This window comes from Halichoerus grypus, chromosome 3, assembly GCF_964656455.1.
Source record: "Halichoerus grypus chromosome 3, mHalGry1.hap1.1, whole genome shotgun sequence".
Classification (NCBI taxonomy): domain Eukaryota; kingdom Metazoa; phylum Chordata; class Mammalia; order Carnivora; family Phocidae; genus Halichoerus; species Halichoerus grypus.
In genome coordinates, this window is record NC_135714.1 from 119,227,962 (window position 1) to 119,299,629 (window position 71,668).

Below are 71,668 nucleotides of genomic sequence, written 5' to 3' on the forward strand. Positions count from 1 at the left end.
ATGTTACCTCGTCCTCCTCTCTGTGTGTCTTCTCCCTTGTGCGTCTACATTATAAATACATTTGATTGCATTTGGGGGCATGTCATGGATTGAATCGTGTGTCTCCTGCCCTCCCCCTGCCCAAATCCACGTGGAAAGTCTAACCTCTAATGTGACCATGTTTAGAGATAGAGTCTTTAAGATAATTAAGGTGAAATGAGGTTATAAGGGTGGGGCTTTAATTCAATAGAACTGGTGTTTTTAAAAGAAGATGAAAAGATACAAGAGTCTCCCCCCCCCCCCCCCCCCCCCCCCCCCCGTGCAAAGAAAGACCTTGTAAGGACACAGCAAGAAAGCACCTATCTACAAGCCAGGAAGAGAGGGCTCTTTAGAAACCAACCTGCCAGCACCTTGATCTTTGGACTTAGACCATCCCGAACTATGAGAAAATCAATTTCTGTTATTTAAGCCACCCAGTCTGTGGACTTCTGTTATGGCAGTCCAAGCAGACGAATACAAGGCCCACCTGGATAATCCAAAATAATCTCTCAAGATTCTTAGCTTAATAACATTGTTCGCCATATAAGGTAATATTTGCAGGTTGTGGGTCTTAGGACAATGGCCAGACTTTAGACAGGAAATGACCTGGAGAGTAACTGAGCTCATCCAAGAAGAATTTGGAGAGTGAAGACAGAGAAGAGCCTAGGGCAAAGCCCTAGGAGAAAATACAAGACAAAATGCATCCTTTGAGGGTGGAGGGATCTAGAAAGAAGACTGGAAAGGAGACTGGCAAAGGAGAGGAGAGGCGGAGAATATTTGAGACCAAGAGAGAGCTGGCGTCACAGAAGGTGAGAAAGCAGGGCAGAGTCTGCAGTGGCCCGATGCTGCCTGGAGGTCAAGAGAGGAACCAACGGAAGAAGGTTTGACTTCAGAAAGCTTTCACCTGGTCAGTGGGTGGTCCCGGGGAAAGCCATGCTGGTGCTCACGGAGCCAGAGCTGGAGTGGGGTGGCTGAGGGGGTGGCTGGAGAAAACAGGTCTTTCATAGAGGGGCAGGAGACAGATTAGAAGTGGGGACTCAGGGAGATTTTTATCTTATTTTTTAAGATGAGAGAAAATGAACATGTTTACATATGAATGGGAAGAGTCTACAGAAAGGGAGAGACTGAAGATAAAAAGAGGAGCCAGTCCACCCCTGATAAGTGATTGAGGAGGGGTCCAGAGCTCAGGAGGGTAGAATGGATGAAGGTGACCTTGAGTGTTGTAACTAGAGGGAAGGTGGAAGAAGGCAGGGGGTGAAGACTTGGTGGGAAATGTTATAGATGTTCTTTTCTGGCAAGATCTATTTCCGCCTGGGTGGCCGGGGGTGGGGTGGGGCGGGGGGATCTGCTGGGGGTGTAGGGGGTGGGGTTTGAAGCAGTCAGCCTGGAGATCAGGAGAGAGTTGACTCAAGAAACAAGGTGGGGCTGTCGATGTCAGAGATGTTATCTCTGAGTAAGCTAGTTGGAAGGGTAACAAGTTACGGTTCTGTGTATTATTTTAGAGGAGGAGCGGGGCTGGTGGGACAAGGTCAAGGTGTGTCCATGAAATGAGGAGCTCTGGTCAGCAACATGGATCTTAAGGTCACCTAAGATGCTGACAGCTCTTGGGGTAGATAGAAAGAGCTCAAAGCAGGTGCCAAGATCTTTACTGGAAGACAGAAGCCTGTGTGGCTTAAAGGCAAGTAAATGGAAGAGCCTTGGTTGCAGGAGGCTGGACTGGGGACAGGTATTCCTCTGGCTGGTGAAGGTCTGCAAACCGGTGTAAAGAGTGGCTATGTTTTTTCAAACTGTGATAAAAGCTCATTAAAATGTCTTAGCTAAAAAATTACCAAAAATTCTCTACCAACTTATCCAGTCAGTTGTGCAATAAATGGGTGCAGCAGGAAAAAAAAACCCCGCAGAACGGTCAATGGTTGTTTTCATAAAGGCATTCCTTTAAAATAAGTGTCAATGACTCCTGTCCAAAGCCAAACAGTTCTTTACATTATAAACTGGTTTGTATTACCAGTTTCTTTTATTCTAAGTGTGTTTAATCCAGAGTTGGCTAAATCTCTACTTTAAATGCCACACTTAAGCCTCATTATTCATTTCTGGCTCAGTGGAGATGGAACAAAGCTGACCACTGTACTCATCATCAGAGCGTTAATATCCTTATTGAAGACAGCTATTAATTTCACACACCCTGCCTGTTTCTTCCCAGGCCAAATCCTGCTTCTGTTACCTCTTTCACAGTGTATACCCCTTAATAAGTTTATATGTAGCCTACGAATCCCCCTTTTAAAAAGCAAGAGCTTTGATAGAACCATGTATTTATTAAGCATGTCTAAAGTCAGGTCACTACTTGAGCACTGGAGAGATCACGCTTAGGAAAATTCCTACCATAGCAAGGAATTTGTATTCTTTTGCAGATACAATTTTTGCTATCCCAGGGGCAAGCCAGGGTCTCTCTTCTTCTGATCTTTAGCAGAAGAAAATTAGTCCAGGATGAGTTTATTTTTCCAAACATCTCTGGTGGCTAGCTCGATTCAGCAGTCCCAGCGAGTCTATGCCGTTAAATGAGAATTTCCAATGTGCCAGGCTCTGGGCTAAATATCTTATATACACCCAATTTAAACATCACCAAACCCCCATAAGGTAGGTATTTTTATTAGCCTCATTTTATGGACAAGGACACAAGCCCAGAACTTGAATACATGCCTGATGGGCACAAGCAAATGAAAAGCAGAACTTGAATTCAAAGTTAGATCAGTCCAAATCCAAAATCCATGCTATGAATGAACTGTTTCCTACTGTGGTAAGAATGCACGGTGTGTGCGTGTGTGCATGTGTATGAGAGTGAGAAAGAGAGAGAGATTTTCGGTGAGGATTTGGGAAGACAGGGACAGGCATAGAGAGAATAAAGAGTGTGTGAAAGGTTTGGGAACAAGTGAGACAGAGAAGCACTAGAACTAAGGAAGAGAAAGTAAAGAAGCACAGATATATATTTAATGGCAAAACTACGAAATGAGGTGTGGGAGACCTTTATCCCTTTGAGAATATGCTTTTTTGATTTTTTACTCTGTGAAAATCCCAAAGGATTTGGGATTTGGGACTGCCTAGAATAAATTTTTAATTTTTACTTGTGTATTTATGTATGTATGTATTTATTTTTATTTATTTTTTAAAAGATTTTTAAAATTTATTTGACAGAGAGATAGAGCCAGAGAGCACAAGTGGGGGGATGGCAGAGGGAGAGGGAGAAGCAGGCTCCCCGCTGAGCAGGGAGCCCGATGATATGATCTGGGGCTCCATCCCAGGACCCTGGGATCATGACCTGAGCCAAAGGCAGACGCTTAATGACTGAGCACCCAGGCGCCCCAGTAATAATCTCTTTTTCATGATGAAAGGACTATAATTCGAAGCCCTGCCTTTCTTTAGCTTGCGAGCAGGAAAGTGACTACTGCTAAGCCCGTCAGATGTTCATCTTTGGCATTCGACTCTTTGATGTGCCATCCTATGTCAGTGGCAGGTCCTCACCAGAATTTTCCTGCTATTACCCTTTGAGTTTAAATCTGGACTCATTTATAGTCCATTGATCTATATGTCTTTCCTTATGCCAGAACCACAGTCTTGATTATTGTTGCTCTATAGTAAGTTTTCAAATTGACAAGTATGAGTCCTCTAACTTCGTTCTTATTTTGCAAGATTACTTTGGTTATTCTGGGTCCCTTGCATTTCCATTTGAATTTTGGGATCAGCTTGTCCATTCGATTCAGAAAAAAAAAAGCAGTTGAGATTTTGACAGGGATTGCGTTGAGTCTGTAGATAATTTGGGGAGTGTTGCCATCCTGATGACATAATCTTCCAATCCATGAACTCAGGACGTTTTTACACTTATTTAGGTCTTCTTTAATTTTTTTCAATGATGCCTTATAGTTTGCAGGTACACATCTTACATTTCTTTTGTTAAATTTATTCCTCAGGGGGCTCCTGGGTGGCTCAGACAGTTAAGCGTCTGCCTTCAGCTCAGGTCATGATCCCAGGGTCCTGGGATCAAGCCCCACATTGGGCTCTCTGCTCAGTGGGGAGTCTGCTTCTCCCTCTCCCTCTGCCTGCTGCTCCCCCTGCTTGTGCTCTCTCTCTCTCTGTGTCAAATAAGTAAATAAAATCTTTAAAAAATTTATTCCTCAATATTTTTTTTGATGCAACTTAAATGGAATTGTTTTCTTCATTTCCCTTTGGGGTTGTTCTCTGTTAGTATACAGAAATACAGTTGACTTTTGTATATTGATATTGTTTCTTACAAACTTGCCAAACTCAGTTATTAGCTCAATAGTTTTTTGGGTGGATTATTTAGGATTTACTATATACAAGATTATGTCATCTGCAAACAGAGATAGTTCTATTTCTCCTTTTCCAACTTTTATTTTACTTTCTTGCCTAGTTGCCCTGGTAGAACCTATAGTACAATGTTGAATAGAGGTGGCAAGAACAGACATTCTTGTCTTATTTCTTTTTTTTTAAATATTTTATTTATTTATTTGACAGAGAGAGAGCACAAGCAGGGGGAGAAGCAGGCAGAGGGAGAGGGAGAAGCAGGCTTCCCGCTGAGCAGGGAGCCCGATGCGGGGCTCGATCCCAGGACCCTGAGATTATGACCCGAGCCGAAGGCAGATGCTTAATGACTGAGCCACCCAGGCGCCCCTCTTGTCTTATTCCTGATCATGGAGGGAAAGCATTCAGTTTTTTATCCCTAAGTATGATGTTAGCTGTGGGTTTTTCGTAGATGCCTTTTATTAGGCTGAGGAAGTTCCCTTCTATTTCTAGTTTGTTGAGTATTTTTACCATGAAAGGAAGCAGGTGTTGAATACATGAAAAAGACCTGTGTTCCATCTATCTTTTCCCTTGTATGTGGAGCAGACCCACTCTTGTTAGAGCAGAGTCAGGGAAAAGCATATTGATAGGGACCCTGTTGCTAGAGCTTTGGTATACATTATAGGATACTGTATCCTTTAGGGTTATCTTTGAATGTAAAGAATACTGACCTCAGGGGCTAAGCCATATCATGGCTCAGTTTTCTGATGTAACAAACAGTTTGGAGGTGAAGGGATAGATGTTCATAGATGTTGCCAAGGACCCAGGACCCTTCCAGATTCCTACTCTACCCTCGTTAGATTTGGCGCTCATCTTTACTGAATGGCTGTCCACCTCCATGACCACATCTGTGATCTGTGAGGGAAATAGAGGAAAGGAGTGAAGGGCAATAGGGAAGAAGTAGGTGAGTCTGTGCTTTTTTTTTTTTTTAAACTATGAAAACAGTAGTATTTCCAGAAACTCCATTCAGCTGAGATTTCTGCTTTAATGTCATTGATCAAAATGAGTCACAGGGTCATCTCTAGTTGCAAGGGAGAAATGAATATTTTTAATGAGGCACATTGCTACCTGTTTAAAAATTACGGGTTCCATTGGCTAGGAAGAAGGGGAGAATGGATATTGCTTAAGTTATTAGCTTATAAGTAGAATTGCTGGGAGTTAAACATAGGCAGTTTGATTCCAAAGTCCATACTTTGCGTTATGGATTATGATAATCAATAAATGTATTTTCCCTTTATTTATCCAGTCAATCAATCATTAGATATTTATTTATTGGGCTTAATATACACCAATAAACAAAACAGATAAACCCTCTGTTCTTTTAAAGGTTTACCTTACAGTGGGGGATAGAGTAGGGGCCAAGAAAATAAAACAACCGACAGTTAACACATTAAACATACTAAATAAGCCAATCATAAAGTATGTTGGAAGGTGTTAAGTATAATACAAAAAAGGTAATAGAGCAAGGGTAATGGGGACTGGGAGTGGGTGTATGTGGATAGGATTCATTGAGAAGGTGGGTTTGAGCACAAATTGAAGGTGGAGAAATTCTTTGGAATCCTATCCAATTCCCTTTTTTCTATACTTATAAATATTTCTCAGTGAAATTTAAGCCAGTCTAATATCTGTTACCTCCAATCTATAAGGTGATACTGAATTTACAGCACTCGCTGTAGTCTCCTTTGAATGTTCACTAAGCAGAGGACTCAAACTGAGATATCAAGTTACTGGAAACTGTAACCAATAATATATGGTTGGACTCAACTAGAACAATAGGTGAAAACAGATATTCCTCCCCCCATATCTGATCTACATACATGTGTTGACTCAATCCAAAGGCCATCTATGAAACTCAGGGGCAAGGTAAACATAAGTGACTGGCCTAGAGACCCAGAGGAGAAGCTATTGAAAAGCAAAGCCAAACACTTTGTTCTCAGGCCTCGGCTGCCATGCAAATATCTTCCCGTGAAATCAGCATGATAATACCTGAGAAGTATTGAGGGTTTTTGGGGGGTGTGTTTTGTTTTCGCTTTAGATGCTTGGTGTCTTGACATAAAATATTGATTGAACTGCTTTTGAGAAATATTTTGATATGTAAATTGTTACCAAAAAAAGAAAAAGAAAAAAAAAGGAACTAAATTGGTGTCAACATTAAGTGTCTGGGCTGAGCCTCCTGTTTGTTTCAAGCCTTCCCTGGATTGGAAACTCCGTGAGGCCAGGGGATGTGTCTGTCTCGGTGATGCTCAATACTTCTTTGTTGAATTAAAGGAGACAAAAAGGAAGGAAGAAGAAAAGAAAAAAAAGTCAAAAGAAAGAAAGGAATTGAAAAAGAAAGGAAGAAAGAAAAGAAATGAAATTCTCTTTATTCGATGGCCTTAGATATACTGCGTGGTATTTGAGTAGAGGACGGTAATGTTAAGCCTTTGCTGCAGGGACAAACATTTGCTTAACTTTCACACTGTGTGTGTACTAATTGTTTTTTACTAAGACAATTGTGAAAGAGGAATTTGTGCTTGAGAAGGCTGACACTAATTTACTCTTTTTTTTTTTTTTAAGATTTTATTTATTTATTTGACAGAGAGAGACCCAGCGAGAGAGGGAACACAAGCAGGGGGAGTGGGGAGGGAGAAGCAGACTCCCCGCTGAGCAGGGAGCCCAGTGCAGGGCTGGATCCCAGGACCCTGGGATCATGACCTGAGCCGAAGGCAGACACTTAACGACTGAGCCACCCAGGGCCCCAATTTACTCGTCTTTAAAACATTAAAGTATAGGGGCGCCTGGGTGGCTCAGATGGTTAAGCGTCTGCCTTCGGCCCAGGTCATGATCCCAGGGGCCTGGGATCAAGCCCCACATCAGGCTCCTGGCTCAGTGGGGAGTCTGCTTCTCCCTCTCCCTCTGCCTTTCTCCCTGCTCATGTTCTCTCTCTCTCTCTCTCTGTGTGTCTCTTTGTCTCAAATGAATAAATAAAATCTTAAAAAAAAAAATAAAACATTAAAGTATAATTGAGCTGCAACATTGTATTAGTTTTGAGTGTACAACATAATGCTTTGACATTTGTAGTCATTGTGAAACAGTCACCATATTAAGTATATTTACGATCTGTCACCATATAAAGTTACATTTATTTTCTTATGATGAGAACTTTTAAGATTTATTTTCTTAGCAACTTCCGAATTTGCGATACAATATTATTGACTATCGTCCCCGTGCTGTACATTCCATTCCATGACTTATTTATTTTATAACTTGAAGTTTGTACCTCTTAATCCCCTTCACTCATTTCCCCACCCACCAATCCCCCGCCCCTCTGGGTTCCATTGGCTAGGAAGAAGGGTATCTGTTCTCTGTATCTGTTCTATCTATAAGTTTTGTTTTGTTTGTTCATTTGTTTGGCTTTTCAGATTCCAGATATAAATGAAATCATATGGTATTTGTCTTTTTCTGTCTGACTTATTTTACTTAGCATAACACCCTTGAGGTCTATTTGTGTTGTTGCAAATGGCAAGATTTCATTCTTTTTTTATAATTGAGTAGTATTCCACTGTATGTATATCTATCTATCTATCATCTATCTATCTATCTATCTATCTATCTATCTATCTATCTATCATCTGTCTATCATCTGTCTATCTATCAATCATCTTCTATCATCTATCTATCATATCTTCTTTAGCCATTCATTCATTGATGAACCTTTAGTTTGTTTCCACATCTTAGCTATTGTAAACAATGCTGAAATGAACATAGGGATACATATATCTTTTCAAATTAGTGTTGTTTTTTTTTTTTTTCAGATAAAAAACCCAGAAGTGGAATTGCTGAATCATATGGTATTTCTATTTTTAATTTTTTGAAGAATCTCTATACTGTTTTCCACAGTGGCTGCACCAATTTACATTCTCACCAACAGTGCACAAGAGTTCCCTTTTCTCCACATGCTCATGAACACATTTTACTTTTTGTCTTTTTGATCACGGCCATTCTGATAGGTGTGAGGTGGTATCTCATTGTGGTTTTGATTTGCATTTTCTTGATGATTAATGATATTGAGCATCTTTTCATGTGCCAGTTGGCCATCTGGATGTCTTCTTTGTAAACAGGCCTATGCAGATCCTCTGCCCATTTTTTGATTGGATTTTTTTTGTTGTTGTTACTGAGTTATATGAGTTCTTTATATATTTTGGACATTAACCTGTCATTGGGTATATGGTTTGTAAATATCTTCTTCCATTCGATAGGTTGCCTTTTTATCTTGTTGATGGTTTTCTTCACTGTGTAGAAGCTTTTTACTTTGATGTAGTCCCATTTGTTTATTTTTGCTTTTGTTGCCATTGTTTCTAGAGTCAGATTCAAAAAGATATTGCTAAAACCAATGTCAAGGAGCTTACCATTTACTTTTTCTTCTAGGAGTTTTATGGTTTCTGGTCTTACATTCAAGTCTTTAATCCATTTTGAGTTTATTTTTGTATATAGTGTAAGAAAGTGATCCAGTTTCATTCATTTTGCATGTGGTTGTCCAATTTCCCCAGCACCATTTGTTAAAGAGATTGTCCTTTCCCCATTGTATATTCTTGCCTCCTTTGTTGTGATTTAATTGACCATATATGCATGAGTTTATTTCTGGGTTCTGTATTCTGTTCATTGATCTATGTGTCTACTTTATGCCGATACCATACTGTTTTGATTACTATAGGTTTATAATCAAAAGTTTGAGATCAGGGAGCATGATACCTCCAGCTTTGCTCTTTTTTCTTAGGGTTGCTTAGGCTATTCAGGATTTTTTTGTGGTTCCATACACATTTTAGGATTGCTTGTTCTATTTCTGTGAAAAATGTCATTGAAATTTTAATAAAGCTTGCATTGAATCTGTAGATTGCTTTGGGTAGTGTGGACATTTTTAACCATACTAATTCTTTTAATCCATGAGCATGGAATATCTTTCCATTTATTTGTGGTTTCTATAATTTTTTTCATCAGTGTTTTATAGTTTTTAGGGTACAGGTCTTTCACCTCCTTTGTTAAATTTATTCCAAGGTATTTTATTCTTTTTAGTGCAGTTGTAAAGGGGATCATTTTCTTAATTTTTCTGAGAGTTCATTGTTAGCATATAAAAACACAACAGATTTTTGTATATTGATTTGTATACTGCAACTTTACTGTGAATTTGTTTATTCTAGCAGTTTTTTTGGCGGAGTCTTCAGGGTTTTCTATATATAAAACCATGTTGTCTGTGAATAATGATAATGTTACTTCTTCCTTTCCAATTTGGATGATTTTATTTAGTTTTCTTACCTAATTTGTCTGGCTAGAACTTTCAATACTATGTTGAGTAAAAGTGGTGAAAGTGGGCATCCTTGTCTTGTTCTTGATCTTAAGGGAAAAGCTTTCAGCTTTATGCTCTTAAATATGATGCTAGCTGTGGACTTGGCACATACGGCTTTTATTATGTTGAGGTATATTCCACATACTTTGAGGCTTTTTTTTTCATCCTTAAACCAGGTTAAGTTTATTTTTTTAATTTTAAAAAAAATATTTATTTATTTTAGAGAGAGAGTGAGCACATGCATGTGTGCATGTGAGTGGGGGGGAGGGACAGAGGAGAGGGAGAGAGAATCCTCAAGCAGACTCCCCGCTGAGTGCGTATCCTGACGTGGGGCTCAATCCCAGGATCCTGAAAGCATGACCTGAGCTGAAATCAAGAGTCAGCCGCTGACATCATTTTGGGAGGAAGTACGTGCCTAATGAAATAAAAATAAGGTATCACAACTCCAAAAAGTTGTGAATCTTGGGAGTGAATCATCTTCCTGATAAAGTGGATCAGAGCAAGGACGGGCAGTCCTGCACCAAAAATTTAAAATATGATCTGGCAGGGGCTAGAGTGTTCACAGCAACACTGTACGTGTGGTCACGAACCAGAGCTCAAAGGCTCTGATCAGGAGAAGTGACATATAAATAACAGAATACAACAATGAGTGCAAAGTCAACAAACTATAACATACAACATGGTTGGCTCTCCCAAACATAACGTTGAGTAACAAAAATGACATAAAAGAGTATACACTGGGGCGCCTGGGTGGCTCAGTTGATTAAGCGACTGCCTTCGCTCAGGTCATGATCCTGGAGTCCTGGGATCGAGTCCCGCATCGGGCTCCCTGCTCAGCGGGGAGTCTGCTTCTCCCTCTGACCCTCCCCCTTCTCAGGCTCTCTCTCGTCCTCTCTCTCAAATAAATAAATAAAATCTTTTTTAAAAAATTTTTTTCTTTAAGATTTTATTTATTTGACAGAGAGAGACACAGCGAGAGAGGGAACACAAGCAGGGGGAGCGGGAGAGGGAGAAGCAGGCCTCCCGCGGAGCAGGGAGCCCGATGCGGGGCTTGATCCCAGGCCCCTGGGATCATGACCTGAGCCGAAGGCAGACGCTTAACGACTGAGCCACCCAGGCGCCCCAATAAATAAAATCTTAAAAAAGAAAAAAGAGTATACACTGTGTGGTTTTATTTTTTATGTAAGTTCAGACCGAGGCAAAACAGACTGTCATGGTTAGAAGCCAGTCAAGGTTGTGGTTACACTTGAGGAGGCAGAGGCTGAAAGGGACATGAAGGGCTCCTGGGTGCTGATCATACTCCATCTCAGGACCTGGCTGTGTCTAAGGCTGACTACTATGATTTGTGCATTTTCATGTTACATATGTTACACTTATATAAAATTTAAAAATAAATAAGCAAAAAACGGCAGTAGTCTAGTGTTAAATTAGGCCTAGTCTGCTGGTCTATATCCACTTTGTTGAGAGTTGTTTTTTTTTAAAGATTTTATTTATTTATTTGACAGAGAGAGACACAGCGAGAGAGGGAACACAAGCAGGGGGAGTGGGAGAGGGAGAAGCAGGCTCCCCGCTGAGCAGGAAGCCTGATGTGAGGCTTGATTCCAGGACCCTGGGATCATGACCAGAGCCAAAGGCAGACATTTAACGACTGAACCACCCAGGCGCCTGAGAGTTTTGTTTTGTTTTGTTTTTTATCATAAATGGATGTTGAATTTTGTCTAATGCCTCTGCATTTATTGAAATGATCAAATGATTTTTATCCTTTTTTTCTTAATGTGGTGTATTATGTTGATTGTTTGACAGATGTTGAACCATCCTTGCATCCCTGGAATAAATCCCACTTGATCAAGGTGTATGATCCCTTATGCATTGTTGAATTCGGTTTGCTACATTTTGTTGAGGATTTTTGAATTTATGTTCTTCGTTTTTTGTTTTTTTTTATTTTTATTATTTATTTATTTATTTATTTGGCAGGCCAACACTTTAGTTTAGTTCAGCATCAGCCACAAAAACAAACTCTACCAAGGGCAACAGAAGTCTCTACAGCAAGGTGAAGGGTTCAGCTGCCAGGTGGTGAACATCAGGGGTGCATGGCAACACTGCGGGGGAGCAAGTTAGGAAGCAGCGGGGCTGGTGGTGGTGGCCGGTGGGCAGGTGCTTCACTTCTGGGCAGGCACGAAGTCATCGATGGCCTGGCCCTGCTCCAGCTGCCGCTCCACCTTGATGAGCAGCTTCACACTGTCCACCACCATCTGAGACATCGAAGATCCCGCCCGCAGCAGCTGTGCCCACACAGCCTGTGCCTTGTTTCTGAAGCCACAGCCGCTGGAGCACCTCTGGGAATTTCTCATGCTTGCCCAGGTGGAGCAGTTTGATGTGCACGCCTGCCTGCAGCCCTGGGCCTGGACTGAATGGGCTGGTGAGGATGTAGCCCAGGTGAGGGTTCCACGCGAACTGGTAGCTCTTAGACTTGAAGAAGGCTTCAGTCTGGGTGAGGCCATTGCAGAAGCGAGGGAACACCTTCATGTTGCCTCCCTTCTGCATGGAGGTGACCCACAGGTGGTCTTCCTGGTTGATCCACACCAGGAAGGTCTTATTGTCATTGTGCCAGATGCCGAGGCCAGCTGCAGGGGCGACACGCGCTTGTGGAAGAGGAAGCGGTCCTCGCTGAGCTGCTGCCGCACTCCTGCCGTGCTCTTGAGCGCGTAGTACCTGCCCGCCAGGTGCCAGGTCCTGGTGGGAGCTCTGTCAAGCCTAGACTTGAAGCCGCTGGGCGTGCTCTTGGTGCGCAGCTCCTCGTACAGCTCGGGGGGGTCAGTGCCTTGGCCACGTGGTCGTTGTGGCCGCTGAGGTCGCAGAACAGCATGTTGTGGCTGTTGGAGAAGGGCATGGTGGCCGCGGACGGTGGGCGGCAGGCGGGGGCCGGGGTACTCGGTCCATCTTCAGCTCCAGGCGCCGCACAGGCCAACAACCTGAATCTATGTTGTTGTTGTTGTTCTTCTTCTCCTCCCCCTTCTCCTCCCCCTTCTCCTTCTTCTTCCTCTTCCTCTTTTTCCCCTCCTTCTTCTTCTTCTTCAAGATTTTATTTATTTATTTGAGAGAGAGCACACCAGTGAGCACAGGGGGAGGGACAGAGGGAGGGACAGAGGGAGAGGAAGAGAAGCTGACTCCACACTGAGTGGGGGAGTAGAGGTGGCTAGACCTTAGGAGCCTGAGGTCATGGACCTGATGGGAAATCAAAAGTTCTCTGTTAACTGAGCCACCCAGGCACCCCCCCGCCCCGCCATCTATGTTCTTGAGGCATATTGGTCCTTGTTTGTCCTCCTTCCTTCCTTCCTTCCTTCCTTCCTTCCCTTTTCTCCTTCTTCTTCTCCTCCTTCTTCTTTTTCTGTGTGTCCTTGTCTGGTTTTGGTTTCAGGGTAATGCTGGCCTTGTAAAATGAGTTTGGGAGCATTCCTTTCTCTTTGTTTTTTCTGGAAGAATTTGAGGAGGATAGGTATTGAATCTTCTTTGAATGTTTAGTAGGATTCACCAGTGAAGTCATCTAGTTCTGGACTTCTGTTCGTTGGGTGTGTTTTGATTACTGATTCAAACTTCTTACTAGCAAGCAGTCTATTCAGATTTTTTATTTCTTCATGATTCAGTCTTGGAAGATTATACACTTCTAGGAATTTATCTGTTTCTTCTAGGTTGTCCCATTTGTTGGCATGTAACTGTCATAATAGTCTCTTATGATCCTTTGTATTTCTTTTGTATCAGTTTAACTTCTCTTTCATTTCTAATTTTATTTATTTGAACCCTCCCTTTTTTTCCTTAGTGAGTCTAGCTAAAGGTTTGTTGATTTTGTTAATCTTTTCAAAGAACCAGCTCTTACTTTCCTCAGTCTTTTCTATTGTCTTTTTAGTATCCATTTATTTCCCCTCTGATCTTCATTGCTTCCTTCCTTCTACTAATTGTGGGCTTTATTTGTTCTTTTTCTGTCCCTTTAGCTGTAGTGTTAGATTGTTTATTTGAAATTTTTCTTGTTTCTTGAGGTAGGCCTATATCACCGTGAACCTTCTTACTGCATGCCATAGATTTTGGGATGTTGTATTTCCATTTTCGTCTGTCTCAAGGTTGTTTGTGATTTCTTCATTGACCCATTGGTTGTTCGGTAGCATATTTTTAAATCTCTACCTATTTGTGATTTTTCCAGTTTTCTTTTTGTAACTGATTTCTAGTTTCATACCATGGTGGTCAGAAAAAAAATGCTTGATATGATTTTAATCTTCTTAAATTTATTGAGTCTTGTTTTGTGTCCTAACATATGATCTATCCTGGAGATTGTTCCATGTGTCCTTGAGGAGAATGTATATTCTGTTGCTTTTGGATGGAATGTTCTGTGTCTGTTAGGTCCATATGGTCTAATGTGTCACTGAAGTTGATGTTTCCTTATTAATTTTTGTCTGGATGATCTATCCATTGATGTAAGTGAAGTCAGTAAATTAAATTAAAGTCAGTGAAGTAGATTAAAGCGGTATTATTATACTACTGTCAACTTCTCCCCTTAGGTCTGTTAGTATTTGCTTTATATATTTAGGTGTTCTGTGTTGGATGCATAAATACTTACAAATGTTGTATCTTCTTGCTGGTCTGTGTGTGTCCTTACATCTGAAGTGACTCTCTAGCAGGCAGCACATGGATGGGTCTTGTTTTTTTAATCCATGCAGCTGCTGTCTATGATTTGGATTAGAGACTTTAGTCTAGTTGTTTCAGATTTGTAGATCCCAGGACTGCAATCCCCCTTGGACACCAGAGCCAGGCGCTCAAAGCCAGCTTTGGCGGGGCCGCCGTAGAGTGATGTGTGGGGACAAGGCGCTTGCCCATCTAGCTTTGACAAGTGGTGCACGGAGGTGGTGCGCTGGCCTGGCTGGCTGAGGTGGGGCCCAGGGAACAGCATGTGGGGCGGGGGTGCCCACCAGTGCTAGCAGATTAGAGGGAGAGAGCAAAATGGCATCTGCCAGAGCCAGGGTAGAGGGAGAATATTAAAAATGGCGCCCAACCAGCTTCTCTGTCTGATAGAATCCCAACAGGCTCCTGCCCTTCTGGCAGATGCTTTCAGATGAGTGAATGTATCTCCTTCACTTATGGTCTAGGTGCTTTTCTTTTCTTTTCTTTTTTTTTTTAAGATTTTACTTATTGGAAAGAGAGAGACATAGCAAGAGAGGGAACACAAGCAGGGGGAGTGGGAGAGGGAGAAGCAGGGTCCCCACTGAGCAGGGAGCCCGATGTGGGACTCGATCCCAGGACCCTGGGATCATGACCTGAGCCGAAGGCAGACGCTTAACGGCTGAGCAACCCAGGCGCCCCTCTAGGTGCTTTTCAAACTGCAGCTTCCATGCTGGATCCCAGGGCAAGTGATTCTGCCCCCGAGCCCTTTAAAAACAATCCCTGTTCCCTGCAGCCTTATGGTTTTCCTGGATGTAGGCCTGGTTGGTTTTCAAAACCAGATGTTTGTCTCTGTGATGCAGGTGCCCAGGGTTGGGATACCTGACATGAGGCACAAAGCCCTGCTCCTCAGGGAGAAGTTCCGTATTTGTGAGATCCCTCTTGACTCCAGGTTGCCGCGCTGGGGTAGGATTTTCGGTGAGACCGTGTCTCTGCCTCTTCTACCAGTCTGCTGTTGCCCTTTTATCTTTTGTTATGGAAGAGCTTTTTCAGGTCTTTTTTAGAGGGGAATTTTTCCATATGTAGCTGTAGATTTGTTCTGTCCATGGAGGAGGTGAATTCAGCATCTTAACTCCACCAACATCTCGAACTGCCTTCCTGCTAATTCATTCTTTTGCTAGTATGCTAATGCCTGTATTTGGGAGGTAGTAATCAAGGCAGTGGCAATAATTTTCATAAAGTCTTTTTTTTTTTTTTTTTTGACATCAATGTCACTCAATGTTTGACCATGCACATATTTGGGCTGAGAAAATATCTTTTTATAGTGATTTCCAAATTAGAGAAATCAGGGCACCTGGGTGGCTCAGTTGGTTAAGCATCTGCCTTCAGCTCAGGTCATGATCCCCGGGTCCTGGGACTGAGTCCCCCGCCGGGCACGTCGGGTTTCCTGATCAGCAGAGAGCCTGCTTCTCCCTCTTCCTCTGTCTGCCACTCCTCCTGCTTGTGCTCAATCTCTTTCTCTGTCAAATGAATAAATAAAATCTTTAAAAAAAAAATGAATTACAGAAATCAATCTGTTTGTGACCACATTTTAAAAAATGGCACAGACAGAAAAGGATAAAACAGATATGAGTGCACTGTATGCCGTGAGGGTGAGAATTGATGTGTCTACTGGATTAAGAGGTAAAATGCATTTCTTACTATGAAAAGTGTTTTAAAGACAAGTTTGAAATTCAAACTTTCAATCAATGAAGTGTTTGAGTTGGGGAAAATACGATCTCTAAATGATGAGTAAGCCATTGAAATCTCTCTGAGGTTCAAATCATAGTGCGTTTAGTTGAGAAGCATTCTGTAAACTTGTATACTGATTCAAATCCAGCTTCGACCACTTCCTAACAGTGTGACCTTGGACCTTTGTTTCCTTACACATGATATGGGCATAGTGGTATCCACTTCACAAAGTTGTTTTGGGAATTAAAAATGAGTTAATTATGTAAACTGCTTAGGAGAGTGTCTGGCACATAGTAAGGGCCATATGCGTTATTAGTGATTACTGTTTTTATTGTCATAGCTGTTCTGTGATGAGCACCGTGGGAGACGAAACACAGACAGTCTTATTTAACCCAAGACCAAGTATGAGTTTCAGTGCATGCAATACTTTGTAATTATCTAGAGTCTGATTAGCTGGCTTTTAAGCAGAAGCACCCAATGTCTTAAACAAACAAACAAACCCCAACAACAACCACCTTCCTAGCGGCTTCTACATAAGATCATAGGGAATCAGTGGAGGCCAGCATTTTATTTGGATAGGGAGATTTTTTTTAAAAAGTGTTTTTCACTTTTAAAATATGAATGCCCATAAGCAGAGTGTATACTCTATTTACCCCAGTCCTTATCACTTCTTATTGTCTTAGTTTAGCCACTTGACAATTTATATGACCTGGCTGACCCCTGGATGCATTTGAGTTTTTAAATTTTTGCTGAAGATTGAAGTGACTGTAACTTTCTCATTCTGTATATTGTTGTGCAACTTCAGACCTTTAAACTGAATTAAAACATGTATTCCTCAACGGGGCTTCCCCCCATCCTCCATGTCTCCTGGCATTTTGCCTGGATGCAGACAGAGCAGTGGCTCTGGTAGAAGTATCTTATCCACCTACCTTGTGGAAGTCGCTCCGAAATGGCAAAAAGCTTCAATGAAGTGCATATTTTGCCAGGCACAAAGTCACATACATGTATCTAGGGACAACACCAGAGTTGTGTTCTGAGTTCCAGAACTCTTAAGATGGCAGGTAGAGGAGATGTGGGAATGTTCCATGTTTATACTGCAGCCCAGAGTACAATCAAATATGTCTAACTTGGTGTGTTATGGGTCTCGGCTCATTTTTAACTAGGTGTTTTTTTTTTTAAGATTTTATTTATTTATTAGAGAGAGAGAGAGAGCATGAGCAGAGGGAAGAGGCAGAGGGAGAAGCAGGCTTCCCGCGGAGCAGGGAGAGCAGGGAGAGCAGGTAGCCCGATGTGGGGCTCGATCCCAGGACCCTGGGATCATGACCTGAGCCAAAGGCAGATGCTTAACCGACTGAGCCACCCAGGCGCCCCTCATTTTTAACTAGGTATTAAATTTATATGGCACCGTTCTCTAAAAAGCAATGTTACACATATTGGATCTAAAGCATCACCACACCACTCCTTTAGAGTGGATAAGTGGGTGGCATATAATCTGGAGAAGATATAGCCACCAAATGGCTGCTTATACTAAAAATATCTAAGGTTATATAGATGTAAAAGCCATGGTTTTCATCTCTTCCATGCTAAGAGCACAGAGATTTGACTTTTCTGGTTAATCTGATAGGTTCAGGTAGCCCAGAGCCATACAATTTGGCCATCCCTATTGATAACATTTGCCATTTCACTTAGGGCTATATAAAGACTCTCAATGTCTACAGTTCCCTCAGTGGCCATTAAAGTCACTGAGGAGAAAAAAAGATCTTCAGAAAATACAGTGTGAATAATGGCAGCAAGAGAAGAAATTCCTAGTTATAGCCCACTCATATATTTTTGAAATGTAGGTCAGATCTAGAGGAAGTGAAAGAAACTTCCTGTTGAATTTTCATTTATAGCATATGTCTGGAAATCTCTAAATGTAATTTCTTGGTGTAAAATAAACTGCAGAAATCTGGGATGTGTCAGTCTGCTTTATGTTTATTGAAGCCATTCTATTTGAAGCTGAAATGTTGTAAAATTATATAGTGGAGTGAATAGCTACAATTAGTTTAACAGACATGACTATATTCCTCAATTGAAAAGCTGTCAAGACCTCAAAAACCAGATACAAAAAAGATCTAGGAATCCCATAAAATCCTGTCTCCTAGGAAGGATAACATTTCCCTTTGGTTACTATACATCTCTTTGCATATTTTACTACTTAGGCCCCCTTTTTTTGTTAAAAAAAAAAGAAAGAAAGAAAAGAAAAAGGAAAAGCATGTCCCAAAGAGAAACGTTCACAAATAATGTTTTTAAAAGTTTTGAACTGATTGGGACAACTTGGATGTTTTGATGACTCCAACCAAGCTCTCAAAATAAAGAGTTTGGGAAGAACTGTAAAGATGTCAACACTGTGGTGTGACAGACATCCCCATTTACCTTATCTACAGTCTACCTTGATTTTGGATTTTTCTAAATTGAGATGAGAACTCTGTTAGCTGTTAAAGTAATGGCACTCGATAAATGCTACTTGGTGATGATAAATATTACGTGATGTCACTTGTAACAGACACTGTTGACTGCCTTTGTAATAACACCAGGAGCTCTGATTTTGTGGTTGTGTCCACCCCTCTTCACGTGAAGGGGTTTCATATGCTATGTGATGGTCACCCTATTTTCCCTCCAGAGGTAAATGATGATTTCGCTGAGCCAATCATGATAATCCCATTTCCCTTGTCAGTGACTGCTTTAAGGATGGGCTTCTGACCTAATAAGACATGTGCAGAGCTGACCTAATAAGACATGTGCAGAGCTTGGGACATTTCCTGGAGAAGGTGTCTTCTCTTCTTTTGGAGGCTGTTGGATCTCTATAGGATGCCTGGGAGCATGGTAGCCATGTTGTGACCCTGGCACAAAGCCAACACGTTGAGAGCAGAGAGACGGAGTGAATCTGGGTCCTCCGTAGTACCATTAAACTGTCAAACCCTGAAGAAACCTACACTGAAACTTTAAAAATGTGGGATAATTAATTTTTTTTAATGTAGAGACCAAATTCAGTTAGGACTTACTGTTACTTGCTTTCCGAGACACCCTGACTAATACTGCAGCAAAGAAAAGATCTCTATAATGCTATTGGGAGTAGAGCCTTTTGCTTCATAGACTGAGCTAAGACTTGGCTTCTGGGGGACTGGAAAGGCAGCATACTATTGAGCAAAGAGCAATGCACTTAGGGTCAGAATAACTGGCTCTAAATCATACCCCTTACTTTTTTTAAAGGTTTTTATTTATTTGTCAGAGAGAGGGAAAAAGAGAGAGAGAGAGCACAAGCAGGGGGAGCGGCAGGCAGAGGGAGAAGCAGGCTCCCTGCTGAGCAAGGAGTCCGACGGGGAACTCAATTCCAGGACACCGGGATCATGACCTGAACTGAAGGCAAACGTTCAACCGATTGAGCCACCCAGGCGTCCCAGATCACACCCCTTATTTATTATTTGTGTGATCCCAGGCAGGTAATTTAATCTCCTTCAGCCTCAGATTAACAATGTTAACTCATGGGCTGGTTGTGAAGGTTGAATTAAGTAATACGTGTGAAAGTCCACCAGATGGAGTCTCCTTGAGGGCAAAGATTGTGTTGTGCTATCTTTGTATCCCTATCACACACTGGTTAGCATATAGTAGCAAACACACATATATCATCTACTCTGGCTAGTGTTTTTCATGTATTAAGTTACGTATTCACTTATTTAATTGTCACAATCACTGTATTATTACTCCCCTTTACAGATGAAGAAAAAGGCTCAGATAGATTAGGTCATTTGTCCAAGGTCGTCCAGATAGGAAGTAAGAGAGCCGGGATTTGAACCCAGACAGCCTTCAGAGTCTAGGGTCTCAACTACAGCATATTCTGCAGAGTAGGGGCTCACGATTTATCAAATGGATGAACGGTACCTGGTAAATATTTATTGTACAAATGGGACACAGTAACTGAATAACGATTTCACTTTCTTAAGAAAGAATGTGTTGTATCTCGATTTTTCTCTCTTTAAAAAAATTTTCTTCCAAATTTAATGGGCTTCTGTGACCATGGGTTAATTAGGGGGGCATTTTTCCATTGTAACAAGAGTAACCTACAAGGCAGCCACCAGCAGGATCAGACCTGAATCCAAGGACTATTATCTCTTTTTTTTTTTTTAATATTTTATTTATTTATTTGACAGAGAGATGGAGAGCACAAGTAGGCAGAGAGGCAGGCGGAGGGAGAGGGAGAAGCAGGCTCCCCGCCGAGCCAGGAGCCTGATGTGGGGCTTGATCGCAGGACCCCGGGATCATGACCTGAGCCGAAGGCAGATGCTTAACCGACTGAGCCACCCAGGCGCCCCAGACTATTCTCTCTTCAGTCTGGAGAGTCTCTGAAATGAAGACTCTGCCTAGGTTCTTTATCTCCTCCTCTCCCAAATGGCTTCTGAGAGCATGTGCTGAAATTCTTCTGACTAGTAGAACATCCTGGTCGCACCCCCATGACTAGTGGTAGCTAAAAATTGATTATTGTAGGTCAGTACATCTCATTGCTCTGCCATTTCCCTTTACCCTGTGGCACTGCCATGCCTCTGTCCCCATCCTCAGCCCCTCTACTGCTCTGCTCAGCACACTACCACCCCCACTCACCCCCCATCAAAATCTGTGGTCAGCAAACAGTCCTGAAGGGAAGAATTTTAACAATGGAGTCAAACACATAAATGATCAAAATAAGAAATTCCACACCGCGATACAGAATTGACTCATAGCTTAATGAATGTGTTCTTTCTCTGCGGACAATTAATAGAAGGATATTTCTCAAATCCGAGAGATCAGGCTGACAGGCCAGTGGGAAAGACTTGGTCTGGGAAGGAAGAGTGACAAATGACATTTTAGAAGAAGGATATCTGGGGCGCCTGGGGGGCTCAGTCATTAAGCATCTGCCTTCGGCTCAGGTCATGATCCTGGGGTCCTGGGATCAAGCCCCGCATCGGGCTCCCTGCTCCGCGGGAGGCCTGCTTCTTCCTCTCCCTCTCCCCCTGCTTGTGTTCCCTCTCTCACTGTGTCTCTCTCTGTCAAATAAATAAATAAAATTAAAAAAAAAAAAAAGAAGGAGGGTATCTATTCCCCTTGCCAGGCCATACATGTAGTTTTCTCAATGGTCCTATCACTTCTGAAGTATGGGGCCTTCATTCTTCCCTCTCCATGCTTTCTTTCCCTTTCTCCACACCTCACTTTTTCCCATCTTCCTAGGGAAGCCACAGTTTCCATTATTTGTCTATAGTCGACTATAGGACCAAGAACACCAGCTCTAGACCGGTCTTTGTGGAAATACTGCTTTTAAATCACTCCGAATCCCATCACCCATACACCCTATAAATACAAACAGAACAAGAAGTTTAGCAATTTTATAGGAAAAAAGGACCTAATAAACATTAAACTATAAACTAGCACTGCCCAAAGGAATACAGTGCGAGCTACCTATGTAATTTAAAATTCTCTGGCAACCACATTAAAAAAGTAAAAAAAGCCAAGTGGAATTAATTTTAATCATATATTTTATTGAACCCAATATATTAAAAATAGAAACATTTCAACATGAAACCCCATAAAATAATTAATGAGATATATATTTTTTCATACTAAGCCTTTGACTCCTCTTCTACACTCATGACACATCTCAGTTCAGACTAGCCATATTTCTCGTACTATTGATAGCTACACGTGGCTAGCGCTACCATATTGACAGTGCAGCTCTCTACTATTCATATCTTCGCACATATTCTAATTTTTCTGAACAGTCACATATATTTTGCATGCATTTTGAACCAGTGTATTCAAACTCTCTTGCGTTCTTTTCCCCTGAATTACTGTATATATAAATAAATGTCACATGCACTTAGATGTTGCATGCATTATGTATACTTAAAAAGAAAATATACATTTATCTCTTTGATTGCTGTGGTCTATATAAATGACCAATCATTCATAAAGTCAATCTAATGATCTTCTGTTGTGTCTACTGATTGAGCATTCGCCTATTGGGCATCTGGGCAATTTATCACTCTTCTCTGTTCCAAGTATTACTGCCACGAATGCCTTTTTTGAGAACGGAATTCATTTTTTCCTCTTTCTATCGCCCCCCTTCCTTCTTTCCTAGTCTCTTGTCCCTTTCGGGATTATAGAGAGTGAGGTTGAGAAACCTCCCTTCCTCGGTTGGTCCAGGATCAACCAACTTTCCACTCTCCAAGTGCCATGTGAGGGCATCTGTGTCTTCTGTGATAAAAGAAAGTCAGTGACCAACTCTGGGCCCAGGGCAGTTAATTCACGCATGTGTGTAGAGAAGGAACAAGGGATGGTGGGGGGGGGGGGGAGGACCTTGAAAGGTGTTGAACAAACAGCTTCTTTCATAAAGGTTTTGCAGGAGAAAAGAAGAGCCCTTCATTTTGAAGTGTAATGAGAGGACAGAAAAGCAAAATAGAAAACACAGGCATGAATATGGATACAGCTCTCCACACGGCCCCGCTGACTAGAAAATGACAAGGAAAAGACTATCAGGGCTTCTATTACAAAGGTGATGGGCTGGATGTAATTAGGGATTAATCTGAAATTTCTAGTACGTACCCAGTGTCTTGGAGCTTGACAAGCTGCCATCTGTCCAAGATCCCCAGGAGGAGCAGTGTGGCTGGCTTAATCGGGGAGGGGGTGTCGGGGGTGGGGGGGCTGCCCATAGCAAGCCACTTATCAGGGTGCTAATGAACAGGGAGGCCTTCTAAGGGGGGACCTGGAGTGGTGGTGTCACTTTCCCTTTGTTGTGTGCACATTAGCTGGCATCTCTGCAGGGGCGGTGACTTGTCAGCAAGGAGACCAGTTGCTAGGTAACCGGGGAATTATGAGGGAAGCCCCTTCCCCCAGCCCCAGGGAAGCAGAGTGCCAAGGGGGCTCTGAGAAGGATTTGGTGGTTAGAAACAAACAAAAACAACTACAGCCTTGAAGATGAAAAGATTAAGGGCTACCCTAAGGAGTAGCAGGTGACTGTTTGGCGGGGGTGGGGGGGTGGTGGAGTGGAAGGCCTAGATAAGTGGAAGGAGGGGGAAGGAGGGGCCAGAGAATAAAAGAGGACAAGTATTAAAAAGGGAGATAGGGAGAAGATTGTGGGGGAAGAACGCATCTCCATCAGTTCCAGAAATGACCTCATTACGAGAAGGGTACCAGAGTTTCCATCAACTCCAGGGGCCTCAGAAGCTTAGGACAGTCTGTGCAAAAACCAGGCGAAGTATGGTCTCTGGACCAGCCATGTCTTAACTGGAGACTTGTTGGAAATGTATCAAACCCCACCCCAGGCCTACTGGTTCAGAAACTGTGTTCTAACAGGTGATTCAGAAACATACCAAAGATTGAGAGCCCCTGCCACAAAGAGATGAGGTGGCTTTTGGAGGGTGAAGAGGGGGGTGTCAACGCAGATTGCACCAGGCAAAGTTAAATGGGCAAGGAAAACTTTATGCAAGACTATTACAAAAAGGAGAGAGGTCGGAACAACTCAGTCTGAACTCAATTGCCCTGCCCCAGAGGAGGCGAGGGATTTTAAAGACTGGGGTGAGGGGCACCTGGGTGGCTCAGTCGTTGGGCATCCGCCTTCGGCTCAGGTCATGATCCCAGGGTCCTGGGATTGAGCCCCGCATCGGGCTCCCTGCTCAGCGGGAAGTCTGCTTCTCCCTCTGACCCTCCCCCTGCTCGTGTTCCCTCTCTCACTGTGTCTCTCTCTGTCAAATAAATAAATAAAATCTTAAAACAAACAAACAAACAAAAAACATTTGAAGACTGGGGTGAGCTAGTGGCAAAGTATGAGAGGATGTTAGTGGGAGACAATGGGGGGGCGGAGAGGAGTTCTAGTTCATTTGTGTTTGCTAATAAACTTCTATTTTTTTTCCTAAAGATTTTATTTATTCATTTGACAGAGAGAGCAAGAGAGCACAAGGGGGTGGGGAGCAGAGGCAGAGGGAGAAGGAGGCTCCCCACTGAGCAGGGAGCCCGGACGCGGGGCTCCATCCCAGGACTCTGGGATCATGACCCGAGCCGAAGGCAGACGCTTAACCGACTGAGCCACCCAGGCACCAAACTTCTTCTATTTTATGACAGGAGGTAGTTTTACAACTTGGAGCAAGAGATCTAGCTGAAGTCAGCCCCTTGCTGTCCCACAGAGACTGGAGATAGAGGAATTATCTCCTTTGATGATTACATTTCAAAGAGATGGTCCCTAGGTCCTAGAGAAAGACCTTCCTGCATTGTAACATTGGTAAGAGGCTTTAAAAAGGATTTATATACATCTCAAAGGGGCAGAGAAAGAATTTACCAGTTTTCTAATGAAAATGCTCTAAGAAAAAGGAGGTCAGGAAGAAGTCTGTCTGGAGTTTTTAGAAAAACTGATGGGAATGGTAAGGCTGTCTTGGTCAGGGGGGGAAAACAGACGCCTAGCACAGTCAAGGGAACATTGTCGCCTCTTTGAATTGAATTCTGTCTTTGAATTCTCTCGCTTCTCTTTGTAATCTTAACCCAGCACGGTACTACGTCCTACAGAGCCATAGTGGATGTGACAGAGATGAAAGGCAGCTTATTCCAGAAGATACCGTTTCAGGGGAATGGACAGGAGGGAGAAGGATGGAGCGTGCACTGGGGTGGGATGCAGAAAAGCAGCTTGCACTGAGCCTCCTCCCTCTCAGTTTGCTGGTCTCACTTCTTTCAGGGGCAAACAGACCGGGACACACAGAGAGGGAGGGCAGCTTGGGCTCGCTTTGTTTGACTCTCTCTCAAGGTTTTCCGAAGCGCTGATGCTATTTGCTTACAACAATGTGGCTGTGGGTAAGATAAGAAGCCAGCTGAAGCCAGGGCTTTTCTGCTGCACTAACACTACCTTGGAGGGACTCGGCCAAGGTGAATTGTCCTCCAAGATGGATTTACAGGAAGGCTTCGTGCCTCTACCTGGGGGGTTCCTGGGGACATGGTTGCCCTTGTATTTGGGCATTAGAAGTCCTGCCAGAAGGCTGGCTTTCTTCCCATTCCCATTGTCCGCCGTGGGCGTGCTTCTTCCACATAGCTGGTGACTGAGCATGCAGCACTGATTGGGCTTGAACTGTTACAAAGGACAACAGGCTTTCGCTAGTGACCTTTTAGATAACCTGCCTTTTTGGCTCGGGGAGGGGACGGGCGGGGAGGAGGGGGGGTTCTTGGAATGGTAAAGAGGCAGCTGTTCCCGGAAATGCAGCCAAGAGGCCTGGCATGGGGCCTTGGGCAATGTGCTATGGGAGGCTGCGCAGCCCCTCTGTGCCCAGCCCTGGTCACCACACGCCCTGCAGGCACCTTCGAGCCTACCAGCCTCCTGCCTGGAACAAGGAGCGAGGCTACCAGGGCCACAGGGCTCGGAGGCTGGGGCTGGGCTCATCTGAGTAGCGGCGTCTGCTACAGCCTACCTGCTTTGTCAGCTGCTTCTGGGCCAACCAAATGGTGACATTTAGTAAATAGAAAAGCTCTGGAAATGTCCATCGTTATCACTTAATCTTGTGATCCTTTCCTTGCGTGTTTCCTCAGACTGGGGGGTTCTCTGGGCAGGGCTGAGTCCCAGGCTAATGCAGGTGCCAGTGTGTGAGAAGGAGAACTCCTTGGTCCACTGTACTGCTGCCTCTTGCCATCTGTCATTTCCTCCAGAACAATGTTTCTGACCCCAAAAAAGGTTTTCCTTCATCATGCTTAGGAGTTTGAGAACTGCTCCCAGAAGAACTATCAGAAGATGGGCAATCTTGGTCATATTATAGGGATTAATAGGGATTCATTTAATAAAAAAAAAAAAAAAAACCAGATTAGACAGAAAAGAACATCATCTAGCACATGGTAACATTTTTTTGCTTGTTTGTTTGAATTGCCACCGATGCAACAAATGGAGGGACAATGCTCATTTGTGATAAAGATTTACAAAATAGCCAAACCAACATTTTAGTGTGAGATAAGAGATTAATGCAACTGCACGTAACTCACCAAAGCAATTATTTAGTGAGGGCTTACTGCGTGCTTGGCAGGCACCCGACCAGACACAGAACTGCTAAGAGCACATTTGCGTCCTGTGGGTCTCTGTAAGTCAGATGCCCTATTGAGGAACAGAAGCCCAATGAGCCTGGAATTGTGCACATCAAAATAACATTTTCAGGGCTGATAGTTTTAAGAGACCCATTTAAAAGACACTATCTTAAATACATTTAAAAACAACATTACACAGTTCCCATTTTAAAGTGTTCATCCTGTGGAATAAAGAAATTTTCCTTATGCTATAAACTCTGAACCCAGCTAAACCGAGGACCGATCTGGAGAAATTGGTTGTAGCCATAAGAGAAAAAGCCTGGAAACAAACCATATCCCTCCCAAGTGTCTTTATTCCATCTAATTCTAAGGAGCAAGCTGGGAAGCTCTTGTAAGCATTTGCATTGCAAAGCAGTCTGGAAATTGGCCTTGTTTAAACAGGCGCTCCTTGCAAGGCCGCCCTCCTGTCTCCCACCCTTGGCAGCCACGAGCTGCCCCGGATAAAAGAAGCTGACACGTGAGCGTTGCCGCTGAAAAGAAGCCTTTGAGCCGCTCAACTGTTTAACTAATTAATGCAGTTCTCCCCCTAAGGTTAGCAATGAAGGGGGGTGGATTTGTGAGCGATACACCACTTTGGGTCTATTACACGTTGGCAAGAGAGACGCAAGGTGAGCGCGCTGTGTGCAGTCCTGCCAACGTCGGGCGGAATCCTCCCCAGTCCCTGGCGTTGCGTGGATCACAGCGAGGCCTGGGGCTGCAGGGCGGCTCTCCATGGGTCGGTAACCACAGGAAAGGCCCAAGCTGCTTTTGATCCTGGCAGAACTCAGAAGGAAAAAAAAATCTGCAACTCCCACCGTGGAACTTTTGTCGTCTACACTGGGAGATTTAAAAACTAAGCAGACCTTTGAGAACACTACAAAGTGACCCGAGACAAAGGCAGAGAGCTCCCAACGCAAACAATTGCTTATGTTGGAGGCCAAGTGTTTGCTTCAGTCTGACGGCCAGACCCAGAAATCCAGGGAATGGAGGCCCGCGAACAGGGGTGGGGGGAGGTGGGCGGGCTGGGTGGGGAGGAGCCAGTGTCCTGTTGTGTGACAATCTGCGTGTCCCATTTCTCCCCTTCTCCCTTTCCCTCCAATTATGCCAAGTAGAGCCAAGCCCATGAAAACTTGTGAAGAAAAATCCAGGTTCAGTATCCTGCACTAACCTCCCCACTTTATTATTATGTTTTGTTTATTTATTGTTGTTGTTGTTGTTATTTTCCTGTATTAGTCTGCTTGGGCTGTCATGACGAAGTACCACAGGCTGGGTGACTTAAACAATGGAAATTAATTTTCTCATGCTTCTGGAGGCTGGAAGACGAAGATCAAGATGGCGGTAGAGCCTTTCTTCCTGGCTTGCAGACAGCCACCTTCTCACTGTGTCCTCCCCTGGCCTCTCCCCCTCCTCCTCTTCCAAGGACAGCAGTCTTAGTGGATCGGGGCCCCATCCTCATGACCTCATCTAACCTTAATCTAACCACCTTAAAGACTCTGTCTCCAAATACAGTCACAATGGGGGTGAGGCTTCAGCATAATGGAATTTGGGGGACACCATTCTGTCCATGGCACAACTCTTTCCTCTTCTTTCCACATTTGCAGGCCTATCCTTTTTATTTCTCTCCCTAAAACTCTACCAAAACTTCACTCAGGAAGGTGTGTAGCTGGCAGGGCCCTAGGCTTATGGGGGATCAGAGCTGGGTGCTGGAAAGGTGTCCTTTGTTAGGGGCTCCTGAAGACATGATGAGTGCAGTGGCTGGGGTACAGGGCCGAGCGTGGGCTGGGACACGGGGTGCTGCAACTAAGTGGTCACTACCCTGTCTATCGCCTTTTTACATTCAGCTTCTAGAAAAGGAGAGGCATACATGTTTCCATTTTCTCATTCCCATTCATTCTCCAACCTAGCCTGGTTTTCTCCACAATTCTGAAATGTTTTTTATTGAGATGGCTAAAAACTGCCTGCTGAACATCTCCCTGCATTGCACTGTAAAGGAACACCCCCCTCCATGTTCTCTGCTCTCACACTGCTACACGGACAACACTTCTCACACCACATGTGTGCGTTTATTGCCACACTGATCAATTCTGCAACACTGCCTGGGGGGCCTATCATTCGATTCAGTTCTGACCCTACTAGGAGATGATGTCAGATCCCACAGGAAGTGCACGGCAGATGCCAACTGCAAGTCTAGGTTATCACCTGCGCCTTTGACCTAGCCGCTATACATCAGAGGTTGCAATGATCACCCCTCCCATTTGATTAATTTTCTAGAGCAGAACTCACAGAACTCTGGAAAACAGTTTATTTACTAGCTTACCAGTGTGTTATAAAAGGATGAAATTCAGGAACAGCCAGATGGAAGAGATGCACAGGGCCAGGCATGTGGGAAGGGGCGAGGACCTTCCACATGCCCTCTCAGGGAGCCACTCTCCCCACACCTTCATGTGTTCACCCCCCAAGGAGCTCTCTGAACCCTTTCCTTTTAGGTTTTTATGGAAGCCTCATTAGGTAAGGATGACTGATTGAATCACTGGCCATTGGTGATTGATTCAAGCTCCAGTCTCTTTCCTCCGGGGAGGGGTGGTATGCACGTGCGTGTGTGCACGTGTGTGTGTGTGTGTCTGAAAGTTCTAACCCTCTAATCACAGGGTTGGTTCTCCTGGCAACCAGCCCCCATCCTTATGGGCTTTCCAAAAGTCACCTCATTAACATAAACTCAGGTGAAGTTGAAAAAGGTTTGTTATAAATAATAAGACACTCTTTTCACCTTTATGGCTCTGGAGCTATTTCAGGAACTGAGGCCAAAAGACAAAATACTATAACAAAAGACGATCCCATTGCTCTTATCGCCTTGGAAATTCCAAGGGTTTTAGGAGCTCTGTGCCAGAAACTGGTATGAACACCAAATGTACATTTCTTATTATAAATCACAATATCATATACACCTACACACACTTCATTCATTCATTTAAGCATGCATTCCACTGAGCATCGCATGAAGCCACGACCCAGCTTCCCCACCTTGGCCCAACGAGGGCCCTGCAGACAAATGGATCTTCAGCTCTTGGATCATCTCCTTACTTGACTGGGTTGTGGGATTGTACATAAAATTTCTCTCTTCTTACATTTGAATTAGAAAAGTGCTATTCAGCTTTTAAACACTGTCTGTCGCCCACATGATGTCATTTTATCTTGGGGAGTAGGAACATGATAAAGTCGCTTTATTAGAACAATGCCATGGCTGTTGCAATTCTGCATTTTGGGAGAGGAGCAGAATTCCTCTTAGATGTTGATGGTTCTTTTCTTTAGAAAAATATCTTGCGGGACGCATGGGTGGCTCAGTCAGTTAAGCGTCTGACTCTTGGTTTCGGCTCAGGTCATGATCTCAGGGTCATGATATCAAGCCCTAAGCCCTGAGCCCTGCATCAGGCTCTGTACTCAGTGGGGGGTCTGCTTGAGCTTCTCTCTCTTCCTCTCCCTCTGCCCCTCCCACAGCTTGCGCTTTCTCTCTAAATAAGTAAATAAAATCTTAAGGAAAAAAAAAGAAAAAGAAAAATACCTTGAGGGGTGCCTGGGTGACTCAGTGGGTTGAGTGTCAGACTCTTAGTTTAGGCTGAGGTTATGATCTCAGGGTCCTAAGATTGAGCCCTGTGTTGGGCTCCATGCTTAGCTTGAGGTATGCTTGAGATTCTCTTGCTCTGCTCCTCTCTCCGCTTGCACTTTTTCTCTTTCTCTCTCTCTAGAATAAATAAACAAATCTTAAAAAAAATACCTCGAAAGGCCTTTTGGAAGTACATGGTGGGACCCCATGAGGCAAGTGTTGTGGGAGAACTGCCCACTGCAGTGTGTTCACTCACGTGAACGCCAGAGCATTGCCCTGGAAGCTTGCACCAAAGAGGGCTTGGGGGAGCCAGATAACTTGGAGAGGAAGAAAGGTGGAGAAGAGTCTCTACAGAGAGAGGTGACCTGAACAAAACTGGCAGAGTTGGAACCCAAGGGATAAAATGGTCCTTGCTATTACGGAATATTCAGTTTTAATTATTTCTAGCCTTATGCTCTTCGGTGGTCTCCTCCTTTATTTGCAAATACAGGCACACCCCGGAGATGTCACGGGTTTGTTTCTAGACCACCCAATACAGCGAACATCACAATAAAGCAAGTCAAATGGATATTTTGGTTTCCCAGTGCATATAAAAGTTATGTCTACACTATACTGAAGATTATTAAGTGTGCAAGAGCATTATGTCTAAAAAGAGTATGTACCTTATTGCTAAAAACGCTGTCATCTGAGCTTTCAGTGAGTCATAATCACTGGTCACAGATCATTGTAACAGATATTATAATGATAATGAAAAAGTTTGAAATATTGTGAGAGTTATCGAAATGGGACACAGAGACACGAAGTGAGCAAATGCTGTGGGGAAAATGGTGCTGATGGACTTGCTCCAGATAGGGCTGCCAACAACATTCAATTTGTAAAAAATGCAGTATCTGCAAAGCGCAATAAAGCGAAGCACAGTGAAATGAGCTGTGCCTGTATCTGGTAAATGTCTGTTCTACTTACTGGGCCACTGGGACTTGGAAAATGGAGTGACCGTGGTCACGCACAGAGGGTGATGGTGAGGGAGTGGGTGGAGAAGGGAGGAGAACAAGCTGGATCCTGATTCTCCAAGGCTCACGCAAGAGGTGAGAGACAGACCCTTCAGCACCCGCAGGCTGGGCACCGACCTTTAGACAATCCGTTCAACACCATGGCCTCGCTGTCCCTTCCTCTCATTTCCTTGGCTCTCATCCCCCGGCCTGTCTCAGCCACTTGCTCCCACTTCATAGGTAGATCTTGTGAGCAGAAATTGCTGCCTCTCTTCCAAGGTTTTGGCTTCAAGCATCCTAATCACCGATTACCCTTACATATCCTTCCTGCTCACTTCCTGCAGCACCTTTGCTCTCAAAACAATCAAACACGCATGGATTTTCATTTTTCACCCACTGACTTTCCCATCCTTGCATTGCTGTTCACCCTTTCATGACCTCACTCATTTCCTAACCCAGCCGAGGGTCTTTGGGTCATCCTTAAAATCACCATCAGCTCCTTCTCCTTGCATTAAAATTTCCCCTAGCCCTCGTTAAATTGAACTCTCTCCCTCCTCTGTGCCTGCACCCAAAGAAGAGCTGGGAAAAGTCACACGTGGTCCTGATTATTCTCACTTTAAATTCATGAACTCGAACTTCAAGCGGGTAGACTCAGACTGGGTCCAATCAGGCAAACAGAAACTACTCTGAGCGTCTACAACAGTGGGAATCCAATACAGGGAATTGGTCCCCTGAGGGATGGATGGACTGAGAAGTCAAACTGGCTGAGGAGGCACCCTGCAGGTTAGCAACAAACAACATGAAGCTCTACCACCTTTAGGTTGGAGACAGAGCTGGAAACAGCATCACCAGAGCCCAGGACCAAAGGCACCAGGTGATGGGCAAAACAATGGTGAGTGTGCTGGGAGGGAGCTGGAGATAGAGAAGAGAGGCAGACAGGGCCAGGTAAGATGTGCAAGCGGAACAAGATGGAGAAATTCCTTGGCTTTGTCTTCCTCTGCCCTCTCAGCTCTCTTAAGGTTTCCATTGGCCAGCTGACGGAGGAGCCTGGGAGACACGGAGCAGGGCAGGGAAAGGGTGAGGAGAGATGTAGGGAGAAACAGGACTGGCACAGTCCCTCCCTTTTGTTCCTCTGGCTCTTCTTGTCCTTTCAATCTGTGTGGGTCAGAATTCAGTCTGAGAAGCAGAAACATGTGCGCGCACACGCACACACACACGTATGTTTCCGTTATTGTTTGGGCTATGATAATAGAGTATCAGAGACTGGGTAGCTTATAAACAACAGACATTTATTTCTCACAGTTCTTTAGCTGGGAAATCCAAAATCAACATGTCAGCAGATTTGGTGTCTGGCAAGGCTTAGTTCCTGGTTCAGAGATGACCCTCTTTTCACGATGTCCTCACATGGTAGAAGGAGTGAGGGAGCTCACTGGGGTCTCTCTTACAAGGGTACTGGTCCCATTTATGAGGCTTTACCCTCATGCCCTAATCACCTCCCCAAAGCCCCCTCCCCTACCAACACATTAGGGGTTAAGATTTCCACGAATTTTAGAGAGACACAAAAATTAAATATATATATATTTATTTAATTTTATAGGAACTTGAACTTGTGAAGTGTGGGACCTGGTTATCCAGTCTCTAGGTGGCTATTGCGTCTGTTGCTGGCTCCTGATGTCAGTAGGGCAGGCAGTTGGGAAGGGAAGATGTGAGGGGAGGAAGCAAGGACATACTAGACTATCCCAGGATGGCCTGAAACCATGACGATGGAATGCAAGTCATGTCAGCCTTTCATCTCCCCCCACCTCCAGCCTGCTTGATGGGAGTGATCTATGGTACAATCTGGTGCCCTTCATCCCAGGATGAAACGTACACCTGGCCCAGAGTCAAAGAGGCTGAGGAAGGAGATCTGCCAGGGGCAGAGGAGCTGCGGGCCAGCCGGGCCCCACGCCAGCAAGGAGAGCCAGCACACGAGGGCCGTGTACATGAGTGGCGACAGCCCCTTGTATTCTGTAGGGCTGACCTTCTAATACAAAAAGAAGAAAATTGCTGCTTCACTTCAGCCTTCCAAATCTCACACAAAATGTCCTTGTGGCCCAGATGAACCCAGAACTTCTCAGAAAGGGGACATATTTCTAGCTTAACTAAACCAACACTATACAAACCCACTGGATACATCTCAGGATGGAGTTTGTATTCTTCTTTTAATGACACTTAGATTTAATTCCAAATTAAGAAAGTAGCAAAATAACGCTTCCATCTATCACACTGTAACTGTCTCTCATACAACCAAAAACATACTCCTCCAAAAGATGACCCAGAGTCCCCTTTCCCTCTTTGGGTGATAATTATTTGTCTTTCTCACAGAATTATGTTGTCTCTGGGAAATAGAAGTTTAAAAATTATGAATGCATTTATGTTGGATGGTAGGTGAACGGAAGAGGGGAAAAGAAAAAACTAGTTACTGTAGACACAACTTCACATCAAAATAAGAGAGAAATGCTCCTAACTACCACCATTGTTGTTTCCACAGTGGATCATATGGTCTTCGCTGACATTTGTAACTACCTTCCTCCTTTACTTCCTTCATATTTCCTTTGTCCCTAGCAAATTTGACTAGACATGATTCCTTGTCTTCATTCCCAAGAGGTCTGGGCCATTGGCAGTCCTGATAATGTAGTTTTCTGTGGGCTTCAATGCAAGGCCTGAGAGTACTAAGAGACACGGAGGGAAACGCCTGCATTCCAGACATACTCTTCGGGAGGAACCCAAATTCCCCTCGAAAATCAGGACTGATCACCTCAGCCAGTACACAACCCCCTTCTTTTTCTGTTGATTCCCTGGCATGAAGAACCCAAAGTGGCCAGATGGCACGTTTAACGCAACCATTGTTGTGTCTCCTGGTGGCAGCATTCCTTCTTTGGGAACTAAAATGTCTAGGCCAACAAAGCTCGAAGTTGTAGGGATGGGAAGCAGAACTTCCCTAGAGAATGTCCCCTTTCCCTAAGTAATCCTTGCGTCCCCTGGTAGCAGGTTGATGACCAAAGACACTTCCATAATGGAAGGGGCACACTTTGTTCTCGTTAAAATAGATGCTTATTCTGGACACCGATTCCCCTTCCCTGCCTGCCACGTGTCTGACAAAACCATGACCCTGCCTGTGCAGTTGGCCTCGTAAGAGCGGCATATGGACTCCGCTGTGGCGCCTGCACCCCAGGACTTGACGTGACCGTGACAGAACACCCGAGTGCAGAAATCTTGTCTTGAAGAAACCAAGTTGCCCTTTCGAGGGCCGAAGAGGCAGTGGGCAGAGAATGGCTTAGGCTGTTGACTAGTGCTCGTTTGCCCTCTGAGGGGATGGCAGGGCAGTCTGGGAAAAAGCAGGGGCTAGAGACTCATAGCCACCCAAATGAGCACACAGTCTCTTCCCAGCTCAGGGAAACCCAGACCTCCATGCCCGGGCCCTGTTGGCCACCATCACACAGGAACTGCCTTCTTTATTCTCTAATTAGGCATTTCCCTTGTCTCCCCTCTATAGTTTTCCCTCTGGGAAGGGACAACTTCTTCGGGATATCTTAATTCTCTATGACCTTCTTCTAAACGAGGCACCATGGAGCCTGGCCCAGGGCACTCCCAGGTTGAACAGACCCTCTGGCCTGAACTTTCAACCTGGGGACAATTCTGCCACCCCTACAGCCCCCCAAGGTATGTCAAGGAGATCCGGGTAGCCATCTGCAAATCACCTCCGGGGTAGAAAGCCCGGCGAATGAGGGAGTTCTATGACCTCTAGGAGTGCTCGGCATTGGAGGGGGTTCAAAAGAGAGACATGAAGGGAAATGGGGCTTTTCATAGAGAAGCAGATAGCTGGTGGTGGTGTAGTTAGCTCATCAGTTAGAGACACATAGAGATCCATCAGGGCTACGATGTGAGCCCCTGGGACAGACCATTTTGCAATTACTTGGATTGCTTCAGCTGTCTTTATCCTTAACATTACATAATTGATGAAGTTCTTGAAGTGAACTTCCTGAGCACATTGTGACCTATGACTTTTTCCTATGCCCTCTTGGGGCCAAAATTAAACAAAAAATTTTTGCCCATTACTCATGATTTTAAAAAATAAGTGATTGGGTTCTGTTATGGACTGAATTGTGTGCCCCCTCCCTGACTCATATATTGAAGCCCTGATCCCCAGTACCTTAGAATGGGACTGTATTTGGAGATAGGGCCTTCCATGAGGTGACTCAGTTAAAATGAGGCCACTAAGGAGGGTCCTAATCCAGTCTGACTGGTGTCCTTATAAGAAGAGGAGATTAGGACACACACAGAGACAGCAGGGATGCACATACAGAGGACACAGCGAGAAGGCAGCTAACTGCAAGCCAAGGAGAGAGACCTCAGAAGAAAACAAACCTGCCAACACCTTGATCTTGGACTTCCAGCCTCCAGAGCTGTGAGAAAATAGATTTCTGTTGTCTAAGACACCCAGTCTGTAGTACTTTGTTATGGCAGCCGGAGCAGACTCAGGTCCCTGAGACCAGCATGTGTGTGCTGTGTGAATGCTGCTTGCTTGCGTGCGTGTGTGTGTGTGTGTGTGTGTGTGTGTGTTGGGTAAATGGCGGGGAGGGGACATGTCTGGGAAACGGTCCACCAGTTGCTATGGGGGAGGATTGCAGGCCCCGATTCCACCCCCCAGCTTGGCTCCTGCCCTCTCTCTTCAGGACGCACTATTCCCTGATGTGGGTGGGACTAGTGCCCTTGTGTCAGGGCTGGAGAGAAAATAGAATCAGAGATGTGGGTTAGCAGTAGGATGGGAAGGAAGAAAGAAGCAAATTCATTTATAGTCTGCGGAGAGCCAACCAAGGATCCCGGTGGGAGACAGGGCCAGGCAGAAGGCTTCACTTTCCTAAATAGAACTCTGTTTTGACATTCTCCTTGCAGCTGTTCTCCCCCACGCTTGTCTGTCTCTCCAAAAGCACTAATAAAATCCAGCAGATTTTAGCCTCTCACTGCGCCATCTGGTGGCGCTCAGGGAGAGGTACAGTGGTTCTTGTGCACGCAGCCCCGTCTCCCCAAAACTTCCAGAACTGCCTTCTGTTCCATAAGAGTGACAGAGAGGTAGATACAAAGACCTTTGGGAAGAAGGTGATAGTGCAGAGAGCACTGGGCTGGAGTCAAAAGTGGACTCTGGCTCTGCATCTGATTAGCTGCATAATCTTGGGCAAGTTAATTCATTTCTTGGTGCCCGAGCTTCTTCACGTAAAACAAAGAATATGGGTCACTAATACCAACAGGATTTTGTAGGATTCGAGGAGATAAAAGTCCCAGGAACAGTACAGGAATGTGGTGCCTCAGTAAATGTTTTATCCCTCCTTCCCTTCTTCATTCTTGTAGTCCTCCCTCTCCCGCTCCCCACCACAACTTACATGATTCTGTAAATAATCAAATGTTATTAGTGCTGTAGGCACTGCTCTCTTGATTTTAGCGGTGGGGTTAGGAGGCCTGGAAATACCTGAATCTGCAGGTTGGGAGAACAGGAGCACGTGGGTCATGGGAGTCCCGGCTGAGACTGGGGGACCCCCAGGCACTGCCCTTGAAGGAATCAGAGCTAGTGTCTCGGGCCTGACCTTGACTTCTCATTTTAGAAGAGGGCCCTGCCTATTGACGATCAGGAACAGGAGGTGGGGGGCATGGATAACTGTTTTACATTCTTACTTTTTGAGATCTCCTCCAGGCCTGGGAATATGATGAGTCCATGAACTAAAGCAACATTGATAAGAACACGAGTCAAAGGCCCCAGTTATCTAAACAATGCAAAACAGATGAACATTATGCTCATGTAGAACATCTTCAATTTGGGTTAAAGGTAAGAGGGAGGAGATAGAGGAGAGTTCTATGTTGAGAAGGGACTCCAACATATTTGAAAATAACGAAAACATTTTCCCCATACATTAAAAAAACTTCTGATGCCATCTCTCCTGTATCTTACTGGGGTAGAGGGTGTGTTTCTGTATATAGCAGCTCCTGCAGCCCTCATGTACTCTCCTGGGGGGGCACCTTTGTCTTCTCTAACATGCTATTCTTGGAATACATGATGTAGCCGGGCAAGGGTCCCACCTGAAGACCTGGAAAGTATTCATGACAGAGGAAAGAAGAATGCGGGATAGACCTCAAACCCTCCTGGGGCCTTGCAGCCTTAAGACCAACCACCTTGCCCGTCTTTGGTGACCTGGGCTCCCTCTTCTTGCCCTATACAGTGGATCCACAGACCCTTGAAACTGAGCCCCCTCCTTTTATCTAATTTCTATCTCAGTAACCCTACCTGCTTGCTCAAGTTCAGAGACCAGAAATGTGGGAATCCTTAAGTCCTGTGTACCCTCTACCTTACCACCCTTCTCAGACATTTCTAGCATGCCGTTCCCAATGTTCTTGGCTTCATCTCTCTCCTGAGTCCTCCACCTCGGCTCCACTGGGATGGACTGACTCCCTGGGGAGTATCTGTAATCTGCCACCTGAGAGCCACCAGCCATCCTCCTGGCGTCCGTGACTCCTGTCTAAAGTGCCACACGGCGGGGCACGGGGTGGTGTCAAAGGGGCAAATGGTGCATCCTGGAAGGTGGAGTCATTAACTCGCAATGAGGTTGTTCCGGGTACTGCTCAGGCGTGATAAATGACTTCAAAGTTTAGGGGTTGAGAACACCCACGGAAGTAGGCTCATCGGTTATTTGGGTCAGTAGGCCACCGCAGGACTGGCTCGTCTCTGGCCCTCAGTGTCGGAGGCTGCAGCTGGGGAGCCAGCCTTGGGCCGGGAGCGGCTGTGTGATCGTGCACGAGAATGCCCACACCCGGGTCTGGCAGCTGCTGCTGGCTGTTGCCTGGGCCTGCAGGCGGAGCTGCCAAGCACGGCCTCCCACGCGGGCTCTCTCCGTGTCCCGGGCTTCATCGCAGCGTGGCGGCCGTGGGGTAGCTGACTTCCCACCGGGCCGCTGAGGGCTCTGAGCACAGGCGCTTACCGAGCGAGGCAGCCGCCGCAGGGCCTTTGACCACCGAGCCTTGCAAGTCATAGAACAGCACTTCCGCTGCCTGCTCCCGGCTGCGGGCGCGCTCTTCACACCAGTCCGGACTCACAGGAGACGATGTAGTCCCCGCTTCATGGTGACAGAAATCTCAAGGAATTTGGGGATATGTATTAAAACCGCCCCAGGGTAAACTTTGACCAATGGGAGACAGGACATAGAAGATACATTTTCCTTTCCTCCCTTCAGAGGACCTCCCGAGGCGCTGTCTCCCACGGCCTATCCGCAGGCATCCCGAGCGGCTGGCTGCCTGCGGCTCAGCGGGGGCGGTGGCCCAGGTGGAAACCCCCTCTTCCCGTCATTCCGCCCTTTCCCTTCGCTCCTGCGGCCCGGCTGTTGTGCTGCCCAAATAAAGCATCGGCATTGACGTCTCGCCTCTGGTTCTGTGCTCTGGAGACACGGGCTAAGCTGCCATTCACAGCCTGTCACCAAATCTGATCTGTGCTTTAATTTTTTTTTTTTAAGATTTTATTTATTTATTTGACAGAGATAGACAGCGAGAGAGGGAACACAAGCAGGGGGAGAGGGAGAAGCAGGCTTCCCGCTGAGCGGGGAGCCCAATGCGGGGCTCAATCCCAGGACCCCGGGATCATGACCTGCGCCGGAGGCAGATGCTTAACGACTGAGCCACCCAGGCGCCCCTGATCTGTGCTTTTAAATATCTTTCTTAGCCATTCACTTTTCTCCACCCACCCTGACGCTCTCCACCCTCGCTGCCATCTTCTCTTGCTTAGACCACAATATGCCTTCCTCACAGATCCCTTTCTGTCTACTCTCGGGATTCTCCCCCATCAGTCCACACCGAAGTCAGAGTGATCTTTTTGGAACAAATCTCGTTACAACATGGGCCCGCTTAGAACCCGCATCCTCATTATGCAACAGGGCTTCTCAGCCTCAGCACTGCTGACATTTTGCGTGGGATCATTCTTTGTGGTGGGGCCTGGGGCCTGTCCTGTGCAATGTAGGATAAAGTTTAGCAGCATCCCTGACCTCGCCTCACTAGTTACCAGTAGCACCTCACTCCCCAGCCAGACGCTGTCAAATGTTCCCAGGGGTGGGGGTGGGGCGCAAAATCGTCTTAGTCGAGAACCTCTGGTCTAAAGTCAGCACCCTCAGCATGGCCCTGTGCGGGCAGGCCCCGGTTCCCCGGCTCCCCCGTCCCCCACCCCGCCCACACACACACTCTCTCCCTGTCTCTGGGCAACAGCCGCCTTGCACTTCTCTCAGCATTCTCTGACCACGCCAAGGCCTTTTCCTCCTCAGGCCCTTTCACAGCTGTTCCTCAGCCTGGGGCATTCCCTTTGCTCCTCTCTCCCCACCCCAAGCACACACACCTGCAGCCCAGTCACCCAGCTGACATTTTGTTACCAGTTCTCAGCTAAAAGGCCACTTTGGGGGAAGGCTCTTTTGCCCCCCAGGCTAGGTTACTCCCCGAATGGCATCCAGGACTTCTCCTAGTACTCGTCACAATGATCGAGAATTAATTAGCTTTGTGAAGCCTTGTTAATGCTTGTCCTCACTGTTAACTGCATGACCGCAGAGTGGCTGTCTCTCTTGCTTAGCACAGAGCTTGGCAGGGGAGAGGTGCTCAATTTGATATTGAATGAATGAATGAATGAATACTCCTTACATGTATTCTTGGGAATATTTTCAGATTCCTTCCTTTCCTTGCTTTAGATTTTTCTTGGCCACTTCAAAGCAGAGCCCTCACTCCAGGTAGGGGTGAAGGCCCCGTTCTCTGATGTTTTACCAACCAAACTGTCTACCTGGTCCTGAGAATCTCTCCAGAGTCTGCCCAGCGTTCTGACCTACTCCTTTGCAACGCATTTATGTGAATATTATGGGGAGTACTCCAGAATCTTACCGAAACACTCTAGACGCCAGAGGCGCATTGAAGGATCAAATCAAAGTCCAAGATGTTGTATTTGATTCTTTGGATCTCCCCCTGGGCTGCTGTATCCACCAAATGGGATTTCATTTGTCTTTTCTCACCTCTCATTCCTGACTACCTCCTATAGTCTCCAACAGGGATGCCAAATGTGAAGTGTCCTGTTTTGGATCCTGTCTCTAGGGGCACAAACTGTGTTTCGATTGTGTTCAGTTTTGAACGGGTCAGGGTGAAGTCCTGGTATTTTTACATTTAAGCACTTGTGGGTTTTGAGCCTGTTGGAGGCTCCTGAGCGTTGTAAGGCTCTTGCTGGAAATGGTCAGTATGCTGATCTCTGAGAACCTGAAAAATATTTTTTAGGGCATTGTTTAGAAATGACTTTGGCAAACAGTTTTTGTTAACTGACTTTTCTAGTTTGCTGATGTGCATTCTTGGCAACCTCTGGAAAGCCGGAGGAGGAGACTAACGGAGTGCCTGCCTGGTCCCGAAGCTCCGGCTTCCTTCAGAGGTGTGGAATCCTTGGAGTGGTGGCAACCCTGGGATTTACTCCCCCTAGTGGTTTGACAAAATATAACTTCTCTGGATGAAAAGGACAACGTTTAAGCCACAGTTCCCAGCTCTGAATGTGTGGCTGTTCAGAATCAAATTAGGGATGAACTAAGATGACGAGTCCATGCATCCTTTGAGAAGAGAATGGGAAATGGGCTCACGGAGGCAGGAGGAGGTTGGGTGCGTAGACGGGCCAATGAAGCTGTTTCATCTGGAATTCTGGTCCCAGATAGGTTTGCCTGGGACCTGCCAGGGACTGAAATTGTGAGGATGCTTTGCTGACAAAGTCCCAGAAACAAATTCTGAGGATGCTTTGCTGACAAAGTCCCAGAAACAAAGGCAAGAGCCAAACGCAATCTAAGGGAAAGCGGGAGGCATAAACAAAAAGAAAGAAAAGAAAGAAAGGAAAAAAAGAAAACCATCTTTCAATCCATCTTTGAAATTCTTTATCCTCTTGCTAAGGCAGCAGAAGAAAACAGTAGCAGGGTCTCATGCTTCATGGTGTTACCCTAGGTTTTCCTGTTTGGGGCTGGCAGACTGTTTTGTTTGGTTCTGTTTCTGTTTCTGCAGGCCCTGCCCTGGCCTGGGTCTGCTCAGATGCCCGTTGCGGTGAGTCAGGTTGTAACAGGCGGCCCTGTGCTGCAATCACAGCAGTTAGTGAGTCAGCCCCGTGCAGGCTTAGTGCCGCATTTCAGAGTGAGTAAGAGCTGCTCTTAGCTGTTTGTTCTCAATCGAAGACCTTTTGTGTTTTCTCATCAAGAGGGGGATAGTTGCCCTTTCCTTTTGCCTTAACAAGCCCCAGAGAGACAGCCGGGGAACCCACAGCCCAAGGTTTTTTTCCTTAAGTGGTCCAGTCACTCAACACCATCTCCGAGCTAGATTTCTTTCCTGGCTGCAGAGGACGGCTAATGAAGGAAGCGGCCCACCAGAGACAAAGTAACACTGAAACCTTAACGGCCAAGCTGAAGAGAAATGCTATGTTTTGGGGTCACCTGGGTGGCTCAGTCGGTTAAGCGTCTGCCTTCGGCTCAGGTCATGATCCCAGGGTCCTGGGATCGAGCCCCGCATCAGGCTCCCTGCTCAGCGGGGAGTCTGCTTCTCCCTCTGCCTGCCGCGCCCCCTGCTTGTGCGCTCTCTGTCTCTCTCTCTCTGACAAATAAATAAATAAAATCTTAAAAAAAAAAAAAAGAAATGCTATGTTTTGGGTGCAGAGGAGGTAAGCTCTCCTCCTGCAGAGAAATCTCAGTAAGTTCTCCAAGGCAGTAGCTGGTCTTGCTGGTATCATAAAATCCACATGATTTCTCAGTTAAATTGATATTTATTTAAAAAGCACCCTTGGTGATTCTAATGTGAGAACCATTGGTCTAGATGCACATCAAAGCCAGTTAGCGGGCACGTGCTGGTAGCTCCAACGTGGAATTAGCTGAGACATGGGCCCCAGCCAGACTTCTCTCTGCTGGTAGCTCAGGGCACCCCGTCTCCCCCAGCTCAGCCTCAGTTTCCCTCCTCTGTCTTCTCTTCCTGCCTCCCTCCAGGCACCCCAGGAATCCCTCCTGTGGAAATCCCCTTCTGGCCTCCAGCATCCCCCCCGGCCTGCACCCCCCCGACACACACCGGTCCCCTCCAGCCCCATCTCCTCCTTCCTGCCGCCACAGAAACTTCCATACCCCTTAAAAGCCTGGGCTCCACTGATGCCCACTTTGGCTTAAACCAGCTAGTTCATTCCCCCTGACCGCCCCCAACAGGGTGTGTGTTCTCTCCTCTGTGGGGAGCAGTGAGATGGAGCCACTGGGTAAACTCCCAAAGACCCCTGAATCTGGTTCCTTATCTGTAAAGTGAGAATAATTTACAACCTCATAGGAGTGATATTATGTGAGCCCGTGTTGCTTAACCAACGTGAAATACACGCTTAATAATGGATCCTGGATGAAGCCTAGAAATCTACATGTTTAAATCACCTCAGGTGTTAGGTGTTGGTAGTGGGTCGTGAGGACCCCACTAAGAAATATTGCTTATGATGGTGGTTCTCCTCTTTGGCTGAGCATTAGAATCATCTAGGGAGCTTTCAAAAAGTTGAGGTGCCCAGGCTGAACCTGAGACCAATGAAATCTGTATTGCTGTGAGCAGAGAGAACAAGCATCGGTTATTTTTAATGACCACTATGTGATTCCAACGTGCAGCCAAAGCTAAGAACAAGGTTTTGGGATCAGTGGGACTGGATTCTACTGACCTTGAACAGATCACTAACCTCTGAGCCTCAGTTTCTCCCATCAGAAAAAATGGGAATAAAATATGTACTTCATTGTTTGATGATGCAGATTAGTTGAGACAATTCTGCACGGGACCTGGCACGGTGCTTAGATCTTCCCTTCTGTTGAGTGGAATTGGGAGCTGGGGGGTCGTGGTGGACATCAGAGGCCCTGGCAGACCGAGGCCCTCTCAGCAGCCTGGGGCCCACCCAGAGTGCCTCGGCGCTCAGGCTCAGGGCTTATCTGCCTTTTGCCACTCTGGTTTCAGCAAATTTATGAATCCAGCTCTGGCCCGGCCCACAGGGAGCCTGGCTTCTCCCCATGGGGCAGGGCAGGGAGTTCATGCCAACGACTCCTGTTTTAAAGTACTTAATTCTACACACTAGTCAGTTAAAAAAAATTAGTAACGATTAAATGAAAGAGGCAAATCAATAGTGTTAGTTCCTTTTGTTGTTGTTCAATCACCAATATGCAATATGGTCTCTCCCTTATGGGTTAAAATTTTGTTTAATGTGTGGCAACCTGGAAATATGGCCATCATTATATTATTTCCATGAGAATATGTGTTCTGAGGTGTAAACATTCCGCTTCCACATCCTCTCTTGGGACATGGGTGTAGCACACATGAGTGTGCATGGGTGTGTATGAGTGTGTGGGGGTGTTTTTAGTGTGTGTGAGTATATACCAGTGTGGGTGTGAGTGTGCATGGGTGTGTATGAGTGTGTGAGTGTGGGTTTTGAATGTGTGCATGGGTGTGTTTAGTGTGTGTGAGCATAAACATGTGTGAGTGAGTGTGTATGAATGTGCAGCGTGTTTGTGTGTGTGAGTGCACTTGTGTGAGTGAGTGTGTGTATGTGTGTGTGTGAGAGAGAGAGGAAGGCTGCATGTGCCGGGAGTTGTCAAGAATGAGAATGAGGATTTCTCGTTCTCCTCACCAGTCTCCAGATTCTGCTTTACTTTATCCTCTCCTAAGCCTCATGTAAACTTAAGACAACTCGGGCTGAGACCTTCTATTACTGTCAAAAGCCATTTTGAAGTAATTCAAGCACTCTGTTTCCATTCTTCTGGGAAATCCTTGCAGTATTGGAAATCGTAACAGCATTCTATGATCATCTGTTGCCTTGTACAATGGCCTTCTCGACAAATAGATCTCGTCTCTTCTGGGCCCACCCAGGGCGGGAGGGCGTGGGGGGAAGTGGCAGAGACAGCTGCTTCTGTGCTATTTACTCTTTTCACTCTACTACACTGGCAACTGATCTCTCTTTTTCTTTCTTTTCCACTCTTCTTTTGTCCCTGTCTTTGAGCCTTGGTGGGGCATTCCTGGTATTAGGTGACAGTTTGTGTCTGAAGCTTGGTGGAACCTGATTGGCATCCTCCCTGTGCCCCGTCTGGCCCAGGGCAAAGTTCTCTTCAATGGGGAAGATGCCTCGGCCTTCCTAAGCTTCATTGTCTACACCCAGGACCGCAGAGCAAAGAGCTCCAGTTTCTAAAAGGGGAGGCCATACTCGGAGGGATTGCTGCAATTCTCTCCATTTTTACACCGTGAAGGTTGGGGCATGATTTCAAATTTGGTTCATCTGAGTTTTGTTTAAACACGTGCCATGTTGCTATAGGATTCTTCAACTGGTCAGGGCTTCCGGTAAGAGAATGCAATAAACTCTGTGCACATGGAGCACCTTGCATGGTCTCTTTTCCGGTGAAGAGTATTACGGCTGCTGACGTCATAATCGCTCTGACTATTCCTGGGCATCCTGGGGAAGGGTGTGCATGCTCTGTCTCTCTCTGCCACGAGGGCTGTTGGCAGCAGCGGCCGCCTGCTACCGTGCTGGCAGAAACCAGGTGACCAGCTACCAGTTTCTGAGGGCCAGGGATAGAGTGGAGAAGGCAAGGCCAGGCACTAATTCGGGGGCATGCAATTGGTCTGAGAGGGAACATGTCTCTACTTAAAGATATCATTTCTTTTCATCTATTACCACAACTCTAAGGAAACGGTTGCATTTACAGTTTGCATTTCATGAAAACAGATCTTTCACATGGGTCAGAGTGGTTTTTATGTTGTCAGACCTTGGCCTCCCTGCCTTGCCTTACCCAGAGTATCATTTTACTAACAAACACTCATGAATAAGGTAAATTTGTAGAAACCCTTATAGATTCTTCTGAGTTTCTATAGGTAGTATAAATATTTTAAAAACTACTTTATTGGGGTGCCTGGGTGGCTCAGTCGTTAAGCGTCTGCCTTCGGCTCAGGTCATGATCCCAGGGTCCTGGGATTGAGCCCCGCATCGGACTCCCTGCTCAGTGGGGAATCTGCTTCCCCCCTCACTCTGCCTGCCGCTCTCTGTCAAATAAATAAATAAAAATCTTTAAAAAAAACCCCACTTTATTATAATTACCAATATGCTACTTCTCCTTTTGTTTTTCTTTTCTTACAAAAACGTAAGGGATGGGACACTTACCAGAAGGATCTGTGGGGGCAATGCTTTTCATCTTCAATCCATCCAGAAAATGTACAGAGAAACTCACATTTTTGCTAGTTTTTGTTCATGCTCTGCCAGTATTTCAACCATAGGATCATCTGGAAGTTTTATCACCACAGAAGGTGATGAACATTTCATTATTTAAAACTTCATTGTTTTACACCTTCCTAGAAGCAAAAACTCCACCAACTTTTAATATCTATCAAAGCAGATTACACATGAATGCATGGGGTTTCAAAGCATTTGAGTATTTTTTTTTTTTTTTTTTTGTATCAATATCTCTTAGGATCTGGATTTGGGGACTGACTGGGATTGGCTTGGAAAAGTGAGTAGGGAATCTCAAGATTGGTCTGGAAAGTGGGAAGAAGGCAAATCAGTGGGAACCAAAGAAGGTCACTCTGGAATTGTTTTGTTTTGTTTTCCAAACTAGTTCCCTAGTATAGATGTACCCGAGTTTCTCAAAACAGGAGCTATAAACACCTAAAGGTTGTGGTCATTGGCCAGGGGCCCTGTTCCCGGCTCCCCTCTTCCTTCTGCTGTTTCTCTTTCTCGGAGCAATCCTCTCCCTGTGAGAGCCTCCGTGTGCCCATGGGCCCAGCCCAGACCTCTTCTTTGAGGCCTGTCATTTGAGGGGGTTATTTTAGTACCCGGTGGTGCGAGTTCAGATGCAGTTTAGAATCCCTGCCGTGTACTGAAGGCCAAAACCATTCAATCAAATACACAAGGAAGTTTCGGTGCTGTCCTGAACTTCTAGGATCTGCCTTCTTACATAACTGTCCTCTTCAGTGATTTCAAAACAAATGAGGGCAGAGGGAACCTAAAGGGACCAACAGGGCATTGTGAGCAGACCTGGTTTGCAACTCTTTGTAAATTAATTTTAGCATTCCTTATTCCCTATTGTTAAAAACAAGACAACCAGCCCCAAATAGAGTCACTTAGGCTAAGTCCCACGTCAACAGAGACTTAACTTAATGACTGTTTCAGCTCTTGGAGAAATGGAATCTTAAACTAGTCCATCAGGAATCACCTGATCAGGATTAGTTAAGTAATCTGCTTAATGAACCCCTGCCATGCCCTAAAGGAAAGTAACCTTGCAAGAAGCAATTTACTTTTTGTCTGGTCTAACTTCCTTGTTCCACCCCCCTTCTGCCTAGAATAGTCTTTCATTTCGTATAGCTCCTCAGAGCTCCTTCCTGTCTGCTGGATGCATGAGTAGTTGAATAATGCCAATAGGGTCTTTAACATGTACTCAGCTGAGTTTTGTTTTTTAACACCATATATGTGTGGTTTTTTACAATTTTCCTTTGAACTAGTTAAAAGGTCATCTCGGTTCCCTCATTAATGAATTCGATAAAACCTTTGATGTGTTTTCATTTTATATTTGTATGAGAGGCATGATTTTTACCTTTTAAAATATATCTTTTAACATTGGGTACAGAATATGCTAAGTACTTTTCTAGATGCTGATGGAGAGCAAGAATTTTCTGGCCCCTCAAGGGTCTTTCTAGCTGGACTAAGAATCAGATTGACTTGAGGCAGATTGACGGGAGAAAGTCAAATTTAATGGTGCACTTACGAGGAATCCACATAGACATGGAAATTCCAAAAAGAGGCGAAATGACGTATACATGTCATTCTGAACTAAGGAGAAGGGGGTAGAGGTCTGGGACTTCAAAGGGAGGGAATGCACTTCACGGGAAGATGAAAAATGGTAAATGTTGGGTAAACAAGTGTTTGCTGGGCCATACAGAAAAAATGGGACATAGAGGACTCTGATCAAACAGGCCTTACTAAGTTCTTCTCTATCCACCACACCTAATACGTATCATACTGTGGTTATCTACAGTGATAGCTCGCTTCCTGAAGCAGGTTCTCTAAATTATTTTTAGGCAGTTGAGGGGGGGAGGTAAAGAGCTTTTTCTGAATCTGCTGGATTTGACCGCTGTTTAACTGAATCTTCATGCCAAAGTGGCCCATTTTGGGGTGGCCTGCCCTTGGCCCCTTACATAAAGCCCTTTTGTGTGTTTATTTAACAAACCCGGAACACAGTTTTGGATGCTATGTGCTGTTCTAAGTGCTTGATAAGTGTTAACTAATTCAATCCTCATAACAGCCCTATAGCACTTCTGTGTCCCTTCAGCCCTTATTAGCCCATCTTGTCAAACTGAGGCTCAGGCTCAGCATCCTGGGCAAGGTTGTTCATCACTGAGCGCCAGGGGAGGGAGCCCAAGTGCAAACCTGGGTGAGGCTGAAGCACATAGGCCTTCTGCTGGCCCTGGGGCTCCCTCTAAGTGAGCTGGGGGGTGAGATGAGAACAGGGCCCCAACTTTATTTTGTAGGACGCAGCATCTTTAAGGAGCAAAAGGGTTGTGTTGATGGAGGGGAGGGGCTATGATAAATGGGTTCTGTAGAGAAGCCCCCAGCCAGGGAGGGATCTGCGCTGGGCCTGGTGGTGTGGGGCATTGCTCGGACTGGCATGATGCCCGTTGTGCTGTGTCTTATAAAAGTCAACTTAGGGGCGCCTGGGTGGCTCAGTTGGTTAAGCGTCTGCCTTTGGCTCAGGTCATGATCCCAGCGTCCTAGGATCAAGGCCCTCGAGCCCCATGGGCCCCAAGAGCCTCACATCCCACTCCCCACTAAGCTTGGAGTCTGCTTCTCCCTCCCTCTCTGTTCCTCCCTGCTCTCTTTTTCTTTTTCTTTTTTTTTTTTTATTTGAGAGAGAGAGAATGAGAGACAGAGAGCATGAGAGGGAGGAGGGTCAGAGGGAGAAGCAGACTCCCCGCTGAGCAGGGAGCCTGATGCGGGCCTTGATCCCAGGACTCCACGATCATGACCTGAGCCGAAGGCAGTCGCCCAACCAACTGAGCCACCCAGGCGCCCCCCGCTCTCTTTTTCTATCAAATAAAATCTTAAAAAAAAAAAAAGTCAACTTAAACTATTGCTGCACTTCTTCCCCCAAGGGCCCTCTTCCTTCTCAGAACATACACTTTAGTTTATTATTTTTTTAAATGTATGGTCACCATGCCCATGGGAGAGTCAAGGTGACAGTGGGAGGCAGTAGGATATGGGGGTGGTGTACAACTGGAATCTGCTGGACTCGGGTTCAAATCTAAGTTCTGCCACTTACTGGAGAATAAAGTTAGAATCCACTTAAATGAGCCTTAAATCTCAGTGGGATTAAGTAAATGCTTCCATCTCTTTTCCCACAAGAAGTGAGCAAGGGCTCAGCTGGGCCTTGCAGTTGGGGAAGAGACTCGAGGGTCCAGGGGGTTGGGAGAGGGGGAGGGGAAGTTGGTTCCGAATTGGCTGAGAAGAAAGTCTACCTTCTGGTGTTGCTGCTAGAGGGCTGGCTAATCCCGCAGGCTGAGCAGCGGCCCCAGCGCCAGGGAGGAGAGAGACTTCCAACAAGCTCGGGAGGCAGCAACCCAGCCAGATAGAGATCTGTGACTGGCAGCTCCAGATCGACCTGCCTTCCCAATTCCTGTTCCAGAGCAAAGGTCACCCCGCCGTTTGCATCGGCCTTTTTTTTTTTCTCCTCCGGCTTTGTTTACCTTATAAGGAAGGTCAACATTACAAAGTCGAAAGTGCCTGTTATCATCCCCTGGATTTCGACAAATAGTTCCCTGAACCAGAACGTTCCATGTGAAAGATGGCTGGGCATTCAATCTTGCTGGCTGCTGTCTCAGTCCTGTCGGCCTGTCAACAAAGTAAGAGTCTCAGGCAGTGTGTGTGTGTGTGTGTGTGTGTGTGTGTGTGTGTGTGTGTGGCAGGGGGAGGGAGGTCTGGTTTTGAGGTTCATACTTACTTCCTGGTGGCATAGTCTACTCTGGGTCGGGTCATCCACGCCTCTTTCCCTGGAGACAGAGATTTGGAACATTCCAGGGAATAGTTCTCGAAAAGGGGCCGAGGTAGGCTCTCTGAGCCCAGCGATTCTGCCACGTTTGTGGCTACAACCCACAGCCCAGTTCAGATGAGTGTTAGAAAAGCACCAGCTAACCTGATGAAAGAGGTCTATCCACACTAATTCGGAGTGTTCCAACGGAAACATCTTACCTGCTTTAGACCATGGCTGTGGTTTCTTGAACCCTGATCTTTTATTATTTTTTCTAATTTTACTTTTTTAAAGATTTTATTTATTTGACAGGGACACAGCGAGAGAGGGAACACAGGCAGGGGGAGGGGGAGAGGGAGAAGCAGGCTTTCCACGGAGTAAGGAGCCCAATGCGGCTCGATCCCAGGACCCTGGGATCATGACCTGAGCCGAGGCAGACGCTTAACGACTAAGCCACCCAGGCGCCCCAACCCTGATCTTTTAATTAATGTTTCTTAAAAATGAACTGCCTATGGTAGGTATGATAATCAGATCAGGTTTAAAGAAATGTGCAGAAATACGAGCTTCAGGTTAGGTGATGAATTGGAAACCTTAAAGCACCTTCCCACTAGGATTATTGGGTATATCAATTGCCTGGTTATGTAAAGAGCATTTGCTCCATGGGGGGGGTCACATTTGCTCAATTCTTATCATGTTATCTATGATATCAACTTAACATGCTAAATGGGAAAAAGGGTCTGGACACTGGGGAGCAAGACTAGGAACCAACCGTGCATATTTCTTTATTTTTCTAAGTGTGCGCCTCCCAGGAAGGGGGTGCAGAGCCAGGGTGCACAGACGGCCAGAGCATGAAGGGACCACAGCTTTGGATAAAGTCCCACCCTGCATGCATGTTCAGTGTCTTGCCTAATCAGTGTGTTTTGTGTATTTATGAAAATAGGCTACCATGACACACATTTTGTGGTTTGATTCACATTCTAGAGTAGAGCAGGATGTTTATTGCCAACTAAAGCAGCACTTGGGTCTCGGGCACGCCCCGTGCTGACCCACTGATTCACATACACCTCCACGGAAGCATACCATCCCTGTTTCCTCTTCCTCGTGCTGCCGGGAGCACAGGAGGGGGACCGCAGATGCCCCAGAGCCTCTGTCAGCCTCACAGAGAGGCTTCTGTTCGCTGGTGGGTGCAGGGGACAGTGGGAACTGTGGCCAGAGGTCAGGTGGCGGTGGGCGGGAGTGGGTGGAGAGGAGAGGGGACTGGGCCCGTGGTGGTTGGTGGTGTTAGAAAACAAAATTCAACTGAGTAAGTTGTAAAGATCTTATTGGCTTTATTCAACGAGTCATGCATCAGGCAGCATCCCATCTAGCAGACAGACAGGCGCTCTGGAGAGCTGTACAGTATGAAAGACTTACAGGCAGAAGGGGGGGATTGTTTGTGGCAAAGGGCACCTTTTTAGATAGCATTTATCTATCGGGCAGATTGCCTCACTAGTGCTAACCAGGTAATTCCAGATTGGCTGGTGTAAGATTCCACTTCTGGGAGAGGTTGAAACCGTCATTAAGTGAGGGATTAAGGCTCAGTTCCGTGATATCAGCTTAGTGCAGATAACTCCGTTTTGGGCCTGTTGTCTCTTTTTTAACAGTGGTAGACAGGGAACGTTTACTGATTGGGTCGGGGAGAGAGAGAAAGAGAGAAAGAGAAGACAGAACTGTTGAGTTGACATTAAGGACCAGAATTTGCTGCTTCTGCAAAAGTGTGGTGTTTATGGAGAAGAGACACCATGAACCATGGTAGAAGCAGGTCAGGGTTTGAAGACAGACAGTCTCCTATCTGTCCAGCTCAGCCACTTATCAGCTGGGTGCCCCTGGCCAGGATATTCTGTCCTTCAATGTCCTCATCAAAGAGGGTTAAGCAGGACGCTGGGTGAGAAATGCCCACCAGGGTGCCTGGCCTGGGGTTGGTGCTTAGCATGGTCAGTCCCCAACCTCCCCTGCTTCCGCACAGAAAGAAGTTTCCACTGGACTGAGAGGCAACCACACAGTCAAGGAGCTGAGCTATGGCTGGGGCAGGGGGAGGCGGTGTCTCGATTCACTCACCCCAGCATACATACATCCCTCCGGAGAAAGTGAAGAAAAGAGGAAAGACAGGCATAGCAAAAGGAGAGTATTCCCAAGTAGTTTTTAGGCGACTGGTAGGGAGGGAAATAAAATGGTGCCGTCCAGAAAAGGTAAACCAGCCTTTCCACCCTCCTCATGTGATCCCAGCGGTCGCCACGGTCTCTCTAAGGCCCCAGACCTGGAAGTGCAGAAAGGGGCTTCTCCTCCTCTGGGAGACGATGGCCCAACTGACTCCTTCTTCCCGGGGCTGTGGGTGGGCTGGGCGTGGGGGGAGCATTCAAACACCCCTGCCATTGCCGGAAGCTCGTTCCTCATGGTCGCCGCTGCTGCAGACAGGTGTGGCCAGGTGCGGCCAGGTGCGGCCAGGTGAGGCCAGGTGCGGCCGGGTGCGGCCAGGTGCTACGCACAGCCAGGAGGAAGGCGGCACTTTCGAGGCTTTCACATACAGCTTCATTTCGAAGCTCTGGGTTCTTGCACCATTTACCACGTGTAAATCAAGGAGCACACATCTTTCATTGTTTCCACCTTACAGATGGAAGCAAGAAGCCTTACCAAGTGTTTTCTCCGAGGCCGTGGGGCCATGGTGGCAGCAGGGTACAGAACGGCCTCCCTATTTCCCCTTTGCAGACACATCTCCTCTTTGGCTCCAGCGGGGCTCATGACTCGTCGGCCCCCCCAGAATCGTGCTGCCTCGTGAGGATTTAGCCAGGGCTGGAAACAGTGCTCAGTCCCACATTTTCCGGATCTTCACCCTGCTCTGTCTGGCTTCAGGGTGGCACTGCAGTTTGAATGAGTGACTCCAGCTAAGCATTTATACACTTTAGATGTTCAGCTACAGCGTTTAAATCCTGAGCAACGGTTTATTTGTAGCAGAGAGGAAGTCAGGGGGAGGGAAGAGGCCTGCTGTGCGAGCCCTTACTGAACCAGGCTCACTATTTACTGACTTGTCAGAGGGGAGATAGTATTGGGTCTCAGGAGGAAATGCATCACGCCTAAGACTGTCACACAAGCTAGGAACGTGGTCCGCTAAAGGAAACTAGTTTGGAAACATGAGCAAGTAGGAAATGGATATGTAGGTACTAAAATAAGTAAGACCGGAATTGTGTTGGAGAGAACTGGTAAGGAACCGAAACCAGAAGAAATAATCTAAAGGGAAGTCATAGACCCCAGAGTTAATTATGAGGCAGAAAGAGGGTGATAAGGACAGGAGGTGAGAACATCTGACCAAGGAGGAAGCATGGGTCTGGAAGCCAATGAGCTTTACAGGGCTGGTCATCAGATGTAAGCGACTCTGGCATCGGGCTTGGATGATCTAATGCAACAAATGTGGCCAAGGAAGGAGAACAAAGTCATAATCATTTCATAGTAGGGAAACTGAGTCAGACAGGGAGGCATCGTTCCCAAAAGTTTTCTTGTGACCCTCCCTCCTGGCTCTTGTCCTCTCTAGGTAGCCAATGATCTGTTTTATGTCATTATGGATTCATTTGCATTTTTGAGAATTTTATATAAGTGAAACTATACAGTACTATTCTCTTCTGATCTTGCTTCTGTCATTCAGCATAATATGTTTGAGGTTCATCCATGTTGTTTTATGTGTCAATCGTTCATTCCTTTTTACTGTCAAATAGTATTCTATTATATGGATATACCACATATACCACAATTTGTTTATCCATTAGCTTGTTGACCAACATTTATGTTAGGGTTCTCCAGAGAAGCAGAACCAATACAACACACACACACACACACACACACACACACACACACACACACAGGCATTTATTTTAAAAAATTGGTTCATAGCCATTGTGGGGCCTGGCAACTCTGAAATTTGCAGGGCGGGCTAGAAGGCTGGAAATTCCAGCAAGAATTGGTGTTGCAGTATGGAGCCTGAAGGTAGTGTGGAGGCAGAATTCCTTTCTCTTTGGGGGAACTTCAGGCTTTTCTCTTCAGGCCTTCAACTGATTGGATGAGGCCCATCCACCTAAGAAGGGTAATCTGCTTTACTCAGAGTTTACTGATATAAATGTTAATCACATCCAAAGAATATTTTCACAGAAACATCTAGACTGGTGTTTGACCAAATGGCTGGGCACCATGGCCTAGCATAGTTGACACAATAAAATTAACAATTGCAGAGCTGTTCCTAATTTTTGGCTATTATGAATAAAGCTGCTGTGAACATTTGTGTACAAGATTTGTATGGACATACGATTTAATTTCGAGGAAATAACTAGGAGTGGAATGATTGGCTATATGGTCTATGTATGTCTAACTAAAAAAATCCATTCCAAATGGTTTTCCAAAGTGATGGTACCATTTTATGTTCCCCCCAGAGTGTATGAGAATTCTGGCTGAGCCTTACCTCTCTTTTTTAATTGATATGATTTGTCTTTTTAATTTTACACATTTTAATAGGTATGTAGTGGTATCTAATTATGATTTAAATTTGTGTTTTTCTAATCAATAGTGATGTGCCACATTTTAATCGTTAATCCCTCTATATACTTGCAGGTTATTTTGCTTTGCATGTAGGAAAGGCAAGATTAAAATACAAAGTCACACCCCCAGCAGTCTCTGGGTCACCAGAGTTTGAAAGGATATTTCGTGCACAGTAAGTAACGCTTCCCCCACCCTTCTGGGGTCTGGGCCTAGCACATATAGAGAATTCTGATCTGGGGAAAGAGGTACAGAGAAGGTATCCCACTGGAACAAGCCGTGCTTCACAGCCAAACCCCTTCTCATGATCCTTGAAGCTTGAAGCATCTAGTACATGGAGTCTCTACCCACCTAGAGGGTACACTTACAGAAAAGGCTGGGATCTTAAGAAAGACTGCTATACATCTCTAAGCATGGCAGTTTGGTTAAAGAGCCCCTTGAGTACCCTGAGAGTTCGATAGCCTCCAGCTGGATTAGCTATGACATCAATTTTCTATCTTTATTTTTCCTTTCCACGTGGAACAGAGGTGGGTCAGTCTTACCCTCTGCCCATGAACCATTTCCTAAAACCCCAAACCTGTAAGAATGAGAAAGCTTTCCATTTCACACATACTTGTAGTGATTTTCATCATCTTGTCTTTTCAGATGCACACAGAATGTTCCACCATAAACACCATGAATTTGGCTGCTGCAGATGCTAGGGCTCCCTTTAGATTTCATCCCCAAAATAAGTGCTTTTAGAAACATTGCATGTGTCACCATTTATATGTCACTTGGTTCTTTTGTTAATATTTTGGGATTTTTCATCTATGTCATGAGTGACGTGGGCCTATAATTTTCCTTTCTTCTATGATCTTTGTCTCACTTTTATATCAAGATTATACTAGTCTCATGGAATGAGTTAGAGAATTATTTTCTCAGAGAATTTTAGTAAGACTGGGAGAGTGTGTTCCTTCAAAGTTGTTAGAATTTGCCTGTAAAATGATCTGAACTGATGTTTTCCTTATGGAAAAAATTTTAAACTATGGAATTTGATTTCTTTAATGATGATTGGATTATTCAGATTTTTGTTACATCTTGAATCACTTTGGGCAAGTCATGATCCTTGAACTGACAGCATTGTTCTCTTGTCCATCTCTTTGCTTCAACAAGAATTGCACAGACTATTCCCCAGGCTTGGAAGTGTGGTATGTTAATAGAAGAGTTCATTTTAAGAGGTGCCTAAACATGTTTTTTTCAACAAAATTTTGTTGTGGTAAGAACATGTAACATGAGATATATCCTCTTAAAAATTTTAAATGTATAAAACATTATTGTTCGTAGAGGTACCGTGTTGTACAGCAGATCTCCAGAGCTTGATCTCTTACTTGACTGAAACTTTATGCCCAAGATACGATTTTCAGTAATGTTGAACTACATGATGAGAAACTCATTTCCATTTCAACTGTCTTTGAATCTTTATGATTATGTCAAGTGGAAAGCATTGGTTTGGTGCCAGTCTGTCCCACACTCCAATATTTATTTTTATCAGAGTAATACACATACGTGGTCTGAAAATAAAGTGAGATTACAAGCTTGAAAGCAACAAATAACTCTCCTTACTGCCAGTCCAACCCCAGAGACAACCATTGGCACCCTTCTGACTACTACTTTTGGTATTTACTTCCATATTTCTAAACATTATGCTTTCACTGCTATTTATTGATTCACAAATTTTAGACATTATCAATTAGCTTCCTTTTATGGAAGAAAAAATTTCATGTCTCTCTACTTCCTCATTTCCTTACTTCCACCTTCCAGTACAGTTATATCACTTTGTTGAGTTAAACCAATAGCCAATGTTTATATTATTGTAATTAACTAAGTAATGTTCAAAGCTGAGTCAAATAGTATACTATGATTTCATCTCCTTCTTGTGACATTTTTTGTTTTATCTGGGGTTAATGATTGCCTCTTTGTTTATTTGTTTGCTTAGTTTCATCCTCAAATCTTTAACAGAACTGAAAATCTTCTCTTAATACATTCAAATACATTAATCTAGCAATACCATTTGTTTTTTTTCTTGGATCATTTCTGCTTGAGTCCTCCATCTTTCTGCTCCGGTCTGGAGTATGCTTTTTAAACCTGCTACATGCTGTCATTGTGGGACCTTCTGTCATTATCCTAGGAATTTTCCTCATATCCTCCTGATTTGGATTGCCTGTTTTCCTGGATCTCCTATTTTCCTGTTTATTGGTTTTCTCTCATTTTGGTGGAACATACCCTGCAGAAGTTTCCTGAGAGAGGGTGAATAGTTGGTCAAATTTTGAGACTTTGCTTTTCTAAATATGCCTTTATTCTGCCTCACAGTTGATTGATGGCTCGGTTAGGCATGCATTTCTATGTTAAAAATCCTTAACCTTAGAATTTTGAAAATATTCCTTTATTATTTTCCAGTTTCCACTGATATTGTCATGATGTTCTGTGCCATTATAATTCCCAGTTCTTTGTTTGGAAACTGTGGAGGCTTTAGGATCTTCCCCTCATCCCAATGTCCTAAGATGTTATGGTGCTGTGCTTGCTTAGAGGCGTTTGACTTCACTCTGTTGAACCATAGATAAGGCTTTTTTATAGCCTGAAAACTCACGTCTTTCTGTTCTAGAATTTTTTTAAAATGTCTTTTTCCCCGAATTTCCTCTTCTTCATTTTCTCTGTTCCTTTATTCTTTTTATTTATTTATTTATTTATTTAAGATTTTATTTATTTATTTGACAGAGAGAGAGAGACACAGCAAGAGAGGGAACACAAGCAGGGGGAGAGGGAGAGGGAGAAGCAGACGTCCCTCTGAGCAGGGAGCCCGATGTGGGGCTCGATCCCAGGACCCTGGGACCATGACCTGAGCCGAAGGCAGATGCTTAATGACTGAGCCACCCAGGTGCCCCTGTTCCTTTATTCTTAAAACCTGTATTAGTTTTATGTTGACCTCTGGATGGGTCATCTAGTTTTCTTTTATCTTTGGTTTTTCATCTTCTTGGACTTTTGTTCTTTCTGGGAAATTTCTTGAACTTCTGCTTACTAATCTTTAAAAAAAATTCAGATATCAATTTTAATTTCTAAGAATTAATTTTTATTCTTTGTTTTTCAGTTATTGCTGCTGCTATTAAATTATCCCTTTTTTGTTTTATGGATACAGTTTAATCTCTTATATCTGAAGATTTTAATGATAATGTTTTTAAAAAATTTTTTGTATAATTTCTGTTTTTTCCAAGTTCCTTATTTGTCAATTTTAGCCTCTGTCTTTCATTTTTATTTATTATTTGCCCATTAAATATCTATTGAGCACCTCTATATGCCTGGCACTGTTCCTGTAGTTTATCAGTGAAAAAATTAGACAAAGATCCTTGCCCTCTTGAAGTTTACCTTATAGTCAAAGAAGACAGAAAGTTAACAGGTAATATTATAAGAAAATACTATATTATGCAAGAGGTGGTAAGTGTTAAGAAAAAGGAGAGCATTGTAAGGGGGCGGAGGGGTGGATTGCTATTTAGGGTGGTCAGTGTGGACCCCACTGAGAAGGTGACACTTGAGCAAAGGCTTGAAGTAGGTAAAAAGTTAGCCATGTGAACATGCAGAGGAAACCTTGAGGCCGAGGGACTAGCCAGTGCAAAGACCCTCAGTGGGAATGTGCCTGGTGGGTTAGCAAGGAAGTCAGTGTGGCTGAGAGAAGGAGCTGACAAAGTGGTAGGAGGTAAAGTCAGAAAGGTAATGGATGGATCATGTAGGGCCTTAAAAGCCATTGTAAGGACTTTGGCTTTTCTCTGAGTGAAACAGAAAGTCATTATTAGGTTTTGAGTAGAGGAGTAACACGATCCTATATTTTAAAAGGATCCCTTGGTCTGCTTTGCTGAGAACAGTCTACATGGAGGCATTGGTAAAGCAGGAAATTCGGTTAGGAGGCTAACTTGAACCAGGGACGTAGCAGTAGAGATGGTGAGAAATGGTCAGATTCTGGATATGTTTTGAGGATAAAGCCAAGAGAATTTCCTGACATAATAAATACGGAGTGTGAGAAGCGTCAAGAACGACCTCAGAGATTTGGCCCAAGCATCCCAAGAGACAACAGAGAGAGACAACAGAGAGAGAGAAGGCAGCAGGAGGAGCAGTTTTGGGAGGACGACTGGGAGGTTCTGTTTGACATGTTGTGTCCGAGATGTGACTTAGGCTACAGCTAAGGAGAGGCTGTAAGCATTGTCATTCACTAAGCTACTTGGATCCTTTCTTGTTGCGTCCGAAACAGCCTAGTACATTGTTTACACATCTGAGTAGAGAGATAGCAGGCAGGTGGATATACGAATCTGCATTTCAGCAGAGAGATCTGAGCTGGAAATATAAATTCAAGAGTCATTGGCACACAAAGATGATTTAGAACCACAAGACTGGAAGAAATCTCTTTTTTTTGGAAGAACTCTTTAAGGGAGTGGGTGTAGGTAAAGGAGAGAAGAGGAGCAAGGACTGAATCAGCCTTAGAAGTCAAGAAGACAAGGGTCCAGCAAAGAAATCTGAGCAAGGGAGATCTTAGAAGCTTTACTCAAATGTCAATGGTTCTTGATTGGCTGTCTGTACCAATTTAATAAAGAGTATCAGAAAATGAATTGGAAGCTCTGTGTGCATGGGTGGGGCTTACCGAGTGGGCAGCTTCACCAAAGGGTGATTGATGAGCAGCAGCTTTTTTTTTGGAGAGCCCCAAATGTCATTATCTGTCGGTTCTCTTTCTGGGACCGTTTGGTTTCTCTAGAGAAAACCCTTAAGCCCCCAGTGGGGACAGGCAAGTATAGGGTGAGGGAGGAGGAGGTGTATAATAGGTCTCACTTCTAGAAACCTGAAAGTGTGGTGAGCGAAGAAAGGAAAGTTCTTCCACTGCACGTATGCAGGTGTGCACAGTTTTCAGTACAGAATTTTATCCCTACCCTCCATTATTCCTGGCCCCCCCGTGACTCTCTGGTTCGAGTTCTCTAGACAACAGACCCCCCATCTCCTGGATGGGGAAGTAGGGGTGGGGCTCAGGGGTGGAGGGGAGCTAAAGCACTCCTTATTATAGTCTGTCAACCAGTTCTTCCCTTTCAGCCTTTGGCCTCAAAGGTACCCGGAGTCCCCAGTTCCCGAGCCTCTTGGGGTTCTGGGATGAGCAGGGTCTTAGTCGTCATTGGTCCTTCCTTCTGTAGGCACTGAGGCTTCATCTGTCTGTACTCTGTCAGCTCAGCTCCTGTTCCCGAGTGCTGTCCTTCCTCAGAAATTTGCTAACATCTCTCTTCCACTGCTGTGTCTGATCCCACTCTCTTTGTTCTTGATGACTTTATAGCTATTTTTTTCCTTTACTGGCATTTTAGTGAGGTTTCGGGAGGGAGAAGAAATAAACATGGGTTCAATCTGTCATGTTTAGCATGGAGTCCTCGTGATGTGTTCTCAACACCTCTTGAACATCCATTCTCCATTCGACAGAAGGAGGGTCTCATGCTCTGAGCCTTCAGCAATCAACAGCATCTAATGAGAACTTGGCAAATTTTGTTCTCATGGGATTTATTTTTATACTTTATTTAGAAAGTGATATTCTTTTTCTACTCATAAAATTTCATTCTCCCTAAATTAAGTAAAAAAAATATAGTTGATTTATAGAAAAATAGTGTTATATGGTGACGCTAAAATTTTGACAGTGATATATTAATGCTTGAAGTTTGGGAGACACTGTACTATTTATACAAACCATCACAGGAGGAAATTCCACATCTTCCTACATTGTCTTCTGTCATCTAAGAACTTTCTGTTGGGGAGTGTTGGGCTTCTGTCACGCTCAATCCTTGGGCTGCTTCTGGTTCTGTTTGTTCTTATACTTTCCACAAATTTGATTTGTTTCAAGTTATTGCTCTCTCTTTTTTTTTTTTAAGATTTATATAGTTATTTGAGAGAGAGAGAGAGAGCGGGGTGGGGTGGAAGTGAGGAAGAGGAGAAGCAGGGGGAGAAGAGGAGGGAGGGGGAAAGAATCCCAAGCAGACTCTGCGCTGAGCACAGAGCCCGTCTTGGGGCTCAATCTCACAACCCTGAGATCATGACCTGAGCTGAAACCAAGAGTAGGACACTTAACTGACTGAGCCACCCAGGCACCCCCTCTCTCTTCTCTTCTATAGCTGGACACCATTTTGAAGTATATCTCTTAAGTTTTTGTTTATAAAAAAAATATACACACCTAATTTCCTTGTTAGAAGTGTTTTGTTTGTTCTGTTTGATTAATCACGGCAGAATGAAGAGGGGTTAAAAAATAATGGCCAATAATTAGGGCAGAGGGAGTGAGGAGTCATAAAATACCCTTAAGAGCATAGTAATAATTGTCCTGGGTTCTCTCTGAAGGGTGAGTGGGGATGGCCTATTCACTTCCCTGAATTTCTTCTTAGATGTTCCATAGCACTAGACCAAATCTTTGCTTAGACTATAAGGTTTAGGTAAGTCAGGCCAAATCAGATTGAATTCATTGCTAGTGAAGCCATTTTGATTTTATCTGAGGTAGTTAGGGCAGGATCCCCTGGAATAACCAGGTCATTCCAAAGCCTACTTGGCTATTCTTGTCTTCAAGGGTAGGCTCTCTTGAGCTCTGCAAATCCCTGAGAGGAAATGCACTTTCTTTTCTGGCTCTCCTGAACCAAAGCATTGAGTCCTTCAGCCTCTCTTGAGGGTCTTACAATCGTGGCTAGATCAGAAATGCTATCTTTTCCCCTACTCTTTTTTCCTCCTGCTTTGTCCTAAGTATGGCCAAGAAGCCTGGTGTTAGGACTAATCCTATCTCTAAGTGGAAACTGACATCTCCTAACAATCACTTTGAGGTCCCTCTGACCACCACGGAAGTAACCTATTTCCTGTCTCGAGCTCACCTCAGGTTGGATATTCATTTGCCAAGCAGAGGTGATTATTATGGGGCCCAGTTTACCCATATTACCAGCCCAGGGCCTCTTCCTCATTCAGTACCTCTTCCCTTCCTATAGAGAAGGCCTTAGAGAGGACTCTCTCTAGAGTTTTGTAGTCTTTTGCCAGAATCCATTTTTAAACTTGTGAACAAAGCAACTATAGTTTCAACAAGGGCCATTCCTTCATGTTATTGCTAAGCTTAGGAAATTTTATCTAGTCTAATTTGAGTACCTTGATCCCTTTAGATTGAAGGCTTTTATAAATCTAAAAAGTAGATCCAAGTAATACCTTGATCTTGTTGCAATTTAAGTACATTCCCTCTGATTCTATTCTCACCAGAAGAGAAGAATAGCTGCTAATGACCCCACTCTTTTTCATACAGTTGGGGACCATTATTATCTTTCATCTCTGTATTTTGAGGCTAGGTAGTAATAATTCTTCAGTTTTTTTCCCCCAACCATTAAAAAATTTTGGTTGTTCTCTTTAGACTAAGATTTTTCGTATTATTTCTAAACCTGAAGCCTAGAGTATATGTAGTGTCCCAACAATGGTTTCATTAGTGCTGGGTAAGATAGAAGAATTTCCTCTCGCTTGGTTCTTTGAATGCACCCCTATTTGCTTAATATTGAATTATTCAGTTCCTGTTCCAGAATTAGCCTGTCACAAGTAAACTCAATCATCGTGAATCTGGGCATTCTTTAGAAATATTACCCTCTTCTTACGCTGCTATAGCTGTAAATTTTTTGTTTTTGCTGTTTCACTTACTTTTTATAGTTACTTTGAATTCAGATCCTGAAATTTAGAGATTAAAACTAGTGGATCTAATGTACGTCTAGAAACTATGGAGAAAGGAAAATTCACAAAGAAAAATTTTCAGGTATTGTGCAACACTGGGATTATAAGTAATGTGGATCACCTATTTTTGTAATAAGTACAAATAAGTTAAAGAGAGACAGTACCCATATCCCCATTTTTCTTATAAGAGCACCCATCTTAGATATGATATTAGCTGAAAGCCTAAGGTGTACTTATCCACCGAGTTAGAAAGGGCTAGGGGTCCCCGAGCTGAGAGAATGACTCTAAACGATGAGCTCTTCAAACTGTAGCAAGCTCCTCCACAAACCATCTGTATTAGTCAGCTCGGGCTGCTGGAACAAAATACCACAGATTGGGTGGCTTAACCAACAGACATTTGTTTTCTCACACTTCTGGAGACTAGAAGATCAAGATCTTGATCTAAGATCAAGGTTCTGGCTGCTTGGATTTCTGGTGAGAGCTCTCTTCTTTTCGCTTGCAGATGGCTGCCTTCTTGCCATCTCCTCCCTTGGTGTGTGCACTCAAGGACAGAGAAGGGGCTGGGCAGAGTGAGTCTGGGGGGTGTCGGAGAGCTCTCTGGTGTCTCTTCTTATAAGGACACCAATCCCATTAGATCAGGGTCCCACCCTTCTGACCCCATTTAACCTTAATTACTTTCTTACTCCACATACGGCCACACTGGAGGTTAAGCCTTCAACATATGAATTTTGAGGGACACCAACAGTCAGTCCATGCCACCACCAAATAGCTCTGTCACCCAAGCTGGCTGAGTCTCAGGCGGTGGGGGGACGAGAAGCAGCAGGAATGTGGATGAGCTGCGAGCCTCGCTCCCGTATCTGCTCATCCTGGTGCTTAGCAGCAGCACTCCTGAATGGGGGTTCGCTCCTGCCCTCCTGCTATCTGTGGCAACTGCCCTCTGGTGTTCCCACGCAAGGGTTGCTCGACAAGGAGCAATTCAGATAGTTAAGAATCTATATAGAAAGAGTAGCTCCAGCACCTTTCATCTGTGAACCTTTGCTGAGCATATTAACCTGTTGCTCTGACCCTCAGCCAGTGTAATAATCGAAAAGACTTTCCAGGGTCAAAAGCCAGCAGACTGAGGCTGGGTCATCTGCTAATAGAGCAAGCCGCTCATGGCGGTGGGCAGGCCACTGCTTCCGAATGAGTTACCCGGACAGAAGGAGAAAGAAAAAGGAGCAAACAAAAACTCAAAAGAGGAAAACCTCTTAAGAAGCTTCCTTTAAGTGGCCTTGTCTGTTTTTATTTCTTAAACGTGTTCTACTATTAGAAAGGTACTCTAGCTAATCAGGTTTTTCCCTTCGGTAGCTGGTTCACATTTTCTATGAACAAGAGTGTCATACACAGTCTCCTGTTGTGCCTTTATTAGAAATCTACCAAATAGCAGAGCTATTTTTTTTTTTTTTAAAGACTTTATTTATTTATTTGACAGAGAGACACAGCCAGAGAGGGAACACAAGCAGGGGAAGTGGGAGAGGGAGAAGCAGGCTTCCCGAGGAGCAGGGAGCCCGATGCGGGGCTCGATCCCAGGACCCTGGGATCATGACCTGAGCCGAAGGCAGATGCTTAATGACTGAGCCACCCAGGCGCCCCATAGCAGAGCTATTCAGAAGAGTTTAAGGTCAGAGTTCTCCCAAGTGATGCGTCCATGCTGAGGGTGCACTAAGTAATCTGCTGTGAGGGTGAGGAAATTTGGGAGCTTCTATTTATATTTGCTCTTAAAATCTCATTCTTTAATTTCTATTTTGTGTGTGTTTTATCATGTAGATGATATTCTTTTCCAGTTGATTCTATGAGCTGTGCTAACTGATCAACCCCATATTCCCAGTGGCTTAACACAATGGAAGTTTATATCCTGGTCACGTAGGATCCCATATGGGGGTTCCTGGTGGAGTGGCCTTCCACATGGCCCTTTAGAGGCCAATGCTCCGTCCATCTAAGGGGTCTGTCCCCATCCATGTCCTCAGAGCTCTCTCCGCTCAACCAGTGTGTGGGGGAAGGGAGCTTGGCACCCCCACTTCTTAACCATTTGGCTCAGAAGTGACATATTTTACTTTCTCTTTCCACTGGCAGGAAATGGCCCCGCCCAAATCCAGGACGGCCCAGAATCTAATCCCTGGCTGAGCCCCTACTGCACAGCACAAACTTTGGAGGCCAGCTAGCTACCTCTGCTACATGTAGGAGGACATATGTTTGTTTGTTTTTAATGGGGTTATGCAACCATGAGAACTATACAATCAACAAAATTTGGAGACCAGTGTTTTTAGGAACTGCCCAATTTGGCTGTCAGGCCACAGTTTGATTCTTTTTTCCAAAATGAGGTGAACTGAGCTACACAGTTCATGCTGAGACAGGGTCAAACGGGACTTAGTTCGGGACTGCCCTCACTACTGCCGGCCCTTGGGTCCAAGTGAGACTCTGCAGTGGCCATGAGTCCGGGGCCCCACAGCCGGGCTCCCTTGGGGTTGGGGATGAACCCTGAGGGATTTCAGCAGCTTTAATGAGTCAATCTCCATAGGCTCCTTCAGGTCATCCTTTCTGGTGACCAGCTCTTTCTGGTTTGCCTAAGGCTTTCCTACTCAAAGTTCTGCGTCCCAGGAAACTCTAGGACAGACCGAGATAATGTATCTGGGACCGTCCTGGTTATAAAATTCAAAGTCCCATGTTCAGTCTAGGGCAAACTAGGAGGATTGGTCACCCTACTGTCTTTCTAACAGACTCTTCCTGTTAATGTCCCTGGGTAGACTTTGAGGCATATGGTGACATCTGCCTATAACAAAGGAAAAGCTTCTCCCCTAATCATTTTATGGGAAACTTAAATATCAAAAGAGCACAGGATTATTGAGCAGAGAGGGCTCTAACCAGGGAAGAGTAGACAGACACGTTTCCCTCAGTGTGGGCATGCAGGAAAGGGGACAGTCCATCAGTGGCCGTAATCAGCTACCCCCTCTCTTCCATGTGAAGGGAAATGGGCACAGCCGCTTCCATTTGGAAGACTGTTTCCTGTTGCATTTGGAGACTTTTCCTGAGGATCACCTGTCATAGGGGAACAGAAGATATCTGCTTTTGTGTCCACAAGAGACCAGAAATGATTTTCATTTTAGTTTTCTTGTCAATGTAACTGTAATTAGTCACCAATAGGATTGTTAAGAACACATTTTCCGAGTTTGCTCCCCTTGAGTTAAACAATGTTTGTGGACGACTCGCTGTGAACAAGCTGTCTTGGGACACATCCAGGCATGAACCACCTAACTGTGGTGGCAGAAAGACATGGTCGCATGTTGGGGGGGCTGGGGGGGGGCGGGAAGAGGACCTACTGAACAGGCAGAATGGGATGCAAGGTATGTCAGGACCAAGCAATACCTGGTATTCTCAGCAGGCAACTATAGAGAAGACCATCTGCAAATAGCCAGGCCCCAGGGCTGGCTGTAAGAGATTATTTTCAGTCTCTGAGAGGTGATATTAAGACATGGACAGAGCCTCCTTTCAGAGGGACTAGGGCTTAAGGCAGGTGAGCAGAAGTGGGGCCAGGAGCAAAGGATAATGAGCACCACTAAGAGCTGAGGCCAGGGTGGGACCAACACTGACTAACTGCCTACAGGGGACAGAGGGACAGCAGAACTGCCCAAATGCTCCAGGCTCCGCCCACCCACAGGGAGCACAAATGCAGTTACAGACACACCCTTGCCTGAATCTCAATGGCTTCTAAGCACCCCTGCTGACCCAGGACCTCAGCAGCCCCTCTCCCTGTCTTCTGGGTCACTTCCCGGAGCCCCAGGGGAGGTGCACAGGGACACAGCCCCTGCTGGCAAGCACTTGAAGGGAGGAATCCTGCCGCTGTCCTGCGAGAGTCTTCCCCCAAATCCTGTGGATGCAAGCCCCATTAGCTTTCAGAGCTAGGGGTTTTGGGGGCCCAGGCTTCAAGCGGAAGTCTTAAACGTCTTGCCTCCACTGTAGGAGTCAGTTAGCTTTTGGGTTTCTTTCAGAGGGGATTGCTCTGTGTGTGGTTATACAATCAGCGTATCTGTGGGAGGAAGGAAATTCAGGAGCCCCCTGTGTTGCCCTCTTGGTGGCAAAAGCAAAATAAAACAACTTTTTTTTTTTTTTTTAGTTAAGAAAAGAAAACCAGTCACGGTGACCTCAGCTAGAAGATACAGGTCTTCAAGAACCGGTATCAACTATTTCTGGGCCAGTTGCCTCATAACCTTAAGTACACAAGCTTTAAGGAGGGATGTGGAATCATTTCTAATTCTCTACACTATGCCCCTGTCACCAGGATCAACTCAAGACATTACAGATGACATTAGAGTTCTTTCCGGTTGTGATACCGTCAGCAAGGAGCTCAGCCAACCGAACCAAGATCACTTGGGGGCGTAGCACGGCAAGGATGAATATAATTCATCTTTTTTTCTCTTTGCTAGGTGCAGATGAATTATCGTTCCCAGAGAACTGTTCCTTTTTGCTTAAAATAGTATCAAATTTTCCGTCCAAGTCTTCTATGAATAGAGGCAATTTGACTTGATGTTAGGACAGAGCTTTGGAATCTGGTGGTGACACAGTACCTTGGATTCTCTGCAAGGCATTGGTCAGCTTGTGTTCTCAGGACTTAGTTTTTTCCTCCATAAAATGGGAATGAAAAATACTCATTTACTTCAGGAGATTTTAGGGGAATTATTTAAAACTATTTTTTTTTTTTAAACTATTTTTTAACTGCTGAATAACTCAAGAGGAAGGCAGTGAGTGTGTAGGAATTTTTGGGAAGAGATCCGATTAATATAAATTGTGTTATTTTCTGGGTTCTTTAGAGAAGATGTGGAATGAATTTTAGGCTTGGAATAAGGGCCATCTCAAGGTCTGTCTTTTGGAAAAGAGCTAGAATTCATTCCTAATACCGGCGGCTTACATGTAAGAAAGTGCTTCCTGGCCCTGATCTGAGATTTAAACAATGTTTGAGTCTTACCTTGGAAGAATCATTTGACATGAAAAGACGTCTACGTTTTTATGTAATTCTTATAATATTTTTATAAGACGAGATTAGACATTTACCTCCAGATGAAAGCATAATGTTTTCGTGTTTAGTTTTCTCATAAAATAATCCATGTCTGAGGCGCCTGGGTGGCTCAGTTGTTAAGTGTCTGCCTTTGGCTCAGGTCATGGTCCCAGGGTCCTGGGATCGAGCCCTGCGTCGGGCTCCCTGCTCAGTGGGAAGCGTGCTTCTGCCTCTCCTCCACGCTCGTGCTCTCTCTGTTATTATCTCTGTTTCTCTCTCAAATAAATAAGTAAAATCTTAAAAAAAAAAAATAACCCATGTCTTTATTTTTTCCTGCAGACAAAACTGTGTGGAGTTTTACCCCATCTTTCTGATTACATTGTGGATGGCTGGATGGTATTTCAATCAAGGTAATTTTAAAAATACGATCAACTCTGTTCTAATGGTGACTGTGGTTCTTTGAACCATTAAGGAACAGATGTGCAACCATACATCTACTGATCCCGGAAATTGTTTTAAACAAAATAATCCATGTCTCTGTGCATCAAAGAGCACTGTTCTGCAGATAAGCCAACTTTGGCTTCATTTCAATTTAATTCAGTAAAAAAAAAAAAACCAAAAAAACCCAAACTTGGAACAAACTGTATGCTGGGCATTCCTGGATGAAAATGACATGAGCTCTGTCTTCAACTCTGATTCCTTAATTCTAGTTTCTCTGCAACAATTCACCCTAATGATCATAGCTGTTATTTATTGAGCACTCACTATGTGCCAGGTACTGTTTTAAATTTTCAAACCTATCCAGGGCGCCTGGGTGGCTCAGTTGGTTAAGCGACTGCCTTCGGCTCAGGTCATGATCCTGGAGTCCCGGGATCGAGTCCCGCATCGGGCTCCCTGCTCAGCGGGGGGTCTGCTTCTCCCTCTGATCCTCTTCCCTCTCGTGCTCTCTGTCTCTCATTCTCTCTCTCTCAAATAAATAAATAAAATCTTTAAAAAAAAAATAAATAAATTTTCAAACCTATCCAATGTACAGGATATATAGGATTAAAAACCTTCCTATGAGGTAGGTTCTATAATTAATGCCTACTTTACAGATGAGGAAACTAAATCACAGGTTAAGTAATTTGACCAACTTGACATTCATCAGTGTAGGAGAAAATTGGCTTTCAAGTACAGGCAGGGTCTATAGGTGTTTCCCCAATAACCCAGGTACCTTTTCTTGAGTTCACAAAAATGTTCCTGTGTGTAGCAGCTCTGCAAACATCTGGGAATATCCTTGCTGAGCTGAAGGCTTAACCCAACTTGGTCTGTCTCTTTAACACCGGGGGTCAGAGTAGCACCAGATATCTTAGTTGGAGAAATTCAATCTCTTTTGCTTTCTGATAACTTTCATCACCTCATTTGGGTCTGACACTTGATGGCTACGATTGCAGTAAACCCCAATCCAGCTGCTTTCAAAGGCAACCCCATCACTGTCTTCTTGTAATTTTTACTGTCAACTGAGGAATTTCAGATAAAATGTCCTTCAGAGAGAGACTTCTTAACTCTATTCCAACTCACATTTTTGTCCCCTGAGGGCAGGAATGAAGGGGGTTGTTCCTTGTCAGGTAAGACTGCATTAACAACTAATAAGAAAAGTGCCTTTGATAATGGGACTCAGTCTCTGCTGTTTGACCCTTTGGATATTTCACTGTAATGGGCTGAATGAGGCCCACTGTCAGAAAAGGGTTTTCTGTCATAATTTTCGTTCTTTCTCATGAAAAGTTAAGTTGCCTATTAATTGTCCTGAATAATTCTCATTGGCTTCGCGGGAGTTAAGTCATTAAACGTTGGGGTGGGGGGGCTTCAAAGCTGCAGCCTGTTTCAGGATCTCTCCACTTCCTCCCTCACAGGCAGGTGCCCACCCCTCATCTCTTCACTTGGCCCCCTCCTTCTCACCTGCAGGGCCCACACAAGCGTCCTCCCCTCAGGAGGCCTTCCCTGACCCCTTTCTAAGGGCGGCCGCCTCCGTCCCTGCTGTTCCATCCATCCTGCTTCATTTCCTTCACTGCACTTTCAATTCTGTGATGTTCTTCTAATTTTTCTCCGTGTTGTCTGTCTTTGCTGATAAACTCTGTAAAGGTAGGGAACTTGTATCTATTTCACTGTTCACCCCAATCCTTAGAATAATACCCGGTATAGAGTAGAAACTAAAAAAAAGGTTTGTGATCTAATAAAATAAGGAATTTAATTTTATCCAGGATATCAGAGCCCCACAGATAGACTTCAAGTGTGTACCAGAGGGCTCTTGAAATTTGCATCCATTGGGTGCTGAGGAAGAGAGAAGTCCCTGATGGTAAGGGAAGATACTGATATTTTCTGTTGGACAAGATGGCAGAGGATCATGCCACACTTTACATTTCTTTTAGGTAAAATTTATATTCTGTGTAGTGAAAGGCACAGGTCATACATGTACCATTCAATGATTTTAACAAGTGTATACCTATCAAGAAGGAGAACATGACTACCACTCAAAGTTTTCTTTTTTAAAGACTGTATTTATTTATTTACTTATTTGAGAGAGAGCGAGCAGGGGGAGGAGCAGGGGGAGAGGGACAAGCATGTGGGGCTTGATTTAACAACCCTGAGATTACAACCTGAGCTGAAACCAAGAGTTGGACACTTAACTGACTGAGCCACCCAGGCACCCCCAGAAAGTTTTCTTATGCCCCCCCTTCGTATGCCCCTCCTCATTAGGCACTTTCAGAGGCAAACACTAGTCCAGTCTTTTTCACCATAGTTTAGTTTTGTCCATTCTAGAACTTTCCATAATTGGAATCATACAGTATGTACTCTTGTGCAATGCTTCATTCACTCAGCAAAATGTTGAGACTCACTATGTTGTTGCAAGTATCCGTGTCTTTTCGTTGTTGAGTGGTATTCTGTAGTATGATTATCTCAGTTTGATTATCCATTCTCCCATTGATAGGTGTCTGGGCTCTTTCCCGTTTTTTACTATTATGAATGAAGCTGCAATGAACATTCTGTACAAGTCTTTTTATGGACATGTGCTTTCATTTCTTTTGGGTAAATATATAGGAATGGAATTGCTGGGTCAAAAGTATGTTTAGCTTCATAAGAAACTACCAGAACTTTTCCCAAAGTGGCTGTACTATTTTGCACTCCCACCAATAATGTATGAGGATTCCAATACCGCCAACATTTTGTGTTGTTGGTCTATTTAAATTTTAGCCGTTCCAGTGGGTATGCAGTGGTGTCCTCTCATTGAGGTTTTAAGATGCAGTTTGCTGATACTGAATGATGTTGAATAATATTGAAAAAAACTCTCATGTGCTTATTGGTACATTTGCTTATCTTCTTGCATGAATTGTCTATTCGAATATTTTGCCCATTAAAAAAATTAAGTTGTTTTCCTTTCACGATTGAATTGTCAGTGTTGTTTGTGTATTCTGGACACACACACGTTTTGTGAGCATTTTCTCAGTTGTCATACCACATTTTGAGAGACCGCCATCAGATTCTGTATCTTCTCTATTTTCTCTCTGTAGTTTTTGCTACTTGTCTGGGTCTGGTCTACATATATGCCCGTCACCAGTATTTCTGGGGCTATTCAGAAGCAGCTAAAAAAAGGTAAGGAGAACCTATGAATTGGGTGTTTAGGCAAAGAGTAGCAAGGTGGAGTCTGAATTAGCTGTGCGTTCCTGAGGGTATTGGCAGCCCCGATGGTCGTGGTTCTTCCCAGGCTGTGAGCAACTAGGGGTAAGAAGGGAACGTCAAGTACAAAGTGTACACTAGTGTGCACTCATGGCCACCACACTGGAAATCCTTGCAAGAATTGTGCACAATCTCCAAAAAGTTGCAAAGGAAATAATCCTGCCCAGTCTTGATCATCCTTTGAATGTGCAAAGGGGCCAGCCTCTGTGGCTAGGCATCCCCTTGAATTTATGGGACGAATCAAAATTTTCAAATGGCAAAAGCATGGAAGTTCTGGGCGGTGGCAGCAACGAGCAGCCTACCTCAGAATGCTTGCCTTCATCACTGCAGCTGGTTATCACCTCTCTGCTTTGTGTCTGTCCTGTAGGATCACCGGTTTCCGGCTGAGTCTGGGGACTCTGGCTTTGCTGACGGTCCTAGGCGCCCTGGGGATTGCAAACAGCTTTCTGGATGAATACCTGGACCTCAATGTTGCCAAGAAACTGAAACACTTCTGATGTTACCCCTTCCCTTTGCCCAAATGCTTGCAGAAGCTATTTCTACCCTGAAGGTCATGTGGGGTCAATTGATCAATTCTTAAAAAGAAGTCTTTGTTTTGTTTCTCCTGAAATGGCTTTGTAGGAACATACCCACTAGAGAATACATTTCCTGTTTAAGAATTAAAGTCCGCCCTGAGGGGAGAGAGCCACATCCTCAGTGGAAGTGCACAGGCTCTGGTTCTGGAAGCGCATGCTGAAGTCATGATTGCTTATGCATCCTGACCGTGTGCCGGGTTTTCTGTGGGGCCACCATCGTCCCCTGCCTCTGATGATCGTCCCACTTCTGTCTTGATGGAACGTTCCAAACAGATGCTGATAAGGCAGCCGTGCTCACTTTATTGGTCGTAGGAGAGCAACAGATGGCTGCACGTGGGGGACGTCAGGCAAACACATAGAGTAGCCAGAGAAGAGAGTCATCAACTAATAGCACAAAACAAATCTGGGTGCGAAATTTACTTTTTAAAGAAAAAAGGAAAAAGAAAAAAAAGGGGGGGCATTCATTTTTAAGGAACCATTCAGAGACTAGTGTGCAGTGGATGTCCTTGCCCCTGGCCAGGGGAAGGAGGGGCACAGTCACAGCTAGAGCTGGGTTCCGCTGTACGTCCTGTGTCCCGTGCGGTTTGGGGTCGGCAGCTGTTGTGACCCTGCAATGCGGTCACTGTGTGGCACAATGCAAATGACCCTCCTTTACTTTCTTCATCTTCTTCTTCTTTTTTTTTTTTTTAAGATTATTTATTTGAGAGAACACACAAGTAGGGGCAGCAACAGAGGGGAAGGGAGAAGCAGGTTCCCCGCTGAGCAGGGAGCCCGATGCGGGGCTCGATCCCAGGACCCTGGGATCATGACCTGAGCCGAAGGCAGACGCTTAACGACTGAGCCACCCAGGTGTCCCTGCTTTCTTCATCTGTAGGATGGGAATGAGTTCACCTCACAGTCTTCAGGGATGTTAGGAAAATGGAATTATGAGCACAGATAACACATTTTAACATCCGGAAAAGGGCTCTTTGTCCATTTTTCTAGAGAAATCTGGACAGCCTCGAGTCTGTAATGGGCATCTTCAAGAAGCTGTTGACCGGGTGGGTACAAAGGAAGTTTTAAAGACTATGAATACTAGGAAAAGAAATAAAGGCAATTAAACACCAGCGTTTCCAGAATAGTGGGGAAGAGATGACACCGCCCTGCTCCCCACGTCGCAGTACTAAATATTCGCGAAAACACTGAGAACATAACGGTCTGGGGATGGGGCTATCAGGATCCTACTCACTGGCTGTTTGCCTTC

At 44.8% G+C, this 71,668-nt stretch overlaps 1 protein-coding gene and 1 pseudogene across 3 annotated transcripts in view; one reads left to right on the forward strand and one right to left on the reverse strand.

The window, feature by feature from the left end:
* Window positions 1-11,804: 11,804 nt before the first annotated feature.
* LOC118527213 (creatine kinase B-type pseudogene) lies at window positions 11,805-12,634 on the reverse strand (annotated as a pseudogene).
* Window positions 12,635-48,350: 35,716 nt separating this feature from the next.
* MGST2 (microsomal glutathione S-transferase 2) overlaps window positions 48,351-71,668 on the forward strand; it is a 25,260-nt gene continuing 1,942 nt past the window's right edge. Inside the window, exons 1-5 of one of the 3 annotated variants that reach the window (XM_036078952.2) lie at window positions 48,351-48,697; window positions 53,455-53,554; window positions 66,476-66,546; window positions 69,685-69,766; window positions 70,218-71,668. The exon at window positions 70,218-71,668 is cut by the window's right edge and continues 1,942 nt beyond it. In XM_036078952.2, coding sequence (XP_035934845.1) covers window positions 48,640-48,697; window positions 53,455-53,554; window positions 66,476-66,546; window positions 69,685-69,766; window positions 70,218-70,347 — 441 coding nt within the window. In that variant the 5' untranslated portion in view covers window positions 48,351-48,639 and the 3' untranslated portion in view covers window positions 70,348-71,668. Of the gene's footprint in view, window positions 48,698-49,898; window positions 50,003-53,454; window positions 53,555-65,257; window positions 65,318-66,475; window positions 66,547-69,684; window positions 69,767-70,217 lie in introns of those variants that run through there. The other 2 variants (XM_078069250.1, XM_078069249.1) reach the window with 2 other exon arrangements.